The 69,200-nt window shown below is 53.8% G+C and overlaps 2 protein-coding genes across 3 annotated transcripts; both read left to right on the top strand.

Moving 5' to 3' along the window:
• The first annotated feature begins 15,664 nt into the window (after nt 1-15,664).
• LAPTM5 (lysosomal protein transmembrane 5) lies at nt 15,665-32,974 on the top strand. Of its 2 annotated transcripts, none has more exons than XM_068994423.1 (8): nt 15,665-15,943; nt 22,002-22,095; nt 25,863-25,939; nt 26,846-26,974; nt 28,104-28,229; nt 28,892-28,987; nt 31,627-31,719; nt 32,335-32,974. In XM_068994423.1, exons 1-8 carry the CDS (start codon nt 15,857-15,859, stop codon nt 32,407-32,409), a joined length of 777 nt encoding a protein of 258 aa, XP_068850524.1. In that variant the 5' UTR covers nt 15,665-15,856; the 3' UTR covers nt 32,410-32,974. The 2 variants fall into 2 exon arrangements, with proteins under 2 accessions (XP_068850524.1, XP_068850525.1); XM_068994424.1 differs by having other exon boundaries at nt 15,672-15,943; nt 28,107-28,229.
• Nucleotides 32,975-38,162: 5,188 nt separating this feature from the next.
• MATN1 (matrilin 1) lies at nt 38,163-55,195 on the top strand. Its single transcript, XM_069036031.1, has 8 exons — nt 38,163-38,250; nt 41,464-41,810; nt 46,442-46,664; nt 47,319-47,444; nt 47,698-48,111; nt 50,633-50,785; nt 52,297-52,377; nt 53,998-55,195. The coding sequence occupies exons 1-8, from the start codon at nt 38,163-38,165 to the stop codon at nt 54,045-54,047; spliced, it is 1,482 nt and encodes a 493-aa protein (XP_068892132.1). The 3' UTR covers nt 54,048-55,195.
• Nucleotides 55,196-69,200: the final 14,005 nt, after the last annotated feature.

The raw sequence follows: 69,200 nt of genomic DNA, 5'->3' as shown, positions 1-69,200 counted from the left end.
CATTTAGTTTAATTTAATTTAATTTTAACATCGATTTCTCCTGGATTTTCCAAACTCAGGCCCACCAAGTGGACACAAGTTTGAGAGCTCCAGCTCCGAAGGCAGACACTGGGGACGGGAATGGGAATGGGAATGGGAATGGGAACGGGAATGGGAACGGGAATGGGAATGGGAATGGGAACGGGAACGGGAACGGGAATGGGAGAGGGATTGACTGGCACCAAAATTTGCAGATCTTGAGGGTTTTTCATGGATTGAAGGGTGCCTAGAATAACAGAGAGAGTCCTGGCTGCAGGAAACATTTCCTGCAGAAAACAGGGATTTTGGAACTGTCGTTCCCGTCACTTTTTACGGAGGGTTCCCATTTTTGTCCACAACAGCAAACACACAAAGAGGAAAATGGGGCTTTTGATGAAATTTTCCTTCTTCTGGTGAGGCCCTGGTCGAAGCTGGGGCTCCTCCTGGATCCCTGGAAGTGTCCAAGGCCAGGCTGGAATGCCCTGGGATAGTGGGAGGTGTCCCTGGTGGAACTGGGTGCGTTTTAAGGTCCTTCCAACCCAAACCATTCCAGATTCTGGGATCCCAGTGTGCTCGCTCCAGTACAACTCAGCTTCCCAAAGGGATGTCCCGGGGCCTCCCGATGTTGCTCCAGAGAAGAGCTGTTCTCCTGACGCACTCTCCCACATTGCCCAGGCATGGCCCTCAGGGTGCTCCCAATGACATAAATTCCCAAGGGATTAAATTGATCCCTGGTGATTCTGTGGGAAGTTGGGCACTCGTGGGACCTTTCCGCAGGTCAGGAACCTTTCCCTGGAAAAGGAGGGGATTGAACCCTGGCTTTGACCTTTCCCAGCTCAGGAACCTTCCCCAGGGATTAAATCCAGCCGCAAATCCCCGTGAGGCGACAAATTCCACCCGTCCTTCATCATCCCAGCCCCCTGCACTGCCCCCAGCCCCAAACTGGGGAATTTGGGCTCTCCAGATCCCGAATCCAGAGGCAGCTGGATCCAAACCCTCGGTGTGGGTTCGGTGCTGAGCAAGAGGCTCCTTTTTCCATCCAGACCCGGATGAGTTTTGCCTCCATTCCCAGGGATTTGTTTTCCCTGCAGTGGGAAGAGCAGACGTGGCCCATATCCATCCACACCTCCCTCCATTCCCAAGGAAGGGCTGGAACGAGAGCCCAGGCTCCAGGAACGAGGTGGGACCCAGCCAGAGCTCGTCCTCCTGCAGATTCCCAAAAAAACATCCCGGGGACAGCTCGTCCTCCTGAGCGGGATCCGTGTTGACATTTTGTCTGGAATTAATTCAGTCCCGCCTTTCAAATGCAAATATCCAGGGAAGAAATAACCCTGGATTTTTGGGGAATGTGTATAAATAACAGATAGAAATTTTATTATTTCCATATATTTATATATATTTATATATTTATGTGTTTGTGTATTTTTATATTTATATATTTTTATATATTATAGATTTTTGTATTTATATATTTTATATTTTATATATTATATATTTTATATTTTATATCTTTTATATCTTTTATATATTTTATATCTTTTATATCTTTTATATCTTTATATATTTTATATATTTGAAGATTTTATATATTTATATAGATATTTATATCTTTTAATTAATGAATTAATTTTTTTTCCCCCCTTAAGGAACGGGTTGTGCTGGAGCTGGAGCCGTTTGCAATCCCTCAATCCCACGACATTCCCAGGTGAACAGGACATGGAAATGTTCCTTTTCCTCATCTTCAATAAATATAAATAATTAAAGCCTGGCTTTGGCTGAAGCTCGTTCTGCTTTAAAAGCTGCTCTTTGCTCCCATTTTGGTTTTTCCTGGTGAGCTTCCCAAAAACCAGCAAAGCTGAGACAGGAGGATTTGGGAATCAGCAGAGTGTTTGGAGAACATTCCAGAAGTAAGGCAGGATCTGCTAATTAGTGCTGTATGCACAGGGAGTTGGATGCTCTTGGCTCTTCCCACTGGAGCGCACCTGGAATTTTTGGAGGTTCAACAGCGTTTCCTTTCCATTGGATGTGACATTTCCCATCCCGATTCTGCCTGAGGACGTTCATATCCATGAGAAAACCTCTCCTTTGCTCCCCACAGTGGGTTTTATGTGGATTTCTCATGCCTGAACTCATCCACCTTTCCCTACAAACTCATGGCAGGAGTTTCACATCCCGGTTCTGTCCAGGGACGTTCATATCCATGGACAAATCTCTCCTTTGCTCCTTGAAGTGGTTTTAATGTGGATTTCTCCTCCCTGAACTCATCCACCCTTCCCTACGAACTCAAGGAGAAACCTCTCCTTTTCTCCCCTAACATGGGTTTTATAAGGATTTATCTTCTCTGAACTTGTCCATCCTTCCCTAAAACCTCCTGGCGTCCTCTGGAAGGAGTTTCCCATCCCAATTCTGCCTGAGGACGTTCATATCCATGAGAAAACCTCTCCTTTGCTCCCCACAGTGGGTTTTACGTGGATTTCTCATGCCTGAACTCATCCATCCTTCCCTGCAAACTCATGGCAGGAGTTTCACATCCCGGTTCTGTCCAGGGACGTTCATATCCATGAGAAAACCTCTCCTTTACTCCTTCCTCCCGTACTTTGATGACCTCTGGCTCTCCCTTTGGATCAGGCACTGAATTACCAATTCCTGGGTGGTTTTCCCATGTTTTTCCCAATCCTTGCTGGGCAGCAGGATGGATGTCCTTGGTGTGAAGGGGGCTCAGGGGTGGGAATGATGGGATCAAGGCCTGTCCCTGGGCAAAGCCCGATCGTTCAGTGAGGGTTCATCAGAAATTAAGCGAGAATCAGGGCTGGAATTGTCCCTGAGACATCCCGGAATGGCCAGAGCAGCAGGAATGCGCTCCTGCCCCGCAGGCAGCCGGAGGAGGTGTTAATTCCCTCCTCAAACTGGTTTATTATGGAACAAGATGTCCCAAAGCCCCTTCCAGGCATCCACAGGGACCGACACAAATCCCGACACAAATCCTGACACAAATCCCGACACAAATCCTGACACAAATCCCTCTTTGTGTGACCAGGAGCTGCTTTTCCAAAATATCCCCCCAGGAGCCCCTATCCCTGGGAATGTGTTCTTGGACCTCTCTTTGCATTTCTAGGAGCTTTTCCTGGTGCCACAAATCCCTCTGGGAGCACAGCTGGGATCTGCTGGGATCAGAGTCGGAGGCACCATGGAGGAAAAGCCACACTGAGGTTCCATTCATCCCGCTCCAGAGGCCTGGGAATGTGCAGGATTTTAGGGAAAGGACGTTGTTTTCCTTCCAGAGGCTGCTGATAAACACTGGCAGCTCATTGCCAGGGCTGAGCCAGCAAAGAGCTGGCACCTCTGGATGTGGGGCAGGAAAGCTTTGGGATCTGAGGGAAAAGGCTTGGGGGAAAGCTGGGAAAGGGGCTGGGAAAGGGCTGGAATTACATCCCAGACAGGGATGGGACACGGGGAGAAGCCACTCAGGGGTTTGTGGTGGCCAGCAAGGTTTGGCTGGTACAGTCAGAGCACAAATAAAACCAGAACATTCCTGGATCAGCCTTTTTATCCTGTTTGGATCCATGGAGCTGATGAAGGAATTGTGCTATGAGGAAAGGGGGTGAGAAAAGAAGGAAAAATTGAAATCCCAAACCTTGGAGTGAGTTCAGGACCCTCGGCCTCATTGCTGGCCGTGTTTATCCACAAACAAGCTCCTGTAAATCAGTTTTCACCCAGTTTGTCCCCACCCTCTGTGTCCTTGCCGGATTCTGGGAATGCCAGGTGAATTCCCAGCCTGAGATAAGAACCAAGAAAAGCTGTGAGAATTCCTGGAGAGGCCAAGAGCTCATTCCCAATCCAAACCTCGCTGCTCTGAGCCTGGTCCTGCAGACAAGGCTCTCACCTCGCCTGCGTGAAAAGCCGAATTTAGGGATGAGAATCAGGGGGTTTTGGTGAAATGTCTGAGTGGGCTGGGAATTCAATCCTTTGCTGTGTTCTTCCCATGTTTTTCCTGGCATGGGGGTGCTGCATTCCCATGGGATGCCACAGGGACAGAGGAAATGTGCGGAAAACCCCCAAAACCGTGAGAATTCCTGTGCAGGTTGCTCTGAGAGTGGCCGCAACCTCTTCTCCCATACCTGAGACCTCAAATGCAGCTGCTCGGGAACCCCAAAACCCCGTGGCTGCCAGGCCTGGATGTGGGACTCAGCCCGGAGCCGCAGCGGTGCAGCTGGGATGGAATTCCATGGAAACAGCGGGATGCTGGGCTGAAGCCCCGGGGCTGTCACACAAACACAGCCACGCTTTGGTCCCAGACAGCTGAACCCTGAATTCCCTCCTCCTCCACTTGCAATTCCAGACATCTGAACCCTGTATCCCGTCCTTCTCCACTTCCAATCCCAGATATTTGGCCCCCATATCCCATCTTTCTCCCCTTCTCCATGCCCTGGTGGAACTGGGAATGAACACAAAGCGTGTCTGGCCCAGCTGGAGCTGCTCCATCATCCTCTGGCGCCTCGCTCCCAAAATCCAGAGACTTGGAAGTGGCCAGGATTGTGCTCTGGAAACCAGAGCGGAGCCTGCCCCCGCTGCCGCCTCCACCTCCCTGAAATCCCCTAAATCCCAGTGCAGATCCTGCATTAATGGTGCTATTCCCAGAAAGGAATTTGCTTGGATGAAGCCTTTCCCAAACAAAACCAGCAGCGCCATCGGCATCAGCCGGGGAATCCTAACTGACCTCTCCAAAGCTGAAATTCCCGAACGGCGCCTATGGAACAAAAATCCGTATTTTATGTTTGCTTAAATGAACATCGTGGAGCAATGGAAGGAATTCATCTGGAATCGTAGGAGCCAGGGAATGGAGAGTGTGCAGAGAGGAGATAATTCCCAATTTTCCTTAGGAGCCGCCAGCGGAGCAAGACTGGGACGGATCCATGGATTTGGGACAAGTTTGGGATTTCTGAGATGATGCTTTGGGTGGTCCTGGTGTTCCTGCCACGGTCGAGGTGGTGCCAGCAGGATCTGGAGCAGGGAATGAGGGCTCCGAGAGCACCCGTGGGATGCAAGAGTGCCCAGGTGGGAAATGAGATGGAAACTGGGGGAGCTGGAGGAGACAAAAGGGGATTTGGGGGGATACTCGGAGCTGTGCTCCCAGGATAAGGCCACAGAACTGCCAAAGTGGCCTGGAACAGGAGTTATCCAAGATTTTCTTCTCCCAGAACATTCCCATGGCCCAGGATGCAGCGGGTTCTGAACTCGTGTCCTGCCTGCCCGTTCTTCCAGGTGTTTATTCCAACAGATCCAATAATTTTCCTGTGACTCTGGAGAAAAGGTGCAGTTTCCCTGGCCGGTGTTCCCCAGAGCAGTTGTAACACTCCGGAATGGAACCATGAGCTTGGATTTTGGGATTTTCCTCAATCCCATTCCTTCAGTCACATAAAGGTGACAAAATCCCCACCCTTCTTCCCAAAAAGAACCTTTTGTGATCCACAGGAACCTGGATCGTGGCACCTCCTTTGCCCAGCTCTCCACACAAGGAGTGGCCAGCAAATGGAAAATTCCCGATGATCTGAGAGTCCAAACCATTGGGAAAAAATTCCCATTTATTTGTGACACAGCTGCTTTAGAGGAACAAAACTTTTCCCCATAAAAACTTCTTTATTTATTACTTAAAAATAATTTTACCAAACTTCTCAACTCATTCAGGGCATCCAGCAGGGAAGGGAGCAGCCCCAAAGGCTGGATTGGGATGCCAAGGGTTGGTTGATCCCAGACCCCTCCTTGGGCTCAAAAGGCACCAGAAAAGGAGGAATTGCCAGAATTAAATTGTCCCGAGGCTCCTGGGCTGAGCTTCAACCTCTGAGGAGAAAACCTGGAAACTAAAGTAGGATTTTGGACAGGTGCCAGCACCAGAGGACACTCCCAGCTGGTGGAGCTCCTCCAGAGCTGCTCCCAAACCTGTGGAACCATGAAAATCCATGGGAACACCAATGGATACGTAAAGAAGGGATATTCATACTTGGAAAAACTTCCCATCAGCCCCGTCTTTGGGCCCTCCCAATGGTATCCATGGAAAACAGATGAGGTCATCAGCGCATTTCATGGAATCTCTGCTCTTTTCTCCTGCTGGGTTCATAAAAGCTCCGCTCAGGTTGTTTTTCTTGGAGTGCAGGAAGGAGAGGAAGCGGCAGCTCCGTGTTTTGTTCTGGTTCAGGCTGTGCTGCTGCAGAAGAATGGGGCAGTAATTGCCAAAAGTTTTCTGTTCTTCTCCTCCTTTTCCTTCATCGAAATCCTAAAGAAGATCCCATCAGCTCTGCAGTCCCACAAAGATCCCATCAGCTCCACAGTCCCACAAAGATCCCATCAGCTCCACAGTCCCACAAAGATCCCATCAGCTCCACAGTCCCACAAAGATCCCATCAACTCCGCAGTCCCACAAAGATCCCATCAGCTCCACAGTCCCACAAAGATCCTATCAGCTCTGTGATCCCATCAGCTCCACCGTCCCACAAAGATCCCATCAGCTCCAAAGTCCCACAAAGATCCCATCAGCTCCAAAGTCCCACAAAGATCCCATCAGCTCTGTGATCCCATCAACTCCTCAGTCCCACAAAGATCCCATCAGCTCCACAGTCCCACAAAGATCCCATCAACTCCTCAGTCCCACAAAGATCCCATCAACTCCGCAGTCCCACAAAGATCCCATCAACTCCTCAGTCCCGCAGCTGCACCGAGGAGCTCTCAGAGGAATTCCGTTCAATGGTTTTGAAGAGTTTTCGATGCCGATTTTCGGATGATTGCTGTAAATCCCGCTGCTGGGGATGAAACTGCCGCTGATCATTGAAGGGTTTCACCCGAGGTCCATTTCGATGGAACTCCCTGGGATCACTGAGGTTTTAACCCATTTGAATCTCATTTTAATGAGGAATTGTTTAAATCTGAGATGGATCCAGTCTAAGCTGACATCTCCATCTGAGCAAGCCCCATCCCGAAATTCCCCATCAAATTTGATTCTGTTCCATATTCAGGTTTCTGGTTTAGGTTAAAGCACTAAAATGACTCAAATAAAGATTCCCACGTGAGGGCTGAGTGCTCCAGCCCCAGAGAATCCTTGATTTTGCTGGAAAAACTCCTCTTGGAGTAAAATTGCTCCACAAAATTCCACCCAAATTGAGTTTTGTGGGCAGCAAAGAATCTTCAGAAATGAGCATCAGGGTGGCCTTGGGGCTCTGGGTGACCTGGGACAGTGAAGGTGCCATCCCACATCCCCCATTCCATGATCTCAAGAGGGATGTGGAACATGCCCAGGGTGGGGGCACCTGCAGCCGTTCCACTGAAACCCCTGCAGGATTCTGCAGCGGGACGTGGAGGTTTGGGATGAAGGATGAGGAGAACAAAGGGAGGTTCTTTGTGAAAACCCCAGAGCTGCCACCGCTTTATCCAAAGCCAAATCCAAATCCCATGCCAAGCCCTCATTAACTCAGGAGCAGGAATTGGAAGCTCAGCCCCTCCACAAGGGACAGCAGGAGAAATTCCCTTTGTTTCTACCCACGTGGAATTTATCCCTGGGCAGGAAATCAGCTTAAGGCCTCTCCCCTGCCTCAGTCCTGCAAGGCCTCTGTGGTTCACTCAAATAATCACTGGTGGCTTCTTGAGAGATGCAGAGAAGCTCTGGCTAATTCCAGCTGGGAATGACTGAAGTTTGAATGAAATTCAAAATTAATCAGTTTGAAGCTGAAATTTGGAATTAAAAAAAAAAGAAAGAAAATCAACTTGAAAGGATTCAAAATTGTGGTGCCTCGAAAAACCAGGCTGTCAAAACCTGCTCAAGTGCAACATTTTGGTTCCATCGCTGCAGGGTTTTTTTCCCTAGATATAACTCTGAGACATATTCCGAGGTCAAATGTTTTCTCAACCTGAGGAGGTGAAATGTTTCGCTTGGAAAACGGCAAAACAAAATGTTCCCGTCCTTGCGTTTGTGGGTGGAGGAATTTTTTCTTTTCAAAAACTCGGCAAAGTTTTAATGCTTCTGTGGAGAGCTCCAGCTTCTCCCCAGCTGAGTTTTGGGCTTCAAATCTTTTGCTTTAGACCTGAACTTCAACATTTTCTGTGACTTGTGCTAAAGGTGAGGCACCTGCACAGGGGCTCCATAGCCAATAATTGTGGGAAAATTTGGAGAACACGGATTGTTCTTATCCCTGCAGGACAGGAGGAATTTGTGTGATCTACGCCCACAAACACTGAATTTAAATAAGAATTTGGGCTCAGTGGCACTGGGGACAGCCACAAGGATTTGCAGCCCCTTAATGTTGATGTTTCCTCACAGGAGTGGGTGAAAACACTGGGAAGGTTTCTCCCAGTTGGATCCAGAGGGTTGGGATCAGCTGGGATCAGCTGGGATCAGCTGTGCTGTGGGCACATCCAGAGCCACTGCTGTGCTGGGGACTCGAGGGCTCTGCCAGCAGTGCCACACTCAGGGACATCCCTGTGGCCAGGACGCAGCGCAGAGGTGACCCTGAGGTGCCACCTCCCAACCCTGACCTGCCCATCACCCCCCGCACTGAGGCAGAACAGAGCAGGGATGGGGCTGTGCTGAGAAAATGCCCCCCAAAATGGGATTTCCTGCGGAGGGGCATCCATGGGGAGCAGGATCCATGAGCAGGAGGCCTGGAGAGGCAGAGCGGGGTCTCCAGCCTGGGAGGAAAGGATTGCACACGGAGTTTCTGAGGGAAAACAGAGGCGTTGGTTCTGCAGAGCCCTCAACGGCCAGCGGCCGGTTCCTCTCCCCATTTCCCGGGAGAAAACAGCGCAAGGATCAAAAGGCCAAGGCTCCTCCTTCCCCTGTGGGATTTTACCAAGCTGCTCACGTTGAGCACTGCAGAACTTCCTTTCCACTCAGGACAACGGGGGATTTCTGATCCCATTTTCCCTCCTTCCCTACAGCTCCTCCACCACCACGACAGCTCCAGGAACTCTTCGCTTTCCTGAGCTCGGCTTAAAGCTCCCGGTGCTTGAAGAGCCCTCACTCTGTTGCCCCAAATTCCCTGTTTTCCTACATTTCCTGGCTATTGCTGTTGGCCGTGGCAGGTTTGTTATAAAAACATACCAGGAGCTCCTCTCCCTGCTGTGAATCCGTTCGGGAATGGGAGCAGGAGCAGGAGCAGGCTCGAGGAACGTGGAAATATTGGAGAGGTCACTCAGGTACCCACACAGGGTGTCCTGCCAAGATTTGTGCAGGAACTCTCACCTTTTTTGGTGTCTCCTAATGAATCCTTTGGGGTTTGCAGATGGAGCAGCAGCCGTGCTCCCTCTCCCAGCTCAATAATCCAGTGGTTGCTTGTTTTCCCTTTTCCAGAGGAAATGAGGGATGAAAAGGTCAGGATGGGAGGTGACTGCAGATGTGACAGTGAGCGAGGAGGGCAGGCTGGGGCCAGAGCTGGGGTGGGAAGCTCAGTCGGGGATAAGGTTTTTCCCTGGTGAATAAATCCCAGAAATATGTTGTTTTCCCACTGTGGGAAGAGCTAACGGAGCAAATGTCCCGAGGTTTGCAGCAGGCAGGGCCCAGCTCCGGGCTCCTCTCTGCCCTCAAATGAGGTGAGTTTGGCTCTGGATGTGAAGGGCTCTTGTGGGGTTTTGTCTCCTGGCCTGAGCTGATCCCTGTGCTGGAACAGGACCAGCACTCCCCAGCACTCCCAGTCCGCTGGAGCCCGGTGGATGCTCCCAGGGACGTGCTGGTGCTGCAGGAGCCTGGGGCCGAGTGCCGGCAGCAGTTCGGGGGTTGTGGCTGCCCGTGGGATCATCCCCCGTGTGCCAGCCCGTCCCAGGCACAGCCTCCCAACCCTGGGGGCTCTGAGGGGGTGTGGGGCACACTCCAAGCCCCAAATCCTCCCCATTTTGGGGGTGATCCCGTCATGGTTCCTGGGTCACTGCAGAAGGGATCCCTCTCTGTCAGTGAGCTCTTTGTGAGCAAGGTGCTGCTCCAAGCTCCTCATCCCGGCTCCTCCAGGCAGGAATCATCCCAAATACCTCGGGCTGGACACTGAGAGTGGGAATCTGCTCCAGGTGAAGGAGAAGCATTTGGGGACAGCCCCGGGGTAGTGGAAGGTGTGATTGATTCCATTGCTGCAGGGTTTTTTTCCCTGAGACACATTCCGAGGTCAAATGTATTCTCAACCCGAGCAGGTGAAATGTTTCATTTTGGGGGTACCACTGGAGCATTTTCAAGCTCCTGTCCCACCCAAACCATCCCATGATCCCATGAAGTCTCCTGATGGGAAGCTGAACCCAGCACTCAATTTTGTAAGGCTGTATCAGGGCGGGAGGGATCTCTCCATGAATCCCCCATGAATAACAATTCAACAGCAGCAGGGGTTCATTGATTTATCCTCTTTGGGTGAACACTGAGGGCAAGCTGCTGCCTCCTTTAAACCAAAGGATCCTCCTGTTCCCGCAGAGCTGCGTGAGGAAAAGCGAAAGCAGCGGCTGCCTCCGTCCAGCTGAATGAAAACAATGGGCTTTCACCTCTGCGAGCGCCTCAATCTCCTCCAGATTATTATTTTTTATCTCGGAGCGAGGCAGGAGCCGTGCTCCTGCGAGGTGATGGATGAAATCCAGGAAGGATCCACGGGGAGGCTGCGTGGACATCAAGCACAGCGAAGCTGCCATAAAACACAATGAAGGAATAAAGCAGGGAAGGGGGCAGCCGTAAATCCTGATGGAGGAATAAAGATGGGCCCAGCACGAGGAGAAAAGGGATAATAAATGGCCAAACACGCATCAGCACAGACATAAAGCACACCGAGCTGCCTGCTGAAAGTCCCATTAGAGGAGAGGTTCTGGTGTCACTCCCAGTGAGCAAAATGATAATTTTGTCTTTGGAGCCCTCAGAGAGCTCCTGGCTGCTGTGGGAGGGGGTGGGGGCCCCTCAAAATTACTCAATCTACTCAAAAATTAATCATTCCTGACACTTGCAGATCCTTCTGTGGGGTGTTAGGAGCAGCTCGAAACCCTGCCAGGCACAGCAGGACAGGCTGGGGACATGGACAGCAGCTCCAGCTCTGGGGGGGTGACACTGGCAATACTGGGAATACTGGGAATACTGGGAATACTGGGAATCCAGCCCATCCACAGCCCCCTCTCCATGGGAATCACTCGGCTTTAACGAGGCCAAGTCTGGCGCTGCCCCTGAGATGGGGAAACTCCTGGGATGGATCCAGGCGGGGGAGGAGCAGGTGGAGCAGCCCTGGGAGGAAGATTTGGGGGTGGTGGGGGGTAAAACTGGACATGACCCATTCCAGAACCCCCAAGCCCTGAGCTGAGCCCAGTGGGCAGCAGGAAAAGGGGGATTGTGCCCCTGTGGCCCCTCAGGTGAGGCTCCATCTGCAGAGCCGTCCCAGCCCTGGAGCCTCCAAAATCAAGGACCTGGAGCTGCTGGAGAGAGTCCAGAGGAATCCACGGAGCTGCTCCAGGGCTGGAGCCCCTCTGGAGCCGGGCTGGGAGAGCTGGGGGTGCTCAGCTGGAGAGGAGAAGGCTCCAGGGAGAGCTCCGAGCCCCTTGCAGGGCCTAAAGGGGCTCCAGGAGAGCTGCAGAGGGACTGGGGCCAAGGGATTCAGGGCCAGGAGCCAGGGAATGGCTTCCCAGTGCCAGAGGGCAGGGCTGGGTGGGATCTTGGGCAGGAATTGTTCCCTGGCAGGGTGGGCAGGGGCTGGCATGGAATTGCCAGAGCAGCTGGGGCTGCCCCTGGATCCCTGGCAGTGCCCAAGGCCAGGCTGGACATTGGGGCTGGAGCAGCCTGGGACAGTGGGAGGTGTCCCTGCCCATGGAATGGGATGGGATTTAAGGTCCCTTCCCACCCAAGCCATTCCATTCCTATAATTCTCTGACTTCTGGAGAAAGCCCCACCCGCTCCCCTGTCCCCCCAACACTTCCAGCTGGGATCTGGCCGATCCTGGGATTCCATGACTGCGCAGCTCCATCCCACCCTTTTTATCCGCATTTTTACCCAACTCCTCATTGGAAAGGAGTTTTTAAAGCCCATTTCCCTTAATTAGGGCACTCCAGAAGCAGAAGCCGCTCCTCAGCCGCTGACCCCGACTCTCCCAGTCCCTGGCAGCAGCAGCTGCCCGAGCCCAGCGGGTTTGCAGCAGGAATTTGTGGTGGCAGCCTCAGCGCCGAGCTCTGCAGAGATTTATTGCACCGCTGGCAATAAATGCAGCGCTTCCCTCCTTGGGGCTCTCCCGCTGTTGTTTGGCTTCTCCTGGAGGCCAAATCCAGCTCAGCACTGGCGGAGCTCTGGGAAAAACGTAGGAATTTCCTCGTGCTCTGTGAAGGCAGGAAGGACCCAAACTTTGCATCCCAACCCCACCTCTTGTCCCTTCCATGGGGCAACAAACGCCCCAAACCGTGTGTGAGATGGGCAGAAAGGTTTAGGCAGGGGACCTGTGGCTGCCTTGATGCCTCTGTGAGCAACCCAGGGGCTTTGGCAGCTCCGATTGGTATTTTTATATTTATTTGGAATAGTTATATATATTTATATTTTTATATTCTTTTTTATTTCTGAAATATATTATATACGATATCGATCATACTGAGTATTATATTTATATTTATATTTATATTTATATTTATATTTATATTTATATCTATATCTATATCTATATCTATATCTATATCTATATCTATATCTATGTCTATATTGTTTTATTTTTATTTTTATTTTTATTTCTATTTTTATTTCTATTTCTATTTTTATTTCTATTTCTATTTTTATTTTTATTTCTATTTCTATTTTTATTTTTATTTTTATTTTTATTTTTTTTATTTGGTATATGCTTCATATTTTATAAATATTTTATATCTATTTAGATTTAGAAAATATAATAAATATATCGATCATAATGCATTATCATATTTATATTTATTTATTCTTATTTTATTTGGCATTTTAATTTTTATTTATATTTAGATAATATTATATCATGTACATTCTTTATAACATTATATTATATTATATTATATTATATTATATTATATTAATTGTTATTTTTATTTTTATTTCTATTTTTATTTTTATTTTATTGTTATTTCTATTTTTATTTTTACTGTTCTTTCTATTTTTATTTTTTCATTTCTTTTATTTTAATTTATTTTAATTTCTTTTATTTGGCACGTTTATATTTATTTGCCATGTTGGATTTATTCCCAGTGCCTGCCCTACCCTCCAGCCCAGCTTTCCTTGAGGAGCAGCTCACAGGGAGCTGGGAATTCTTCCCTGCTGTGCGGAAAAGGGGCAGGGACTGGTCCCAGCCCCTCCTGGTGCTCTCCTGGTGGGAGATGCTGCAGATTCCAAGGAGAAATTCCAGCTGGAATTGCTGCCAGGAAGGAGTCAGGGACAAGGCACCGCAAACCACCTAAAATCCATGCCCAGCATTCCATGAAAAGCCGAGGCTGCATCCCTGGGAACAGAGTGACTTCCTAACACTTGGCATTGCCAAGGGGACACAGGGCTGGCACTGCCAGGCCCACAGCGGCCTCCAGCACCAAATCCATGCCCAGCATTCCATGAAAAGCCAAGGCTGCATCCCTGGGAACAGAGTGACTTCCTAACACTTGGCATTGCCAAGGGGACACAGGGCTGGCACTGCCAGGCCCACAGCAGCCTCCAGCACCAAATCCATGCCCAGCATTCCATGAAAAGCCAAGGCTGCATCCCTGGGAACAGAGTGACTTCCTAACACTTGGCATTGCCAAGGGGACACGGGGCTGGCACTGCCAGGCCCACAGCGGCCTCCGGCACCAAATCCATGCCCAGCATTCCATGAAAAGCCGAGGCTGTATCCTTGGGAACACAATGACTTCCTAACACTCAGAATTGCCAAGGGGACACGGGGCTGGCACTGCCAGGCCCGCAGCGGCCTCCAGCACCAAATCCATGCCCAGCATTCCATGAAAAGCCAAGGCTGCATCCCTGGGAACAGAGTGACTTCCTAACACTCAGAATTCCCAAGGAGGACACTGGGGTGGCACTGCCAGGCCCGCAGCGGCCTCCAGGCCTCCAGCAGGGCCGCAGGCCCGGCCTGGGCCTCGCTTTCCGTGTGTTTTTCCAGGCGCGGGGCTCGGTTTGGGCCTGGAGCGCTCGGGCACACAAGGAGAGCTCTGTGCGCCTCTCGGAGCGCCGGGGCAGCGCCAAGGGAGGAACATTTGCCGCGCACAGGCAGGGTCAGACCATAAACCCGCTTTTCAGGGCTGCAGGAAATTCCTGATCCTCCTGCACCTCCTCCCAGCCGGGCCCACAACCCGCCTTGGAGGGGAGGCAGCCCCTAAAGAAAACACATTTCATGTGGGGAAGGCAGAGCCAAGCCTGTTGTAAAGGAAAGATGCTCAAAATGATCTATTTAAAAAAAACCCAACCACATTATTTTTAACCCTATTTATCGTGGGGGGAGGCAGCCCCTAAAAAAAACACATTTCATGTGGGGAAGGCAGAGCCAAACTTGTGTTTTCAACTGGTTTGTAACAGAAAGATGCTCCAAATGATCTATTTTTACAAATAAACCTGATTTTTAACCCTATTTATTGTGGGGGGAGGCAACCCCTAAAGAAAACACATTTCATGTGGGGAAGGCAAAGCCAAGCCCGTGTTTGCAACCAGGTTGTAAAGGAAAGATGCTCCAAATGATCTATTTTTACAAATAAACCTGATTTTAAACCCTATTTCTCGTGGGTGCAGCTCCAGGGGTGCTGGTGGATGTGGTGCCCTCAGTCCTCACGTGCAGCTTTGTGCTTTCCCCGCTGGTGAAGAGATTCCACTTTGCTGCTCTACCCAGGGCCCAGCAGGGAATATTTGCAGCTGGATTGTATTTCTGAAGCATCCAGCTGGAATCTCTGCATTTAATTCCCTAAAAACAACCGAGAAACCCCTCTGCTGGAGCACTGCTGGGTGCTGTGCTGGGAACACTCCCGGAGGCATCAACCAGAAAACTCAGGGAGCATTTTTGGGATGCAAGAGCTCGTTTGAGTGTTTGCCCAATTCTCATTTTATTCACCTGCATCTCCCTCCTGGAGTGGTGTCCCCCTGCTGGGACACACCAAACCTTTGTCAGGAAGCCCAACACTCGGAACAGTCTGCTCCACAGGGGTCTAAAGAGGGAATTTCTGCCCCATGGGGTGGGGAAAGAGAATTTAAAAAGGGATTTTTAACGAGAATGTTAATAAATCTCTGCCAAAGAGCACATTTGGGTGAGTTCAATGTCCTGCAGTGACAAATGCCCCAATGTCCTGCAGTGACAAAGCCACCACGCTCAGATCCTGCTGGTTTCCTTCGCCAGGAGCTGATGACACAAATCCCAGCCCCAGGAGCTGGGACCAGAGCTGCAGATCCCTCAGCCAACACGAGATCTCTGCCATCCTCCCAGAGCCCAGGGCTGCTCCAGCATCAGCTCCCAGTAGCAGTTCCAGGGAATGGTGCCTTTGCTGGCGAGGTTCAAAGGGAGGAACTTGGATGCTTCACTGCAAAAACAGCAGGGTGAGTTCGAGGTGAAATTCCCGACCTCCCACTTTTGTTCCTGAGGATTTTTGCAGGACAGAGCCACGTTCTGCTCCCGACCCTCCTCTCCTGACACCCCCTGTGCCGGACACCTGAGCAGCACTTGGGGCTCCAATTTCCCAGCTGGATGTGCTCAAAAAGCCCCCCAGCTTTGCTTTCCTTATGATTGAGAAACCCAAAGGCCTCATGTGACTTTGTAGATGACTTCACACATTCAGAGAGCAGGAAGGAAGCAGAGCTGCTCTCGCTTCGCTTTCTGTGGGGCGGCTGCGAATTCGACCTCATTAACTCAGCAGTGCTTGGAGGGACCCGAAAATGACCCCCCAAAGCCCCCCTGAGACCCCCAAATGCTGCTGCCTCAACATCAAGACAGCAACAGTGGCCCTGGGGATCTTCCACATGGTGAGTTCTGGGTCTGGAAGGGGGGACCGGGACAGGGAGACAGGAAAACAGAGGTGGAACCTTCTCCAGAAAGCACAGTCGTGGTTCACAGGGTTCCCTGACACTGGAATGTTCTCTGCTCCCAAAAGGAAAACCCAATGATTTAAGAGGGATGAACAAAAGAAGGTGGTGGGGGAAAGGGAGACGTGGAATTCGCCGTGCTGGGAGGGGTTTTGAAGGATTTTTTCCCTGGCTCTGCCAATTGGAGCTCAGGGAAAGTCGCTGTGCTTCCTGTTTTTCTGCAGGAGCTCTGACCTGAGCGTATCCCGAACCCGCAGGGTGGGAATGGGCAGCACTGGCAGTGGGAATGTGGGAATGGGTCCCTGGAGGGATTTGGGAGCTGGATGAGCAGAGGGTGATGGGCAGAGCTGCCTCCTCTGTGTCTCTTTTGGGTTCCATGGGGACCACGGCCGTGTCCAGCTCCCAGGCAGCCGGAGAAGCTGCTCAGGGCAGGGATGGCAGAGCAGGAGAGCCTGGAGGCTCCTCTCTCCCATGCTCCCGGCTGCACCGAGGAGCTTTAGGTGCTTTCAGCCCTCCTGAGGATGTAGTTTCTTGCATGGCTGGATTATTAAAATAATCCCGTGCTGCACAGGGTGTGCACAGTCAGGGGTTGGGGTCTGCAGGGTGAGAACAGGGCTCTCACTTGTTCCTTGGACAGGAGAGGGGGAGCTGGGGACCTGCAGGCTGCAGAAATCCCATGAGAATGGCAACTGTGGCATGGGAAGGACATTCCAAAGCCTCCCCTCTTCCCTGGAGCAGCAGGAGCTGTACCATCCCTTTTACCCTTGGAAAACAGGGTCATTTTTGGATAAGTCTTGTCTTACTTCTATAAGAGAATAATATCAAACATCTTTTTCCCCCTGCCCCTTCTCTCCCTTTCTGATGGCGCAGCTGCAGCTGGGCAGGGGGAAGGAAAGGGAGAAGGGGATTTACACCTCAGCTGATTTGCTCCATCAGTGCTGGGGGCCTGGAGCAGGATAAATTCCTGCTGCAGGTCCCAGGGATGAATCGCAGCCGGGCTGGATGAGAGCAGAGCCATCAAAGAGCTCTCAGGCTCTGTGGCGATGTCCTGTCCTCCCGTAAATCAGCTCTGCCTCGCTGCTGATCTCTTCAGAGACAGCTGGAATAAATCCTGGGCGTTCTGGAACAAACAGGGAAGGAGAAGGAGGGGAGCGAGGAGAGGATGGGGTTGTGTGATCAGCAAAGCTCCGCTGGGTGCTGGGAGGTGACCTGAGGGTGACTTTCAAAGGCAGCACTGAGGAGTTTGTCCTGCCCATCAGCTCCTCCAGCCAGGAACAGGCCTCGAGGTGCTTGACAGAGAGATTCAAGATCAGGGCTGGAAATTTGCTGCTGTGCAGGCTCAGGTCCTTGATTGGAGCCTTGGGAAGCAGTGTCTGCACTTTGTCTGGCCTCAGCCGCACTCCAGCTCCTCTCTTTGGCAGCTCTGTGACTCACAGAGCAGAAATTCACCTCTGGAGCCCTCCCGGGTCCTGTCCTCACCTCTGGACACAGCTCAGGCGAGCCCAGAGTGGGATTGACTGAGCCCTCACCAGGCTGGGGTTGAGCCAGGGGTCCCACAGAGCCCGAGCTGCTCCTCCCAGAACAGCAAAAACAAAGGAGGCAGCAGGAGAAGATGAAATGTTGTGAAAGGAAACCAGACAGGAACTAACAGCACTCCTCACTTCATCCTCGCCTGCCACAAGAGCCACCTGGAAATTCGAGAGAGAAAAGCTGAAGCTCTGACAGCGCAGCGTTCACGTGTGGTGCTCTTCGTGCTGGGTGTCCCCTGCTCGTGTCAGAGCCCCGCAGCACCCAGGGCACCCTGTCCCTGTGTCTCCTGTGACCCCTGCCAGAGCACCCTGTGTCCCCTGTGTCCCCTGTGCCCCCTGTGACCCCTGTGTCCCCTGTGACCCCTGCCAGAGCACCTTGTGTCCCCTGTGACCCCTGTGTCCCCTGTGACCCCTGTGTCCCCTGCCAGAGCACCCTGTGTCCCCTGTGTCCCCTGTGTCCCCTGTGTCCCCTGTGACCCCTGCCAGAGCACCCTGTCCCTGTGTCCCCTGTCAGAGCACCTTGTGACCCCTGTGTCCCCTGTGTCCCCGTGACCCCTGCCAGAGCACCCTGTGCCCCCTGTGTCCCCTGTGCCCCCTGTGTCCCCTGTGACCCCTGCCAGAGCACCCTGTCCCTGTGCCCCCTGTGTCCCCTGTGCCCCCTGTGTCCCCTGTGACCCCTGCCAGAGCACCCTGTCCCTGTGTCCCCTGTGCCCCCTGTGACCCCTGTGTCCCCTGTGTCCCCTGTGTCCCCTGTGACCCCTGCCAGAGCACCCTGTCCCTGTGTCCCCTGTTCCCCAAGGCTTCAAGCTCCCCGTGCAGAAGCCCCCGTTGTGAAGCAGAGGAGGAGCAGCTTCACCCCAGGGCCGCGTGCACGAGGATAAATCACTCGGAGATCAGTCAAGCTGCAAATATTTCAGGAGAATAAAGGCACAAGAGGACCACTGAGAGCAGTTTAACCCCAGTGCAGCTGCAGCAGGGTTACCCCCAGGGAATGGGGGCTGTGTGTGGGTCAGGTTCTGCCTTCGAGACACCCCAATTTATCTGCCTTGAGTTAATGGCTGGATTTCGCTCAGTCCTGCATTATTTCAGCATATCATGGAATCACAGAATGTCCTGAGCTGGAAGGGACCCACAAGGATCGTGGATTCCAGCCCCAGGCCCTGCTCAGAAGCCAAATCCCAGCCTGGGCATCCCTGGCAGCGCTGCCCAAACGCTCCTGGAGCTCTGGCAGCCTCGGGGCCGTGCCCATTCCCTGGGGAGCCTGGGCAGTGCCCAGCAGCCTCTGGGGGAAGAACCTTTCCCTGCTCTCCAGCCTGAGCCTGCCCTGGCCCAGCTCCAGCCGTTCAGTTCTTGGGGATTCAAATTTTTTCCACCAAGATATATGAAGCTCCTCTTACACAGAGGCAGCAACAGGATGAGGGAGTGCTCCAGTAGTTCCAGGTGGAGGAGATAAGGGAGGAAGGGCTGGCAAGGGGCTGGGAATTGACAGTGAATTGAGTACCTGGAAGTGAAATCTCCTATTTTAAACCTGCCTGTCTCCTGCTGTGACACCGCAGAGGGAAAGGGAACTGGGTACTTGTGTGTCTGAAACAAGAAGTTTTCAGTTTCTGCTGGAGCTGAGGAGTGGATCTGCAGTGGGAGCAGCTGAGCAAGGAGTGCAGGGCAGGCACCACGTCCATCCTCCTCTGCCTTCTTCCCAAAAGGCCCCTCCGCAGAGGGTTCATCCCCTTGGATGTGCATTCCCTGCAGGAATGCAGAGGGTGCCACATTCCAGTGCCAAAGGCAGCTGCTGCAGAGGCGTCCTGGTGCTGGCCCGGCTCTCCGTGCCCAGGGGAAGGCCTGGAGGTCTCTGCCTGCTCACAGCTCAGTGCTTCTTTCTTTCTACACAAAATGGAAAAGTTTCAACCAACTTTTGCCTTAAAAGTCTCCTGAACCTCTCAGGCTGGGCTGGGGTTTCCCGCCCTGCTCTTATCTTGTGTGCTTGCACTCGGTCTGGCTTCTGTGGCTCATTTCCACACCAGCAAGGAAACCAGCGCCCCTTTTCTCTCTGGCAGACATCACAGAGGGTTCTTCACGCTGAACTTCAGCCTCTGGATCTGCTGTGAATGGGATGGGAGCATTTGGGATTCGCTGTCCTGCTCTCACCCACTTGTCTTTCAGGAGCAAAACTGATATTCAGGGCCCAGCTCAGCCATTTTGCTCAGGCCTCCTTTTAAGTGAAGCCTGAAAATCAATTTCTGCCCCTATTTCCCACACTGGCAGTTGAAGGGTTGGACCAACAGCAGAAATAAGGGAAGCAAAACCTCTCTGGGAGCTGGAAGATGAAACCTCTCAGCCACCTCGCAGCCAGGTGTGATCTCCATGTGTCTTCATTAAGAGATCCCTCCCATCCCCAGGGACACTGGCAGCTGCAGAGACACTTTGGATGGATGCAGTTTCATCCTTGACAGGGCTCAGGGCTGCCGAGGGAGCTGAAATGCTGTTCCATTACGCTGAACTCGTGTTAACTTTGTCATGTCCTCGTGGTAATGAGAGCTGGGTATTCCTCCTTCTCCTGCCAGCTCACGAGCAAATTGCAAAGTTCATTTACTTGATGGGAAAAAAGGGAAGGCAGCAGAGCGACTCTTGGACAAGCTGATATCAGACAGGCCCAGGGAAAGCCTGACACAGCCTTCCTTCTAACTGAGACTCAGGACTTTAAATTCAGAGGGACAGGGAGGGACAGGGAGGGACAGGGAGGGACAGGGAGGTTCAGGGGTCCCCTCTGCAGCAGCAGTGTGGCTTGGGGCTGCTCGCTCTGGGAGTGCCACAACTCTGCTGGAAGCTGCAGCTGCGGGCTCAGAAAGCTGCTGAATTCGGTTTTGAAGAGTTTCAAGGTCTTCTGCAGAGGACACAGGCAGAGGGAGGGGCCGTGCTCAGCTCCTGCCACCTCCCAGCCTCGCTTTGCCCTTTCTGGGGCAAGGCAGAGCCTTCCCTCACACGGCTCCTTTGCAGGGCAGCTCAGCACCCCTGGCTGGGCATTCCCACTGCCCAAACCCTGTCTGGATCCCTCTGAAAATCCAGAACCATCCTCTGCTCCCTGCCCAGCCCCGGCAGCAGCTGGTTTTGTGCTGTTCCCAACACCCCCAGTTTGCAAACACGAGCCCAGACCGCAACGGTGCCACTTCCTCCTCGCCCACGGCGCTGCTCGGGGCCGTGGTTGAAGTGAAAGGTTGGTGCAACCCTGGTGGCAAAGTTGTTTCTGCTCTGCCCGAGCCGGTGCTGATGTGGGTGACAGATAGGGTCTGGATTCCTGCAGCACTGCAGGGCCAGAGGGCTCAGGGTCACGGGATGGGGCAGCTCAGAGGACCCCAGAGGGTCACTGGTGCCACTCCCTGCTCCAGCAGGGCCATCCCAGAGCACAGGGCACAGGAGTGTGTCCATGTGGCTCTGGAATATCCCAGGGAGGAGATTCCAGCCCCTCTCTGGGCTCTGTTGAGGCCTGGGCCCTGCCCAGGGCAGCAGTTCTGCCTCCTGTGCAGGGCAATTGCTGGGCTCGGGCCCTGCCCGGTGCTCTGGTGCCACTGCTGGGCCCTGGAGCAGAGCCCGGGCCCTGCCCTGAGCCCTCCCTGCACACAGGGACACCCAGGGACACCCAGGGATGGACAGGGACACACAAGGGACAGACAGGGTGCCCAGAGCAGCTGGGGCTGCCCCTGGATCCCTGGCAGTGCCCAAGGCCAGGCTGGACATTGGGGCTGGGAGCAGCCTGGGACAGTGGGAGGTGTCCCTGCCATGGCAGGGGTGGGATGGGATGAGCTTTCCAATCCCTTCCAACCCAGACCTTTCTGTGATTCCATGGAGATCTCCTAAGCTGGGCTCAGACATGGATTTTTCCCTATTCATCATCCCTGTGGGGGTGCAGCAGTTCAGGGCTGGGACTGAGCCCACAGCTCTGGACCTCCCTCCATCTCCCAGCTCGTTAAAGTCAGGACAGGACGAACCCTGGTGTCCAGGGTTTGATGCTCCAATTGGAAAACTTGGAGAAAATCATTCCGATTCAATGTGAAAAAAGAACATTTGGAGATTTTCCTCAAATAATAAAAGAAGGAAAGCGATGGTTTTGTCACTGGAGTGGCACAGCCGCACTTACAGGGAGATCTTTAATCTTTTTGTGCTTCCTTTTACACTTTGGAGCACTGGAATTGCATTTCCCTCAACTCTGGAGCAAAATTTCAAAACGTGGAACCAGGATAGAAACCATTGAAACAAACCCCACCGACTTTGTTATTTCTCCATCCTCCTTCTGCTGGCAGTGAAATCCAAAATATGAAGAAAGAGGTAGCTTTTGTCTCGGAATTTCCTGGGATTTAAACCCTTTGTGTTCGGCTCCCTTGGAGACTCATCCCTCCAGTGTTCTCTAGAGATAAATTCACTGCTGGGAATTTGGTCCAAGAGCCCTGAACTGTGTTTTTTGCTTTGTTCTCCAGGTCATGAGCTTCCTGCTGCTGATCGAGTATTCCCTGGAGGTGGCCAGCGGGAAGGGCTTCTGCAAAGACCTGGCCAAGGATTACTATAGAATTGGTGGGTCCTGGGAGTGCTGGGAAGCAGCTGTGGGGCAGGGAGGGATCCCTCAGTCCTGCAGTGCTCCCTCTGCCTTTCCCACCAGAGAGAATTGGAATTCAGAGTAGATGGGCCCAGCTTTGGGGTTTGCTTTAGGCCAAGGCTGTGTTGGGTTGTTGGAGATTAATGGGGAGCCCAGAGAAGTTTTGATCTCAGAGGATCAGCCCAAACTCTGCAGCACCCTCCAAGTCCTCCAGCTCCCCCTGGAATCTCCTTTGGATTCCCCCGGCAATCCTGGTTTTCCTTCCTCTGCCTTGTCCCCAGCTGGGAATCATTCCAGCCTCACACACACTCCTGGCTTCCCTCACATTCTGGGCATTTCCAGGGAACACTGAAGTGTCTGGGAACTCCTCAATGGACAGTGGGGACAAATCCCACCCCACACTAATCCCATGGATGTGTGGGCTGTGGGACATTGCCACCAACACTCCTCCATGCCATGGAGCCATTCCCATGGAGCCACTTCCATGGAGCCACTTCCATGGAGCCAATTCCATGGAGCCATTTCATGGAGCCATTTCATGGAACCGCTTCCATGGAGCCATTCCCATGGAAGCATTTCCATGAAACCATTCCTGTGGAGCCAGTTCCATGGAGCCAATTCCATAGAACCATTCCTGTGGAGCCATTCGTGTGGAGCCATTCCCATGGAGCCACTTCCATGGAACCATTCCCATGGAGCCAATTCCATGGAGCCACTTCCATGGAGCCATTCCCGTGGAGCCAATTCCATGGAGCCATTCCCATGGAGCCAATTCCATGGAGCCACTTCCATGGAGCCATTCCCATGGAGCCATTCCCGTGGAGCCATTCCCATGGAGCCATTCCCATGGAGCCAATTCCATGGAGCCACTTCCACAGAGCCATTCCCATGGAGCCACTTCCATGGAACCATTCCCATGGAGCCATTCCCATGGAGCCACTTCCATGGAGCCACTTCCATGGAACCATTCCCATGGAACCATTCCCATGGAGCCACTTCCATGGAGCCATTCCCATGGAGCTCCTGCCTCCCAGCTGGACAGAGCTCTCTTCCCCCATCCCCAGCTTTTCCCAGCTCCTGGTGTATTTTTCCGGAACATTGGTGGCTGGAAGCGGCAGCCAAGCTGTCCCATCGCTCGCAATTCCTGAAGGATCGAATTCCTGTGGAAGGATCCAGCTCAGATCCTTGCAAAGGCCTGGAGCAGTCCCACGAGGTGCCATCTAAACCCAGCTCCTGAAGCCTCCGATGTTGCCCAACCAGGACGTTCTGCGGGAGCTGCTTGGAAACAGCGAGTGCAGGGGGGGGGTTTTCCTTTCTTGCGTCATTTTCCGTGTAAAACCACAAGCCGAGGTAACCCCAGGAGCAAAAAAAGGAACCCAGGCTCCCTCCCTGCCCTGTCAGTGGCCACGGAGAGGAAAACACAGCCCCTGGCAGCCAGGAATTGCTGTTCCCTGCTTTTCCAAAGTGGCTTTCCTAGGCTGAAAATTCCCTGTCCATGGAGGAGGAGGAGGCTGAGAACAAATTCCTGCACATTCCAAACCCTCCTGTCCCCAGGGCAGCAGTCAGACATAGGCAAAAGCACCAGACCAGCAACAGGCACTGCCTGGTGAGCTTAGAGAAGCTGGGCTCCCGTTTTTCCAAGGAAAGAGGCACCACTGGGGTCCCCCAGGGCTGTTTGACAGCAGCACTAGAGGCTTTGGTTCATCCAAGAGAATCATGGAATGGGGTGGGTGGGAAGGGACTTCAATCACCCCGATCCAAGGTGAAGGGCATCAGCAGCAAGCAAAAAATGGGAATTTGGTGAGTCCTGCTGCTAGGAGCCTGAGCAAGGGGCAGTGCCATGGCTCCCACCCTTCCCACGGGGCGTTATTCCCAAACATTCCCGTGGGGGGATGGAGGCTCTGCTCAGCTCAGCCTCCAGTGCAGGGTGCAAAGCCCTTCCTGCAGAGCTTTCCCGGGGTGGGAACGGGGAACGACCCGGCAAGATGGGGCTGGGATCAGCACGAGGAGCCCGGGAGCTTCTGTCCGTCCGTCCGTCCGTGCATCCACCCCTTCCTGTAAAACGTGTGCCCACCTTCCACTTTTGATGGGAATTGAAGAACTTGGTGCAAGTGCGACCTCCAGGGCTTCCTTCCTCTTTCGGGGTTTGGTTGCTTTGCTGTTGTGTGGGGGATATTTGGGGTTGTTTTTTGGTTTAGTTTGGTTTTTTGGTTGGTTGGTTGTTTGGGGTTTTTGGTTGGTTGGTTGGTTTTTTGTTTGTTGGGGGTCTTTTTGGTTTCATTTGTTTGGGTTTTTTGGCTTTATTTGTTTGGTTGGGGTTTTTTTTGGTTGTAATTTTTTTGGGTTTTTGTCTGTGGCACCAACCCATCCCTGCTGCCAGCAGGGAGGATGGCTCTGCTTTTTGGGAAAAAACATCTCGTGAGAAGTTGTTGTCCCTTGGTTTTCCTTTTCTTTCCATCCTTTGTGTCTGTGGGGTTTTTGTTTCTTTGCTGTTTTGTTTGGGGGGTTTTGATCTGGGTTCTGCTTGGAAAATCCAGCTGGGCAATTAGCTGGCAATGGCCACATCCCAATTAATTAGGGATTCTGCCAGAGAGCTGGAGCAGGAGCCCATGGAGAGAGAGGAGCAGGGAAACACAGCTGGTCTGGACCCCAGAAAATCCTGGGATGAGGAGAGAAATCCTCTCTGGGCAAACTCCTGAGTGTTGGTGCTGGGAGAAGCCCAGGGGAAAAGGCTTTGGGAGTTTGGGCTTTAATGGGATTGGGATTGGCTCCTTTGGGAGTTTGGTCTTTAATGGGATTGTATTGGCCCCTTTGGGAGTTTGGGCTTTAATGGGATTGGATTGGCTCCTTTAGGGAAAAGGCTTTGGGAGTTCGGGCTTTAATGGGATTGGGATTGGCTCCTTTATGGCTGGTCCCACAGAAGCTGAGTCTGGCTCCTTTGTTAAACTCTGCTTTGGGTTTAGGCTGTTCCCTGTTAATCTCTGGCTCTTTGTGTGCCACATCCCTGCCTTGGTTCTGCTCCCCTACACCTCAAAGGTGGGGTTGTTGTTCTGCCTTGGAATTCCGGCTTTTCCACACGCCTGGGAGCAGAGGGAAAGCAGCAGTGGCTGCCTTTGGAATGAGCTGCCCTTTGTGTTCCTGATTCTCTCCAGGAGGGAAAATTCCTTCCAGGCAAAGGTTGAGCAGGGAGCTCCATGGATGTAAAACATCACCCCCTGCACCCAAAGCAGCTGCCAAAAATCACCCTCAACTCCCTGATGCTGATTTTTGAAGTGTCCCTTGCCCCCTGCAGCTGCAGGGTTGGGGAGAGATCCCCCCCGACCCTCCTTGGCCTCACCACTGGTTGGGGGTTAAAATTCCTGCTCTTCTCTGAGAGATCCTGAAGACCCTTCAGCACTTCCCTGCTGGTTCCTTTGTCTGCCTTTGAGTCTCTAAAGAATTTCCAGCTCCGAGCTGTGAGCCAAAAGCCCTCTGCTTCTTTTGGTTTATGCTTCATTTTGGAGCCTGGGATATTTAACGTTTCCATCCCTCGAGCTCACAACCTGGCCTGGTGGACACAGGGACTTCAAGAGAGGTGAGAAATGGGTGTAAAAAGGGAAAAGAGGGTTAATTCCAGCTGCACGGCATTAATTCCTCCACAGACACAATTCTTTGTGCCAGGTTCAACTCTCCCTTAGGGGTGTGATGGAGTTGGGACATCTTTTGGTGATGTGGTGATTCCTTTTACTGCTTTTGTCCTTTTCAGCTGATGTCACCACCAGTTTCCTGCTGATCCTCGTGTTGTTTGTCATCAGCTTCCACCTCCTGCTCGGGGTGCTCAAGGTACGTTCCCCACAAATGACATTGAGGGGTTCAGGGTTTGGATGGTGCTCACTGGAATGATGGTCAAAAAAAGCAGAAAAAAACTGCCAGAATCAGAGAATCACATAGGAAAAAAGCAGCTAAAATTCCCAGAGTCACACAGGAAAAAAACAGATAAAAACCCCAGAATCCCACGGGAAAAAAGGCAGAAAAAAATCCCAGAATCACACAGGAAAAAAGAAGAAAAAAATCCCAGAATCACACAGGAAAAAAGGCAGACAAAAATCCCAGAATCCCACGGGGAAAAAGGCAGATAAAAATCTCTCCTGGTTCCAGAGCAGGAGAGGGACTGGTTTGAAGCCTCAGGTTCTTGTGAAAAGCTTCAAACACCCAGATTTACCAAATCTGGGCAACATTTCCATCCTGGCTGTTTTGGGTGTTAAATAAAGGAGGTTTTATGATTTAGAAAGGTTTTCTTGCCTCATTTCCTCGCTCTGTTGCAAGTCAGGCCCTGTGAGAGAACTGTCCCGTGTTGCACCAGGGACTCATTTCCCAGTTCAGGAGGAGGAGCAATGAGGGCCTGGGGTGGAAACCCCAGGGATCTGATGGTGGTGGAGTTCTAAGTATTAAATTCCACCCAGATAACCCAGCTCTCCCTTTATGGAGGGAAATTTTAGGGACAGTGGGATGAAAACTCTGATGGGAACAGGTGTCAACGTCACAGAGTGGGAATTCACAGGAATTTTCCAAAGGGGTGAAAAAAATCAGCGTGGATGCCCTTTCTTTCTCTGGATCAGTTGTCACTGGAATCAGAAATTCCAGGGAAGCGTTAATTCTTGGAGCGCCATGTGAGCCCTTCCAAGTGTTGAGAGCTGCTCTCATTTCCCACTCGGAACGGAAATAACCGGCACTGCTTCTCCTCCTCAGAAGAGGGAGCGGTTCCTGATCCCCTTCCTGGCCCTGCAAGTCATTGATTTCCTGCTCAGCCTCCTGACCATGTTCAGCTCCTACGTCCAGGTCCCGGCGATCCTCTCCGTGTCCTCCCTGGGCCACACGGTGGGTGCCAGCTCCTCCTGGGGGGCTCCTGGCTTTCCAGGAGCTGCGGGATCTTGGAACAAAGGATCCTTACCTGGGGCTGTGGTTTGTCATGGAATCCTTTAGGGTGGGATGAAGGATCCTTACCTGGGGCTGTGGTTTGTCATGGAATCCTTTAGGGTGGGATGAAGGATCCTTACCTGGGACTGTGGTTTGTCATGGAATCCTTTAGGGTGGGATGAAGGATTGTTATCTTGGGCTGGGGCCTTCATGGAATCCTCCAGGATGGAAAAGACCTCTAGGATCCTGGAAGGTTGGAATAAAGGATCGTTCCCTTGGGCTGTGGTTTGTCATGGAATCCTTTAGGATGGAAAAGACCTTTAGGATCCTGGAAGACTGGAATGAAGGATCGTTCCCTTGGGCTGTGGTTCTCCATGGGATCCTTTAGGGTGGGATGAAGGATCGTTACCTGGGGCTGTGGTTTGTCATGGGATCCTTTAGGTTGGGATGAAGGATCCTTACCTGGGGCTGTGGTTTGTCATGGGATCCTTTAGGTTGGGATGAAGGATCCTTACCTGGGGCTGTGGTTCTCCATGGGATCCTTTAGGTTGGAATGAAGGATCGTTCCCTTGGGCTGTGGTTCTCCATGGGATCCTTTAGGCTGGGATGAGAGTTGGTTACCTTGGGCTGTGGTTCTTCATGGAATCCTTTAATTTGGAAAAGACCTTTAGGATCCTGGATCCAGAGGTGAGGGGGTTTCTCGTGGCTGGAGACAGGCTGCAATCCTTGGAGGCTGAAGGAAACCAGTGGCAGCTGGAACAGTTATTTCCCGTTTATTCCCCCCTGGCTGGGAACGCGGATTTCCTCCTGGCTTTGGGGGAGGTGGCTCTGGGTGTGCCCCTGACAGGAGGGGGTTGCTGGAGACCGACTGGCATTGTCACTGCTCCAGCCAGAGGGTTCTGTGGAGCTCAGATGAAGCCCCACAAACGGTTTGCTCACTCTTTGGGCCAGAAGTGAAAGTTTGGGTTGAATTTAAGGGGATTCAGTGGCTTGGACTCGGTGTGACCAATCACAGGCCCTGTGTAGAGTGTGAAGAATCAGCAGAAGTGACCCAATGCTGTCATTGTAACCCAATTCCTGTCCCCCTCAGCAGGGCCACTCCAGGATCCCTCTGCTGGCGCTGCAGCTCCTGGATTTCTGCCTGAGCATCCTCACCCTGTGCAGCTCCTACATGGAGGTGCCCACCTACCTGAGCCTCCAGCCTGCCGACACTGGGGTATGTCTGGACCCAGCTCTGCTCATTTTCCACACTGGGAATTCCGATAAATCCCCTTTCCAAGGCTGTGCAGCTTCTCTGACCCCCCTGGCACATCCAGAACTGCTCAGTTTGATGACAACAGAGGGTTTCCCGTGTTCTCCCCGGCGCTGTTCCTGACTGACAGCTCCCGTGTTCCAAAGAAACTCACCGTGGTTTTCCTTGTAGGAATCTGGTGGATGCCAGTTGCAGAGCAGAGTGATTCAGTGAGAAATGCCTCAAATTTCATCTTTATTAAACAGTCATGTTTGATAAGTCCCACCCCAGTGCTGCTCTGAACTGGTGGAATCATCACATCCCTAGGGAAGGATGGAGACACCGATTTCAGGCCCCGGGATCATGGTCCCAAGTTTCTCCCTCCAGAGAGAAGAGCAGGAAAACCCCTGGTGGGCTGGTGGCAAGAGTGGAAATTGAAATTTTAAAAGTTCTCATTTAAATAGAAATTTAAATAGAAATTGCCCGAGGAGTGGAAGCAGCAGGAGGGAAACAATATCCCAGTGATCGCACTGCTGGTGGAAATCCTTCGTCCCTTGTTCTGCCTGAACCCTGAGCCCCTCTCCGTGGGTGCCCCTGGCACAGGGAACGAGGGTTTGGGGCTGAGACCTTCTCCCTTCTCCCCCCAGGGCTCTCTGCCAACCCTGCAGAGGCTGCCAGCGGAGGAATACACCAAAGTGATGATCACCTTCACCATCGCCTTCCTGGCCATGCTCTTCCTCAAGGTAAAGGGCTCTGGAATGAGGCTCTCCCAGGAAAATTCGGCTTTAATTCCCAAATCTGCCTTGTTGGGCTCTCCTCGGGGGCAGTGGGAGCTGTGCCTCAGCGTGCTTTATCCAAAGATTATCCAAATCCCTGCCTTTACACTTCTGTGGGAGCTACAAAGCAAAACCCCTCTTAAATCCCCAAATTATCACTGCCCATCCCCCCCAGAAGGAAAAAAGGTGGAGAACAACCCCAGCCAAGTTCTCTGCTGTGATGTGCCAGAGTAAATGCGATTATAGAGCAGCAGGTGAGGTCTTCCACTGGCTGAGTGGCTGTTCCTCTGGTGGCAGCAGACATTCACTGGTGCTCTCCACACCGATGCTCCCAAAGTTCCTTAGAACCAGGAGCTAAACGCTGCTGGTGCCTCAGGAAGCTCCACTGGGAGAGGGTTTCTGTTCCTCTGTTGTTCAGTGGCTCAGAGAACTGATTTCTCACCGAGGAAAACCAGATTTTTCAGGTACTTGGGCAGAAAGTGCTGCTTGTGAGTCAGAAAACGTTTAAATCCTGAGGCTCCCAGGTGGGCCCGGTGTTCCATGGGGAGGGGGAGCTTGGTGTGGATGCGCCCTAAAACCCCGTTTAACGTTTGCACGGAATGCGCGGCGGGAGCAGAGGTAACCCTGGGCCCCAGCTGGCAGGAACCTCCCTGACCTGGCAAACGGATTCGTCGGGATTTTCCACAGCTTCACCCACAAAATGCCGGACTTGCAGCCGGTTTTTGTGCTGGGGCTGTAAGAGGAGGGATGGGGGGGATAATCAAACGCCCAGGTCCTACTGAACTCCCCCAAAAAAGCCATCAGGACCCCAATCCTTTCATCCCACTGCCAATCCCTCACCTCTTCCACGGGTCAAAAACCCATGGAGTTCTCTCCCTGCAGCCTCCCAGCCCTGGCAGGGTGGGGCTGGGGCTGCACTACCTGTGGTGGCGGGACTGGTTCAAAATTCCTTGGAAAAAGCATTCCAAGGGCGGGGGATGCTGGCGTTGCACCTCGAGGCAATTCCCTGTGCTGCTCCGTGCCCCCATGAGTGACCCCAAATCCATGGAATGACGGGGGTTGGAGGGAGTTTAGGTCCATCTCATCCCTGCCATGGCAGGGACATCTTCCGCCATCCATGGCTGCTCCAGCCTGGCCTTGGACACTTCCAGGGGTGGGAGGTGGGCAAATATTCCATTAATCCTTATCTGACTTCGGAATCACAAAGCCCTCCAGCACCCCAGGGATAAGAAAGCAGGAATTAAGGGGAATAAAGCATTCCTTGTGGTTTGAATTTATTTCCAACCAAAAGCAGGGAATGCATTCTTTTGCAGAGTGCTTTTAATTTTTTCTTTTTAAATCAAAATCAAGGGATGCATTCCTTTGTTGTAGGATTTTAATTGTTTTTAAAACCAAAATGCGTTCCTTTGTCATGTGATTTTAATTTATTTCAAAGCCAAAATCGGGGAATGCCTTCCTTTCCTGTAGGATTTTATTTTCAAACCAAAATCAGGGAGGGCGTTGCTTTCTCGTACGATTTTCATTTATTTTCGAAACCAAAATCAGGGAATTCCTTCCTTTGTTGCGTGATTTTAATTTACTTTTATTTTATATTTACTGGGTTTTTCCATGGCTGAGTGGAGTTTTCACCTGGTTTCTATGCCAGCTCCAGGTTTGCTCTCTGGATGAAGAGGCTTTGGAAGCAGGAAGGGTTTTGCACTATTCCCAAAAGATGCTCAGAGTCTGGATTTTCCTCCGACCTCTGGCATTCCGAGATGGATTTTTTCAGCTCGGATATTCCATTCCTTTTTTCTCCTTCTCTTGGCTCCGTGTCAGCACACGCAGCCCTCATTGTCCTGGGAATGCTGAGCCGCCCTCCTCGCCTTTGGGATCTGTGACTCCCTGTGTTCCCGGAAAATCCCGGCTGTTCCCGCGCGCGTTCCCAGGCCAACCCAAACACCGGGCACACGACTCGGCCGCGCTGCTCGGGGCAGGGAAAATATTGATTTAACGGGGCCACTTCCACAGGCCCCGCTTCTTTCCCTGGGCCACAGCCCCTCAATCGATCCTTTTTCCTCAGAAAAGCTCCACTTGTTGCCTCCGATAAATCCGTGGGGTGCCCGGAGGTCCTGTCAGGGAGGTGGAGCTGGGGCAAAAATGGGATTTTTGGAATGAAGGGATTTTTGGGGCAGTCCTTGGATCTCTGTGGTGCCTTTGGTGCTTTCGTGAGGCATCCAGACTTTGTAACCTGCTCCGAAAAATGTGGATTTCCTCTCCTACCTCGGGATATTGTGGTCTCAGAGGTCCCAGTGCTGAGTTTTAATGGGTTTATGTTTAATCACTCCATATTTACTGGATTACTGATCCCAGACCCATCCCAGGGTGGTTCTGAATTCATGAAATCATCACATTCCTAGGGAAGGATGGACACAGATTTAAGGCTCTGGGATCATGGTCCCAAGTTTATCCCTCCAGAGGAAAGAGCAGGAAAATCCCTGGTGGGCTGGTGGCAAAAGTGGAAATGCTCTTTTTGCCCTGCAGTGCAATGGGAAAATGCCCTTTTCCTTCCCCTTTCCCTCTTTTCCTTCCCCTTTCCCTCTTTTCCTTCCCCTTTCCCTCTTTTCCAGGCCTACATGTTCAAGTGTGTCCTGAGCTGCTTCAAGTACATCAAAGCCAGCAGGAGGGAGGAGGTGAAAGTGGATCCACAAGCGGTGGAAAAGGTGAGGAAAAATGGATTTATTCCGTGAGCAGGAATCCTTCAGACTGGTGATCCTTATCCCTGCTTTTTTGGGGTCTGGGAGAATTCCCAGCCCTTCAAATCCGCAGCAGCAAGTGCTAATAATCAGGTTTTAATTAAATTATATCTGTTTAATTTTAATTCCATATTAAATCTTTGAAGTCAATGAGCAAGGAAGGTGAAACTCAGGCACGGCAGATAAATGGGAATGGATTCCGTGATCCCTGATGCAGGGATTTGGGGTTAATTCCAGCTGGACTTCGGCTTCTGCCCCTAAAAGTGTTTAAAAACAGCTTTTTCTTCACCTTTCTGTCTGAGAGTTTGGGGTTTTTGATGTTGTAAGGACGGATGGGAAGGAAAGAGGGAGGACGTGGAATGCTGGGATTCCGCACATTCAGGAGCCCTGGGCCCTTTATCATCCAGGGAACGGGGTGGGACTGGCACAAGGTGGGTCTGGACCCCACTGCCCCCAGCTCTGCTGGGTTCCTGCCCTTCGTGCCCTAAACCCCTCGAGGTTCTTTGTCCCTGGGTTGGTCCAGGCTGGGAACCCTCCAGGATGAAACCCCTGGGATCCGTAACCGCGGCTCTTCTCTTCCAGGCCGTGCTGCCGTCCTATGAGGAAGCCCTGGAACTGCCTTCCAAGGACTGCCCCCCTCCCTACGTGACCATCTGAGCCCAGCCCGGGGGAGAGGTGACCCTGAGGGCTGCTGGTGCCTCTCCCCCCCGGCAGAGTCCCACTCCTCACTCCAGAGCCATTCCCAGCTTATCCCAGCTTGTCCCAGCCGGATCCTGCTGGGAACCGCTGGAGCCTTGTCCCGCTCTGGCACCTCAATTTCCTGACCCTGGCACCGGTTCCCAGCCCTGGAATTGGGGATTTGGCTGCTGTGGGCTGCAGGGCTGCCCGGGCCCTGCCAGCTCCGCTCGGTGCCACCGCGATGCCGTTTCTCCTCTGTCCCAGCAGTGAGGCCTTTAGGAAGTGGAACTGGGGGGGTGGACAGGGAAGGAATTTTCTCTGGGGTAGCCCAGCCCTGCAGCCAGAATTCCTACAGCAAAGGGATCAGCCAAAAATCCTGCAGGGATCGCAGCTCTCCCCCTGCTTGTGATGATTGACAGCGACCCGGAATATCCAGCCCAGCGCTGCTCTGCCACTTCCCACCTGAGCAGGTGCATCTTCTGTGCTTTCAGTGTGACCCCAAAGACGAGTTTCAATTAAAAACCAAATGTTAATGGCTTTCAAACCGTGGGCCTGCTTTCTGGGGGGTGTTGTCTGACAGCTGAGTGAAGGAAGAAATAATTTGATTTCTAAACAAATGAGTGAGCAAAAAACGATCCCAGAGTTCTCTGCTCCAGCTGGACATTCCAAGTGCCCTCAGCTGCTCCTCCAGACCCTTCCCCATCTCCCTCCTTGGTTGCTCTCTAACCCCTTTAGACCTTTTCCCTATCATGACACCCAAAACTGTACGAAGTTTTCGGGCCACCCCAGCCATTTCCAGCACAGAAACAACCTCAGGCACTCCTGGGCCAGGCCAGAAGGGAGGAGCTGCGGGAATCCAGGCGTGGATGGAGGAGCAGAGCCTGGCAGGTGGGCAGTGGAGAGGCAGGAACGGTGCCCAGGAGGCAGCTCCGGCCCAGGGGGAGCTGTGGGCACGGGGAACAAACAAGAAGTGATCCCCGTGAAATGAGCGTGACCCATAAAACACACAAACGAGGCAGCCTCTCCTAATTCCAGCAGCAGCCCTGGGGGTGCCTGGCAGCTGGAAGGACAAACAGCAACTCCTTTGATCCTGGGTTATTTTTAAAGCCACTCCTGCCTCCCCAGCCCGTCCTTTGCTTTGCTCTGATCCCGCTGCTGTAATTCCACTTTGCCAGGGTGGGAAATGGGGATGCAGGAGGGCGGGAGGGGCCCCTCCATCCCTCAAACCAGAATAGGAACATGGTGGGGGGGAAACACAAAAATTGGAGCTTTTGTCACCATTTCTCTGAGGGGGTGAAAAGTGGAGCTGGGAATGCAGCTTGGAACACTCACCCGGAGCATCAAAGGAAGCCAGGAGCAGGCAGGAATTACGGAGCATTTGGAGTTTGCTGGAGGCTGGAGGGCAGCAGAGCTGTGTTTACTACAGCTCCCGGTTTGTTTAGAGAGAAATGAAAACCAGCAGCAAACAACCCGAGTTTGGCTGCTGCTCCCTTCCCAGCCTTTTTATTCCGCCTCATCAGAGGGACTCCGGCACCCTCCAGATCCCTTTTGGGAAGAATTTCTGGTCCAGTTCTCCAAAAAACAAAAGACAAATCCAGTATTTAACTCATGGCATCGTTAGGGTTGGAAAAACCTTTAAGGTCCTCAAGTCCAACCATGGTCACCACTAAACCACGTCCTGAAGTGCCCAATCCATGCATTTTTTGAGCAATTCCAGGGATTTGGCTCCATCCAGGCAGCCTGTGCCAATTCCTGACCACCCTTTCCATGATGAAATTTTTCCTAATATCCATTCAAAACCTCTCCTGGCAGAGGTGATTTCCTCATCCTGCCTTCTGCTGGAGCTCCACTGGAAGTTTGGGAAGACCTTGAGCTCCCTGATTTCCTTTTTTCCCCCAGAAAACCGTCCCGTTTTTCTGGGTCATTTCCACGGCAGGGCCTCAGGGGCTGCTGCTGCATTTTGATTTTAGCACTCGGGTTTGCTGCAGGGTGAAATTCCCACCAAGATATTAAATGCACTCGGGGGGTGTTTGTTGGGAATGGGGAAACCCAAAGCTCAAGTGCAGTTGGGAACTAAAACTCCAGCAGAATGAACAGCACGAGGGAGATGCACCACGGGAAATCAAACATTGTTTTTCCTGGCTTTTCCCAGCTGGTCAGCATTCCCAGGAAGGGCTGGGATGGAGGAAGATCTGCAGTTATGTCGTTTATTCCATCAGGAGTGTTTGGCTGCTGGCAAATGAGGAGCTGCCACCTCTCCCAGCTTTAATTTTGCTCTCATGTTTTAACGTTAGGCCTTTCAGGACTCATCCTTAAGCTGGACTTTGCTGCTCCTGCCCCAAGTCTGGCAGATTTGGCACTTTGAAGGTGGAGGAATCCAGCAGAGTGGAATTCTGTCACGGGGATTCGGCAAAACAGGGATTTGCAAACCAGGAAATTTGTCCGGAAAAAAACGAAGGATCCGAAGGAGAACAACGAGGAAACTGTGAGGAATTTGGGGAATCTCGCAGAGCTTTGAAAGTGAAGGAAAACCAAAGCTCTCTCCTGCCTGGTTGCAGAGGATCATTCCCAGTTGTCCGTGCTGGGAAGGACAAACTGCAGCTCCCGAGCTCATATTGGAGTCTGGATCACACAATCCTTGAGGCGGGACCTTCTGGGATCACCAAGTCCTTCTGTCCCCCAGCAGCACCACGGCCACCACTGCCCGTGTCCCCAAGGGCCACCTCCACGCCCTCTCAGCACCTCCAGGGATGGGGCTCCACCACTTCTTTGATTCCACCTGAGCCAACGCTTCACAGCCCTTTCCCCGAGGAAATGTTCCCAAATATCCAATCTCAACCTCCCCTGGCCCAGCCTGAGGCCGTTCCCTCTCCTCCTGTCCCTGTTCCCTGCCAGCAGAGCCCGACCCCCCCGGCTGCCCCCTCCTGTCAGGGACTTGTGCAGAGCCACAAGGGCCCCCCTGAGCCTCCTTTGCTCCAGGCTGAGCCCCTTTCCCAGTTCCCTCAGCCTCTCCTGGGGCTCCAGACCCTTCTCTGGACATGCTCCAGCCCCTCCGTGTCCTTCTTTTCCAAAACTGCCCCCAAAATTCGAGGTGTGACCTCACCAGTGCCTAGTACTGAGGACTCTGAACCTTTTGCCTTCAGCAGGAGCAAGCTGAGACCAAAATGTTCTGGTTTTCCATCAGTGGAAGGAAAGTGGGGATTTGGTGTCTTAAAGCAGCACTTCTGGAGTCGGGATCCATGGATTTGAGGGTGTTGGAGGAGGCAAAGCCTCCCCGTGCCAGGACACGTGAAGGCCACAACAGCGGCAGGGCCATGCTGGGGCCGGCACTGGCCGTCCATGGGTTGTGTGTTTACCTTGCAGCCAGGCTGGGGAAGAGCTCCAAATGCACATTTTCCTCCTGAAATATTGACTCCAGTGTTTCCCTGCTCGGGGCCCGGGCAGAAATGATGTTTCATATTTTAAAAATAAACACGGCTTTTCCAGAGGCGTCAATGCAGCCCCAGAGCTCCCAGCACACCTCTGCCTCGCGCCCTCTCTGCGAGCCTTTAATGCTGCTTGTGTGCCACAAGCTCTGCTGGTGAAAATATCCACCTGAAATGTATTTATCTTTGCTAATTAACAGCAGAATGACACAGAGCAACTTTATATTTCCCCCGCAAGAACAGCCATAGAGGCTGCATTTATGGAGGGCTCTGAATGATCCCCATTCATGGCGAGGAAGAGCTGTCTGCACCAAGGGATCCTTGTGTGCAGGGCAGGGGAACAGGAAGAATCCCAGCCCAGACGGGTCCAGGGCAAAACCTCCCAGATTTCGGGGGTTTATTTCACTCTGGGCCCTGATGGTGGACGGGGGCAGTTCTGTGTGTTTGGGGAGCAAAGGCTGTGTGTGAACACGGGAGGGGATCAGGGAACAGGGACTGAGGGGTTTGGGCCGCACAAAACCCATGATTTTATAAATGTACCCATGAAAGCATCCGGAGAGGAAGGGAAGGGGTGGAAGGGACCTTAAATCCCATCCCAACCCACCCCTGCCATGGCAGGGACACCTCCCACTGTCCCAGGCTGCTCCCAGCCCCAATGTCCAACCTGGCCTTGGGCACTGCCAGGGATCCAGGGGCAGCCCCAGCTGCTCTGGCAATTCCATGCCAGCCCCTGCCCACCCTGCCAGGGAACAATTCCTTCCCAAGATCCCATCTAACCCCATTCTTTTTCAGTTCAAAGCCATTCCCTGTGTCCCGTCTCTCCATCCCTTGTCCAAAGTCTTTCTCCATCTTTCCTGTTGCTCCTCCAGGCTTCTCCTCTCCAGGCTGACCAATCCCAATCCCAATCCCAATCCCGCCACCCTCTCCTCAGGCAGAGCTGCTCCATCCCTCACCTGGAGCATTTCCTCCTCCTGGCTGAAAATTCCCGGAGCTGTCAGCTCCAGGGCTGGCTGAAAGCCTGGGATTGCTGCTGTGGGAAGACAGTGGGACAAATCCACGCTGGTTTTGCATGAGAACATCGCCAGATTTGGGTATTTTAATTAACACTTTTCCTGTTAAAGAGTTAAGAGGAGCCTGGCAGCTTCAGCAAGGACAGGTCCTTTTTTCCCCTCATCAAAGAGCCTCTCTCCCCAGGAGCTCCCGGGCTGCTGAAGAGCTTTTGGAGGAAAGAGAGACTCTGGATAAGGGAAGAGAGACTGGGCTTTGAGTTAAAGGAGCTTTGCATGGCCCTGCACTCGCACGGTGCAGATTAAATGGATGAGGGATCCGAGGATGTGCTGCTGGAAAAGGTGAGCAGAACCCAATCCATCGGAGAAGAGCTTTAATCGAGCGACAGCAGCGTAAAGCAGTGGTTAAAGACCAGAAATCAGATGCAGCGCTTTGTGACAGAGCCGTCGTTAAATCCCTCTTCCCCCGTACCACATCCCCCCGCTGCTCCTCCACAAAGGAAACATCGGATTTCGCCTCATTTGCGGCACCCTCGGCCTCGGCGGCTGCGGGGATTGCTGGGGTTTGCGGCAGGAGCTGCATCCCCCTCGTGAGTGCGGAGCTGAGCGCTGCGCTGCCAGCTCAGCCTAAGCCCTGAGCTCGGGCCGGCCCCCGCCCCTCCGTTTATCTGCTTCGGCTCCCAGCCTTGAGGTTTTATCCCTTTCTCCCCTCCCTGCTCTGCTCATAAGGGCTCGGCCTCACAGAGGAGCGACTGTTCCCTGCAGGAAAACTCCTCCGCATCCCGGCTTTTCAGCCGTGCTCCCAAACCTTCTCTGCCTTCCCGCTCCCGCAGGATGCTGTCCTGGGCTCGGCACAGCGGGGACTGGCAGGGGACCTGTGTGACGCTGGTGCTGTCCCCTCCCTGGCACCCCCAGCCCCTCTGCTCTGCCCAGCCCTGCGGGCAGCAGCCGCTGACTGACAGCCCCACCGCAGCTCCCCGGGGCTGCTCTCACTGGCCCCACTGTTCCATCCCCACATTCCCCACCTTCCCCCGCCCCGGGGCCCTTTATAGCTCCCCGTGCCCTTCCAGCAGCAATGGGGCCATTGTGGGGGCCTGGGGGCCGGCGGGGCCGGGCAGGGCTGGGCATCGCCCCCTCCCCACCCTGGAGCAGCATCTCCCCCTGCTCCTTCCCCCTGCCCCTCTCCCCTCGCTGCCCCCCCGGCCCCCGGCGCGTCAGGGGCTGGCTCGGAGCCTCCGGAGCGGGGCAGGTTAATACCCGGGGCCAGGGCTCTGCCCCGCACTCGCAGCCCGGCGCGGCCATGGCCAGGATCTGCGGTGTCCTGCTGCTCTCGCTGCTGCTGCTCCTGCACAGCCCCGGCGCCTGCGGGGCCCCTCCGCAGCCCCGCGGTGAGTGGGGGGCCGGGGGAGCCGGGGGAGCCGGGGGATCTGGGGGTTTTGGGGGTGCCGGGGGGGAGCCGGGGGTCCCCTGTGCCTCCTGCCTGGCGCTGGGAGGGGGAAAGAGGCGAGAAAGCCCAGCGAGAGCCAGGGAGGCACAGGAGCTGTGTCCAGTGTGCCCCTGGAGCTGGGTTGGCTCCTGCCGGGACAGCGCAGGTGGCCCCGGGCCACCTCTTGGGGCTGGAAGAGGCCCAGGTGGGACAAGGGCTCTGCTGTCCCTTCCCTCCCCTCTCCAGCTCCACGAGGGCTGCTCTGGCTGGGAGCTGGAGCAGGAGCTGCTTTGTCCCTCCGAAGGGAAGGTCCGGGTCGGGTGCTGGGAACGGGACTTGCCCTGGGTTTTCTTCGTCTGCTCTTGAGCAAAACCCTGCTCTGTTTGACATTCCTGGTGGGGAGTAGGGCAGCCAGGAGCAGGTGAGCTGCACGGGCTCTAAGTGCCAGCCTGGAATGAGTGCCAGCAAGGGCTGGACACCTGGGAAAGGGCTGGACACCCAGGGAAGGGAGGGTCTGGTCCTCAGGAGCATCTCTGCCCTTCCCCAGGCTCCAGGCAGCCTGGAGAAGCCTCTGAAGGAGAGGCAAACTCGGCTCCAAGGCCAAACTTGTGGGAATTACAGACATTTGATGGTCTGATGGTGATGATGATGATGATGCCGCCCCTCACACAGCCACGGGCAGCCTCAGCTGTGCAGGTGTGACAGCGACTGCAGAGGCACCTGGGGCTGAGGGAGGGGGGATTTGGGATCAGCTGAGCCCTTTCTCCTCCGGAATTTGGGGAAGGAGGCTTCTCTTTGCTGTGCAGAGTTGGGAAATGGAACGGAGCCGTGGCTGAGCTCAGCCCTGCTGCGAGCAGTCACCTCTCCAGAACAAACCCCTCTAGTCCTGGCTTACTGCGCTGCTTTCCCGGTGGTTTAAAGGATACAGCAAAGATGCCCCGAGGGGGATTTTCGGCTAAGTCCAGGCGTGAATTCAGCTGTTCCTGAAAAATTCCTAGTGCAGATATTTGTAAATGTAGGGGAAGATTTTATTTCTGGTTTAATTCAAGTTTAAACTAAACTGTGCTGAGTCAAGGTGTCAATCAGAGCAAGTGACTGTCACCTCCTGGAGCAAACAGGGCCTGGCTGTGGCTGAAATCCCACAAATCTCCCACCTGATACCCCTTCTTTCCTCTTCACTTCTCTGGAATAGACTCCACTCCCATAAAAAGAGGTTAAAAATGTTATTCAGGGCAAAACTACCGAGCAGAAATAAATAAAATAGATAGACCTCAAAATTTCTATTGGCTCCAGCTGTTCTTAGGGAAATAAAATCATTTTTCCTGCTGGGTTTGTCACTAAATCCAGAGGCGATTCATCAGCACAAAAGGGGATTTGTGTTTTCTATCTGGAGGAATTAATTGAGGGGCTTTGAGCCTTTCCCTGGACCTCCATTTCTCACCTGTGGGCACAAGGAACCCCTGGAAAAGGGATTTCCAGTGCTGCAGAGGGATCTCCAAGGGAATTTTCCTTCCTCTGCAATTAAAATGCAGAGGAAATTCATCCACGTGGGGAAAGGTTAGATTGGATTTTAGTGGAAATTCCAGCTCCTGACAAAGTGACCCCTGCCTGACCTGCTTCCACCTTCAGATTCAGCCTCGGTGCCCCTCAGGACACAAACCCGATTATTTCCTTTAGGGATCCATCGCAGGGTATTTATTTTTATCTGTCCCAACGACTGAAAGCCCCCTTAGATCTCACGCTGAGGACCAGCTGTAATATTTATGTCAACTTTTGGAGCAGATCTGTTGGCCCAAAAGCTCCCATTTGAAAACCTGTCCACAGGAACCTCCTTTGTGACAGGAACTCCCTGAGCCTCACAGAAATCAAATGTTCCCAGAGCACTTGGTGGCCTGACAGAGACAGGGAATGGGAGGGAAAAAGCATCGGAAAGAACAGGATGCCACAGATCTGCTGGGGGAAATGGGGCAATTCATTCAGGAAATCGTACAAACCACCAGGCCTTCTTTTATGTCTTGCCACAGCTGAAAATGAAGGTGGAAAACGGCTTGAAAGAGAGAAATTAAAATAATAATAATAATAATAATAATAATAATAATAATAATAATTCAGCTTGTTACATTGCTGATGCCTCCTGTTTATAACATCTCCTTTTCACTGTGGGTATTCATGGGGCTGTAGAGGATAATTATCAATTATTAATTCTCAATTATTAGTTATCAGTTATTAATTATCAGTTATGGGTTCCAGATTTCTCTGTTGTTTTCCCCTCACAGACATGAACCAGCTCCGTGCTGTGTTCGGGATTTTATTATTGCTGCACAGGGGCTGGCTCCTGCTGTGCTGGGGGCTTCACCCGGGAATGTTGTTCCCAACCCCAGCTGAGTGGCACACCTGGCTCTGGCCCCATTCCCGTTAATCGATATCCGTGGGATCGGTTATCCAGGCCTGAGGTGCAGTAACGCCTTTCCAGCCTTTTTTGGATGCAGAAATGCAGCTCAGGTTTCAGTCCACAGCTTTATCCCTCCTTCCCTCCCTCCCTCCCTCCCTTCCTTCCTTCCTTCCTTCCTTCCTTCCTTCCTTCCTTCCGAATTCCGAATTCCGAATTCCGAATTCCGAATTCCTTCCTTCCGAATTCCTTCCTTCCTTCCAAATTCCTTCCTTCCTTCCGAATTCCTTGCGAATTCCTTGCGAATTCCTTCCGAATTCCTTCCTTCCGAATTCCTTCCTTCCTTCCAAATTCCTTCCTAATTCCTTCCGAATTCCTTCCTTCCGAATTCCTTCCTAATTCCTTCCGAATTCCTTCCTTCCTTCTGAATTCCTTCCTTCCGAATTCCTTCTTCCCTCCCTCCCATCATTTCACACCTTTATCCCTCCCTGCCTCCCTCTCTCTGCTCTGCCATAGGTGGATGAGGTTCCCGCAGCCCTCAGTGACATCCTGAGGTGACAAGGGACACCCTGCTCATCACAAAGCCCGTGTCACCCCCCAGGAACTCTGCCCTCCTACAGGGGCTTCCCTAGAAAAGCAAAAAGCATTTAAAATACTCAGTTAAATTGTGAAACAGAGAAAGGTCTGAAACTCGCAGCTCCTCCGTGCAACAGCGCCATTCTCTCCCTCCCGGCACACTCCTCCCTCCTTCCCCTTTGATGTCTCCTCCGTCCCTGCCGTCCCCAGGCACCCTGTGCAGGACCAAGCCCACGGACCTGGTGTTCATCATCGACAGCTCGCGCAGCGTGCGGCCGCACGAGTTCGAGAAGATCAAGGTGTTCGTGTCGCGCGTGATCGAGGCGCTGGACGTGGGCCCCAACGCCACCCGCGTGGGCGTCGTCAACTTCGCCAGCGCCGTGCGCAGCGAGGTCTCCCTGCAGAGCCACCAGAGCAAGGCGGCGCTGCTGCAGGCCGTGCGCAGGATCCAGCCCCTCTCCACGGGCACCATGACCGGCCTGGCCATCCAGTTCGCCATCAGCCGCGCCTTCAGCGCCGCCGAGGGCAGCAGGGGCAGCGCGCCCAACTTCAAAAAGGTAAGGAGGCAAGGAAAAGGTCCGGATCCTCCAGCTCGGTGCTTGGCATCCATCGTGGAGCGGGTGGAAAAGGCAGAAAGGTGATTTTCTCCGGGCTTTGTTTGGGTGTGGACACGTGGGGGTTGATTGTTGCAGGTGGAAAACCTGTGGGAGGCTTGAAAACCTCTGGGAAGTTCACACCTCCCAAGTCTTGAAAACTTCTGGGAGCTTCCAACCTCTCTGTCCTTGAAATTCTCCTTCAGGTTCAAACTGCTCAATTTCTGCTTGAAAACCTCTGGGAAGTTCACACCTCTCAATTCTTCTTGGAATCCTCTGGGAGGTTCCAACCCTTCAACTCTTGAAGACCTCTGGGAGGTTCAAACCTCCAAATTCTTGAAACCTTTTGGGAGGTTCAAACCTCTCCATTCTTCTTGGAATCCTCTGAGAGGTTCAAACCTCTCCATTCTTCTTGGAATCCTCTGAGAGGTTCAAACCTCTCCATTCTTCTTGGAATCCTCTGAGAGGTTCAAACCTCTCCATTCTTCTCACAAACAGAGCTCATCTTTGGGACTCAGTGAAAGGAAATGCGACGCTCCTTGTAACACTCAGTCCCTGGTTTTGTTCTTAACTCAGCCTGGCATTTACACACACCACTGCCCACTCCTGTAGATCGGAGAGACGTTTCCACTGAGCTGTCCATGGAAATGCTGGATCCTCATCTCCGGAATCTCTTCCACACCGTTCCGTATCCCCTTTCCTCGTGCATGCTCTTCCTGCTGCCAGACACCCCCCCAGCCCTTGCTGCTCCCTGTCACCTCTGGCTGCGTGCTACAAACAATCCTGGAATTCCCTGAAGCCTCCTTTCCTGGACAGCTGGAAAAGTGGAGAGCAGTGGGCTTTGGAACGATTTACCTGAGGCAGTAAAAAAAGGGGGGAAAAGGAAATCCCTCCTTGCTTTTCCCTCTTCCCTTCCACTTCGGAGCTGATCCAGAATCACAGAAAGGCGCTGGAAGGGGGTCTGGAGCTCACCCTGTGCTCCAGTGGGGCTGCCCAGGACCATGCCTGGGTGGCTTTTCGGTGCCTCCAAGGGGTGGAAAACTCCACAACCATTTGTATTCTTGGCTCCCTGGTTATTTTTTCCCTTTTTCCTACTCCCTGAAGTCCAGCCAGCCTTTCCCTTCTGCTCAGGGTGACCCCATCCCCGGCCTGGGAGGAGGAACAGGTCATGCAGGGATTGAGGGAGAAGCTTCCAGAAACACCGGACACGGTCCTTGCTCCTTCCCACAGCAGAAATCCAACAAATCCTCGCGCAAATCCGGTTGTCAGCATCCCGAAGCATCACACGGAGCTTGGCTCTCGCTGTGCTTTGTGCAGCAAACACCACCCCAGGCCAGGGAAAAGCACAATTTGTTTCCACAGGAGCTCCAAGAAAAACCTGCTCCCACCTTCCTCAAACCCCGCAGGGAGCCCAATTACTTCCACCTTGTTTTTTGGGGAAGAACAGCAAATAAATTGGCAAATTGCTGAGCAGATCCAGGGCTTTATCCAGCTCCCTGCCCGATTCTCCTTGGAGCGCCGCTGGAACATCGCGTTCCAGGGGCAGGATGAGCCATTGCTCCCTCATTAGCCAGGAAAGGCTTGCCTGGAGCTGGGAATAGCTGGGGATGCTCGGGAATGCTCGGGTGTCTGAGTAAACCAGGAATAAATCGTGTCAGGAGAACACGGGGGATTTCTGTCTGACCGAAGAAAATGGGATCCAGAATGTCAGCAATTCACAGGGAAAGCTGCTGGTTAAAATGAGGACAAGGTTTGGCCTTGAAAAGCAAAATTTCTGAGTTTCCCTCAGAAGATCAGGGCAGGATTCAGCTGTTGGAGGCAGCAGAACTCCACCTGCTCACAGCTCCCCTCACATGGCAGAGCAGCGCCAGCCCTGCCAGGATCCGGAGGCTCCGACCCTTTCCCAAACCCGGCACACACCAGCACTCAGCTTTTCCACTGCCAGAGACCCTCAGACTGCAAATAATTTGGAGGAAGGTTCAAAACTAGTAACAAACAAAGGACATTTTATCACATTGACTCAGGCTGGCAGGAAAATCATCCATGGTGGGAATCCTGGGAAAAAGTCAGGATTTCCTGATGATTGGGCGAACCAAATGTGATATTGAGGTGTATTTTTCACGCTCCTTCTGTCACAGGTCCCATGGCTGGTGGGTGCTGGGTCCTGCTGTTAAACTCATCTTCCCCACCGGGTCACTGGTTAATTCCCAACCCCGACTCTTTACTCCCAAGTTTCGTTTCCTCCAACAGCAGGGCAGAAAGCAGCGGGAATTTTGAATCCTTTATGGCAGATTTCCCCACAGAGGCACCGTGAGGATCTTTCCCATCAAATCCAGGGGTGGATGCTGCAGCTCCATCCTGTCTGGGGCTTATCTGGGCTTGGGCTCATCTGGGCTCGGGTTTATCTGGGCTCGGGCTTAGCTGAAGATGCTCCCCTGACCTGGAGATGGAGAGGAGCTGATAAATCCTGGAGAACCTCTTGATTTAGGAAGAGAATTCCAGGAGGACACGCGGCTGCTGACAGGACCTGCTGGCAGGGTTTGATCCCTGATTTGATAATGCCTCTGATCCCCGATTTGATAACGCCTCTGATCCCCGGTTTGGTAACGCCTCTGATCCCCGATTTGATAGTGCCTCTGATCCCTGATTTGATAACACCTCTGATCCCCAATTTGATAACGCCTCTGATCCCTGATTTGATAATGCCTCTGATCCCCGGTTTGATAATGCCTCTGATCCCTGATTTGATAACGCCTCTGATCCCCGATTTGATAACGCCTCTGATCCCCAATTTGATAAGGCCTCTGATCCCCGATTTGATAACGCCTCTGATCCCTGATTTGATAACACCTCTGATCCCCGATTTGATAACGCCTCTGATCCCCAATTTGATAACGCCTCTGATCCCCGATTTGATAACGCCTCTGATCCCTGATTTGATAACACCTCTGATCCCCGATTTGATAACGCCTCTGATCCCTGTTTTGATAACGCCTCTGATCCCCGATTTGATAACGCCTCTGATCCCCGATTTGATAACGCCTCTGATCCCTGATTTGATAATGCCTCTGATCCCCGGTTTGATAACGCCTCTGATCCCTGATTTGATAAGGCCTCTGATCCCCGATTTGATAACGCCTCTGATCCCCGTTTTGATAAGGCCTCTGATCCCCGTTTTGATAAGGCCTCTGATCCCCGATTTGATAACGCCTCTGATCCCCGGTTTGATAACACCTCTGGTCTGATCCCTGATTTGATAAGGCCTCTGATCCCCGGTTTGATAACACCTCTGGTCTGATCCCTGATTTGATAAGGCCTCTGATCCCCGGTTTGATAACACCTCTGGTCTGATCCCTGATTTGATAAGGCCTCTGATCCCCGGTTTGATAAGGCCTCTGTTCGCTGCCGGCCGGGCTGTGGGGGGCTCGATCGGCTGCAGCCGAGGCTGAGCCGAGGGCTCTCTCTCCTGGCAAAAGGCTCCACTGCAGGGACGGATCCGCTCCCGCTCCAGGAGAACCCCGGCTCTCCTTGGGCACATCCTCTCTCCATCCCACACACCCACACCTGCCGCGGGTGCGGCTTTGCTTTATTTTTGCCGCACTGGAAGAGAAAGGCTTGGAATTGTTTGGTTTTTCCCCCTTGGAAGCATCAGCTGCGGAATTGTGACGCTCCTGGGAATTTTTAACTGTGCAGCCCTTCAAGTGCAGACAAACAGCTGAACTTAGATTGCAGAGCCCTGGGTTTTTCCTGCTTTTTACAGAGGGGAAGCTCTTTCCCCGTTCCACGTTCCAGCCCAAGCAGCTCCTTTGGCGCTGGCAGTGGTGTCACAATTGATCAGTTGTGAGGAAAAGTGGCAGGGGCAGAAGAACTGGCACAGAGCAAGAATTCGGGTCTTGTGACAAAGTCTCTTTCAGAGGAAAAATAAAGAGGAAAAGGGACAAAGCAGGAGCAGGACTCTGGGAGGCTTTTAACTGGTTCAGGGCTCTGTTTAATCCAAGGTGAAATCCAGTTCCCTCCTAAACCAGCTGCAACTTTAATGCTGGGGTTAGCAGGGCTGGGATTTGGCCTCTGCTGTTTATTTTGGAGCAGAGGATCACAAATCCTGGCACTGACAATGTGACCTCAGGCAGATCCTGTCCCCTCTCTGTCCCCATCCTTCAGCTCTTCCACCTATAAATGGGATGAAGCCTTCATCCCCAGTTTCCATGGCATTTCCTGAGATTCTGTGAAGTCCCACACTCAGCTGGGCTTGTCCCCAGTGTCCCTGAAGATCTTTAGTTTGGCTTCAGCTCGAGTTTGGCTGCGAACGACATAAATTTTAATTTGGTTTCCTTAGAGGGGGATGCACCCGTTGTCCCTTGAAGGAACCATTCAATCCCTGGCACTTTAACCTTTCCAGCTCGGAAGGAAACTAATTCCACCTAAAAAAGAACTGTTTGTGTGATCTCCAAAGTGCGGGAAGAGCTGGTGGGATTCCCTTTTCCCTTCGTTTTAGAAATGCGTACCCTCCCCTCCTCCCCCAGCCCGTTCCACAAATGTTATGGGAATATTGGTGAGGACATCGATGCCCACCCAGCCCTCCCTCCCCGCTGCAGGTGGCCATCGTGGTGACCGACGGCCGGCCCCAGGACGGGGTGCAGGACGTGTCCGCCCGGGCCAGGGCCGCAGGCATCGAGATCTTCGCCATCGGTGTGGGCAGGGTGGACATGGGCACGCTGAGGCAGATGGCCAGTGAGCCCCTGGACGAGCACGTGGACTACGTGGAGAGCTACAGCGTCATCGAGAAGCTGACCCACAAGTTCCAGGAGGCTTTCTGTGGTGAGTGCTGGCATTCCCAGCCCGGAGCTCTGGGGCTGCCAGCCAGCAGGGAATTAGGAGTGGTTTGGGTTGGGATGGGCCTTAGAGCTTTGCAGAGAGTCCTGGAATGCTTTGGGTGGGAAGGAGCTTAAATCCCATCCCACCCCTGCCATGGCAGGGACACCTCCCACTGTGCCAGGCTGCTCCCAGCCCCAATGTCCAGCCTGGCCTTGGGCACTGCCAGGGATCCAGGGGCAGCCCCAGCTGCTCTGGCAATTCCATGCCAGCCCCTGCCCACCCTGCCAGGGAACAATTCCTTCCCAAGATCCCACCCAACCCTGCCCTCTGGCACTGGGAAACCATTCCCTGTGTCCTGGCCCTCCAGACCCTTTTCAGAGTGAGCTGTGCTGGGATTTGCTCCACACCCAGCTGGGTTTGCCCTCAGGATGGGGAGGGTTTCCAGTCCTGGTTGTGCCTTGGAGCTGGGAGACTCGTGGAAATTTCTTCCTTGTCTTTATACCTCAGCCACTGTCCCAGGTCACTGCGCTGTGTCCTGCTGCAGGATTTAATGATGCAGATTTAATTATGGGGCTGCTGTGGGCTGTGCAGTGCTGGGTGTGGGTGGGGAGGCCCCGGGCTGGCCCCCGGCTGAAGCCACCCCTCTCCTCTCCTCAGTGGTGTCAGACCTGTGTGCCACGGGGGACCACGACTGCGAGCAGGTGTGTGTCAGCACCCCGGGGGCCTACAGGTGCGCCTGCAGGGACGGCTTCAGCCTCAACAGTGACGGCAGGACCTGCACCGGTACGTGAGGGGTCCCGGAGCCGAGAGGGGATGGTGGGGACAGCACTGGGATGTTCTGCTCAGAGCAGGCAGGAAGGGAAACACTGCTCTTACAGCCCGGAATCACTTTCAAACCATTGCTGGGATCTCTTGTTGGGTTTTCATGGATTAACTCCATTTCCTCAGCAATAAATGGCATTAGGGTTCTATTTTCCTGCATCATTTATTGAGGTCTTTGCTGTCTTCTTCTGCCTCCTTCTCTGTTTTCCCTCAGCTTGCAACGGTGGCTTGGGCTCTGCTCTGGATCTCGTGTTCCTCATCGACGGCTCCAAGAGTGTGAGGCCTGAGAACTTCGAGCTGGTGAAGAAATTCATCAACCAAATCGTGGATTCGCTGGAGGTGTCGGACAAGCAGGCCCAGGTGGGGCTGGTGCAGTACTCCAGCTCTGTCCGGCAGGAGTTCCCCCTGGGGCAGTTCAAGAACAAGAAGGACATCAAAGCAGCAGTGAAGAAAATGTCCTACATGGAGAAGGGGACCATGACAGGCCAGGCTCTGAAGTACCTCGTTGACAGCTCCTTCTCCGCCATCAACGGAGCCCGGCCCGGCGTCCCCAAGGTGGGGATTGTGTTCACGGATGGGCGCTCCCAGGATTATATCTCAGATGCTGCCAAGAAAGCCAAGGACTCAGGTAGGGCTCCTGAATTCCCAGCGGCTTCTTCTCCCTTGGGACTCTTGGGAAAGGTGGCTCTTAGGATACTACAGAGTAATTTTGGGGAGATATTCCCTGACTGTCCCTCCTCACAGAGAGCTGGCAGCACCTCAGTCTGGGTGCACCTCGGCTTGCCAAGAGCTGGTTCTAGAGCCCCCCTGTGTCTTTGGAGGAGTTTCTGGTGGGCAGGGTGGAGCTCCACGCCCTGGAATGGGATGGATGGGATGGAGTTCCACCCATTGGAATGGGATGGATGGGATGGAGTTCCACCCCCTGGAATGGGACGGATGGGATGGATGGGATGGATGGGATGGATGGGAGGGATGGGAGGGATGGGAGGGATGGGATGGAGTTCCACCTGTTGGAGTGGGATGGATGGGATGGATGGAATGGAGTTCCACCCATTGGAATGGGATGGATGGGATGCATGGGAGGGATGGGATGGAGTTCCACCCCCTGGAATGGGACGGATGGGATGGATGGGATGGATGGGATGGATGGGATGGATGGGATGGAGTTCCACCTGTTGGAGTGGGATGGATGGGATGGATGGAATGGAGTTCCACCCATTGGAATGGGATGGATGGGATGGATGGGAGGGATGGGATGGAGTTCCACCCGTTGAAGTGGGATGGATGGGATGGATGGGATGGATGGGATGGATGGGATGGATGGGATGGAGTTCCACCCATTGGAATGGGATGGATGGGATGGATGGGATGGAGTTCCACCCGTTGGAGTGGGATGGATGGGATGGATGGGATGGATGGGATGGATGGGATGGATGGGATGGATGGGATGGAGTTCCACCCGTTGGAGTGGGCCGCACCCAGGTCTAATTGCTCCACACAAACGTGGAGGGAACTGCAGGGGGAGCTCAGAGTTAGGAGGTTCCAGCATCCTCAGGGTTAGATGGGGCTTGGAGCAACCTGGGCTGGTGGGAAGTGATGGAACAAGAGGAGCTTTCAGGTCCCTCCCAACCCAAGCCAGTCTGGGATTTGTCTGGGGTTGGTCAGGAAACCCAGCCCAGCATCAGAGGCACACGGGAGGCAAAAACAACAGATCCCAGGAGCTGTAGGGCCGAGCGTGGCTTGGCTGCATCAGCCTCAAGGCCTGGAAAAGGCAAAAAGCCCCCAATAAAACAATAAACAAAGCACAGACACGGATTAAGGAGGAACCCCAGGCACATCAATAAGAAACTTTCCTCAGCTGCTGTTGCAGGGAAACGCTCAGTGGCCACACACGGATGGATTTCTGTGTCTGAGCCCCATGAAATATGAATGCCTCGAGAGCTGCCCCTGTGCTGACCCGCTGAGCGCGTTCCCAGTCTGACACCCCCGTGCTAAAAGGATCCGGCCCTCGGGAATTCAGTCAGGAATTGCTGAATCCTTCCCTTCCTTTTAACTTGGCTCTCCACCACTAGATGGGACTCGGGGCCAGCACATAACCGGAAAGGTCAGGGAGCTCGTGGAAAACCAATGTTTACAAAGCACTGACATCTTACGGGGCTGTGCAGCTCTCATAAAACAAAAGGTTCTTGTAAAGAGCATTTATAGAATTTATTCCTCCCTGGTGATAAAACTTTGTGCCTTGTCTCTCCCTCCTCTCTTGTCCCCGCGAGGAAATCTCTTATCTGTCCATAAGTTATGGCTGGGGGATAAACAAGTGCTTAAAATGAGACTGCAGAATTGTTCAGTGAGCTGAGCCCTGGAAAAACAAAGCAATATTGGATATATCCAGAGAAAGGCAAAGAGGGGAGCAGGGAAACATTCCCAGTGCCTGGGCATGGACAAGGAGAGACCAATATTTCGAATCAGGGGTTAATTAATACCACCCAAGATGGGAAAATTGCATTTCAGTTCAATAGAAACGGCTTGAACGCAGATCAACCTCTTGGCAGAGCAGGACAAAACCTGGACAAGTTCTCAACTCCCAGTGGGGGCTGCAGTTTTAGGAGAAGACTCAGCTCAGTTCTGCTGACCCCAGGGCTCTGCTGCAGGGGGCTTGGTCACTCAGGGGCTCATTAACAGGCCCTGATTAACAGGGGCCGAGCCTATTTTGGAAACTTCCAGCTTCCCTTTGCTGTGTTATCACTTCCATATCAGTGGCATGGTGTTACCACTGCCTGTCCTTTCTTGCATCTCCAAAACCTGTTCCTGGGCTCATTGGCTGGGAAATTCCAGTAAAACCCTGCCTGCAAAATTATTTTGGCCCCTGTTTGACCTGGCTGAAAGAAGCATCTCCAAAACCTTGTTCTTGTGCCCACAGTGCTCGTGGTCTGGTAAATTTTAATAAAAACTCTGCCTGTAAAATTACTTTGGCCCTGTTTGACCTGGCTGGAAGGAGTCTGGAAGAGCGGAGGTGAGGGGGTTAATTCCCAGTTAGGATCTGGAGCTGTGTGGGGCCTGAGGGTCCAGGGGGTGGACGAGGATGTCCAGCCTGGCAGGGGTGGCACCGTGCCAGCTCTGTGCCGCTGACAGCATCCCGTTCCCGGATTTAGGATTTCGGATGTTTGCCGTGGGAGTTGGCAACGCCGTGGAGGATGAGCTGAGGGAGATCGCCTCGGAACCGGTGGCTGAGCATTATTTCTACTCTGCTGACTTCAGGACCATCAGCAAGATCGGGAAGAAGCTGCAGATGAAGATCTGTGTTGGTGAGAGGGGATTGGGGATGGAGGGGTTCAGTCAGTGTCTGAAGGCTGCAGTGAAGGGATGAAAACGCCCTTGGAGGAGCTGCAGATCTTCAGTCTGTGTTGATGAGAGGGGGTTGGGGAGGGGGTTTATTCCCAGCATTTGGAGGTTGGAGTAGAGGGATGAAAATGCCCTTGAAGAAGCCAAAGATCTGTGTTGGTGAGAGGGGGTTGGGATGGAGGGGTTCAGTCAAGGCTGGAGTGCAGGGCTGGAAACGCCCTTCAGATGGGTGTTATAAAAGTCTCTCTGTTCCTGGCGTGTGGAGCTGGCAGAACACACAGAAGGACCAGGACACGTCAATATTTTGGGTGGTTGCCTGAAGAAAAGCAGCCCCCACACCTCAGCCAGTGCCCCTCTCCCAAATCCTTCTCCTTCCCTTTTCCTGCACCCTCTGCCCTTCTTCTTCTTCTTCAGAAGTTATGAATTTGTCCCCAGATTCCTAAAGATGGGATCTCCTTTTCTCCTGGTGAAGCTGGAGAGGGATAATCCCTGTGTCTGCAGAGGCAGGATTGCAAGGCAGAGACTCTTTGCCAAGTCTCCTTAAAAAAGTGGGATCAATCCGAGAACAAGAGGATGGGACCTACATGAAACCCCCAACAAATTGCACTTAAAGATCATTCAAACACATTCAGGCTTCAGCCTTCAAAAAAAGAAAAGGAGATTTCAGAAAAACTCTTTGTTTGTAAGACACCAATTTGGGTAAATATGTTTGCATTTGAGTACTAAAAATAAAAGGAAGGCAAGGAGATATTTGCATTCCTTTGATACCCAGTGCCAGTTTGTATTTCTCAACGGCTGCCTGGGAATCTTCTGTTAATCTCCAGCTTTAGGTTACTCCTGGCTGCTTTAAACCCGCTGTGTTTAGGTGCAAGCGGTTCCTTTCCTTCAAAAATTCTCGCTTTTATTTCCTCCTTCAGTTTGCTCAACTCACCGAGGCCTCGTAACCCCTCCCTTTCCTTCCCCGCCTCCTTTTCCCTCCTGCTCCAGTCTCAGTTAATTCTCCTTGAAGAACAGATGTAAATTAGTGACACAAATTAGCAAACTGATTAATGCTCATGGTTCCACCCGCTCAAGGACTGGAGTTACCCAAGCAAAGCTCAAACCAGACTTGGTGGCAGCAGTGCCACCAAGACGTTCACTGGACGTTGTTGGGGACACAGAGGTTGGTTTGTGGTTGGTTGGATCCCAATTTTAGGGCAAACTTGAGGCATCAGGAGCAGAGCTCAGTGGGTTTTTAGAGAACTGGAAATCAGGGAAGACTTTTCACGGCCGAAATAACAAGAAAATGTGACATTCTCCACTCATCTGCAGCTAAAGCCAGAAGAGATCAGTCAGATAATTAGAAATAATTATATTTTGATTTCCTTCCTGTCTCTGACCAGGACAAGAAGAATTGTTCTGTTTCACTGGGCTCAGGGATTTTGGTTAAATCAATTTTTTTGTGCCACTCATCCCTTGCTGTTGTGACCCACAGAGGAAGATCCGTGTGAGTGCAAATCCATCGTGAAGTTCCAGACCAAAGTAGAAGACCTCATCAGCTCCTTGCAGCAGAAACATATCCTTTGGGAGCTCGTCCGGGACTGGGTGAGCTGGGCTGGACTGGGATTTCCGGAGGGACCACAGGGAAGGTCTGTTCCTGAGGGAAGGAGCTGCGTTGGGCTTCAGGAAGGTGGGAATGAGGCACTGAGGGGGGCTGGAGGTGGCGCTCAGAGCTCGGGGCGGGTGACAAGGTGGAGGTTGGTCAGAAATTGGACTTGATGACCCTGGAGAGCTTTTCCAAGCTCTGGGAGTCTGGGATTGTGGGAAGATGGGGCTGCAGGTCCTGAGGCGGCTGGAACGGGAGGGCTGAGAGCAGCCGTGGCTGGGGCTGGGCTGAGGGCACAAAAACCCTTCCAGCTGATCCATCCCAGCTCCGTGGATGGGATCCTTTCCATGGCAGCGAATTTCCTCAGAGCAAACATCCAGCACTGCCGGAATTCCTACAGGGACTGCAGGGACAGAGGGTCCTCTGCAGCCAAACACCTCCGACTGCAGAGTGGGTGGTCTGGGTAAGCCAGGGCAGTGCATCCACCCATCCCAAGTTGTCCCAGCTGGCCAAAGCTCAGTAAATCCCGATGGAGCCGTTCCCTGGAAGCATCTCCGGCCAGGTGAGTTGGATCCCACCAGAACCGACCTGGTGGGGCTGAGCTCTGCCCTGCTGGGCCCTTCCTAAAGTGGCTGAAAGAGAAAAAAGAGCCACGAAAAATTGTGAGTAGAATAAAAACTTCCCATGGGGAGGGGAATCCGTGGAGCCTCGGGTGGCTCACAGGGGCAGGGGAGATTTCTTACCACTGAGCATCAGGAGAGGATCTAATTTTAAAAGCAACGTTCTGATCTCCTCCCACGTTTCTGGGCCCTGCTGTGGCACCCGTGTGGGTCCGTTCCTCCTCTGGAGCCGAGCGGAGCGAGATCCGTGGCCTGTGCGGTGCAGAGGCCGCGAGAACTCACAGCTCTGCCCCGGCGGGTGCCTCTCCCAGGCACCCAGGAGCAGGAGTCAGCCACAGGAGCAGAAAGCTGCTCTGGCACTCCAGGAAAAGCGCTCTGCTCCTCTCCTCGGGGCCGGGAGCTCCGGCAGCTCCTCCCAACACTCCCCAGGGTTCAACTCCCGGGTTTGCTCCTCCTTTCCGAGTGAATCCGTGGCTGTGGGAGGACGTGTGAGCACAGACAGCTCCTGCCTCCGCTGAAACCCAAACCCATCAGCCTGAGCAGGGCTGGGAGTGCCAGAGGGGATGGGGCCAGATTCCCTCTACTCCTGCTCCCGGCAGGGCAGCACTTCCATCCTCACCTGTGCTGCCAGCCCGGGATCATGGAATCCTGGAGTGGTTTGGGTGGGAAGGGGCCTAAATCCCACCCAGTGCCACCCCTGCCATGGCAGGGACACCTCCCACTGTGCCAGGCTGCTCCAGCCCCAATGTCCAGCCTGGCCTTGGGCACTGCCAAGGATCCAGGGGCAGCCACAGCTGCTCTGGGAATTTCATTCCGTGGCCTCACCACTCTGCCAGGGAATAATTCCTTCCCAATATCCCGGCTAAACCTCTCCTCTTTTAGTTCAAACCTTGCCCCATCACTCTGTGCCCACATAAAAACTCCCCCTCCCAACATTCCCTGTCGTTTTTCCTCCTTAACTCCTCCTCACTGGAAGCTGTGGCCAAAAGGATCGAAGCCCTGGAGAACAAGATCATCTAAAACCCCAGCACAGCAGTTTTTCACCTCCTTCCCAATGTCACAGAACCAGAACTACTCCACTTGTCAGGGAGGGCAGCTCAGCCCCGGGGCTCTGGGCAGCTTTTATTAAAGTCTAGGCTACCTGCATTTGTTTAAAAGGAAGAATTAGAACAGTAGAGCAGACTTTGTATAAAGGGCAGAGCACGGCGTGTGACTGAGAGTTAGACCAGGCTCAAGTTTGTTGCATCTATAGAGTGCATATATTAAAAAAAACCCCAAACCTGGAAAGATTTTTTATTTAAAGCTTAATATATATTAATGTGTTAAGGAGTCCTTGATGATGAGTTCTGTGAATCCTCTGCTGCAGCTTTAGTTTCTATGCATGAGATAATTTAATTTAAAAGTCAGAGTGGCTCGGCTCGCCCTCAGCTGCTGGGTAAACGCCGAAGCTGAGCTCCTGGCTGTGGTCAGGAATCAGGCGAGGTTTAGTCCTGATCCTGAGCGTGCTCTGCAGACAGGGACGGGCTGCTCCTGCTTGGGTCTGTCCAGAGCTGTGGAACAGCAACGGGAGAAGCTTTTCCAGCAGGGAATGGTGGCAGTGTCCCAGTGCCCCGAGCTGGGCCCGCCCCAGGGGACGTGTAGGGGACATCCCTCTGTGCCTCCGAGTGACACCAGCCCGGTGTCCCCTGCTCTGGGCGACCCTGACAAGGCCCAGGGGCTCCCTGTGGCTCTGACCCCAGCCAGATGTGCCCTGCGGTGTCCCCACACCCTCAGCTGGAGCTCCAACCCATCGTCCCACCCCGGGAACGCTGCTGGAGCTGCCCTGGAAGCAGAGCCTCGATCCCTGTGCCCACCAGAGGCTCCCTGGCTCACCCCACACCTCGAAGCACCTTCCGAGCTCAGCCCAGACCGTTCAGACTCTTCTGCTCCTGGATTCCCTGGGAATGGGGGCTGGGAGCACCTGGGGCTGCCTGTCCCTGCAGCTGTAGCTGGCCACGGGTCCCCACGGCACCGCCGGATGCGTTGGGGGAGGTTTGTGGGGTTTTGGGGTTTGTTTATGGGGTTTTATTTTTTTGTATCAAAATATTTATACTTGAGACTACACGAGAAAAGCTTTTCGGGGCGACTTGGCCTGTTCAGAAGTGTCAGCAGAGCAGATGTGGTTTGGTTTTGGGGAAATATTAAAAGTTTGCTGGAAATCTGGAAGCCAGCGTTGTCCTTTGTGTGAGTGCTGAGGAGGTTGCCTGACAGCAGCACCCCTCCCAGGGCTCGTTCCGGGAGGAAATCAGCTCATGTCAAATCCTCTTAGCGAAGGGGAGAAACGAGCTCAGAGAGAAATCCAGAGCCTGCCCTCCGGACAGAGCTCCCTTTGCACCCCAAATCATCCATTTCCCTCCTGGGGACGCAGGGACGGGTCCAGCACTGGGTCAAGGACTGCGGGCAGCTCTCGGTGGCAAAGCCTCACCCTCCCAGGGAAATCCTGGGTATCCCGGACCCGGGGTAACGCAGGAGCTCCCAAACCTCTTGGGGTGACCTCTTGTCTAATCCTACTCACGAACTGTGGATGTTTCTTATCTGTGGCTCGGCAGGAGCAGATCCTGTTGCCATCGTTTGTGGGATGGTTCCAAGTGCCCCTGTGGGAGCACCTGAGCCTCTCTGTGGGAATGAGAGCAGATTCAGACATGCAGGTACCTCTTAACCCCCTCTCCCAGGGCTGCGAGTCCCCGCTGCCACCCAAGGAATGGTTTTCCTCACGTGGAATCACTTTCCATCTTAAATAGACCTAAAACGGGAGCACAAAACCCTTGCAGGGAAGTAGAAGTTGTTTCTGCACCTTCTGGTTCTCAGCTTTTTTCCTTGCTCTCCACTCTTTTTTTCTCCTCTTCCATTTTCCCCTCTCTTCTATCGGCTGATCAGAATCCACCCTCATCTGATAAGGTTAATCATTAATTAATTTTCTTTTATTTCCAGCTGTAATCCCTTTGCCCACAATGGAATTGAGCTCCCGTGGGTAATTTCCTTATGTGCTTATTTATTTATTCTTTAAATGCCTGAGAAGGAGAAATTTCATGGCCTCAGGATGTGGAAGATGGATTTGATTTTAATTCCAGCATGGAAATGCCCACGTGGGAAGGCAGCACTGCTGTCATCCTGCAGATGAAGCTGTTTCCCTGATTTTCCAGGAAATGGGAGAAATTCCTGGCTGGATCTTTGCCTCCACCCCTCAGCCCACTTTGCCCAGTTCCAGCAAACCCAAAAACTTCCATAAAACTCATTTTTTGGGGGGGAAGAAAACAATTTCCTGCCTTTTCTAGGGAGGCTGAGCCAGGCAGGGCCATTCCCGGGGGCAGGGATTCCAATCCCAGCTCTTGGGATGAAAGGAGCTGATCCTGAGCATCGCTCCTGCAAGGCACCTCCAGGCAGGACCCGGGGGACTGGATCCTTCCTGGATCCTGGAGTTCCTTGTTTTGGGAGCGCAGACACAGCAGCTCTCCTTCCCGGTGGGTTTTTATGGAGAAAAGCCAGGATATCCATTTCTCCCTCTGCGTTTCTCACGGAGTTTCTCTGCCCATCCCTCCCGTCCATCACTCTCCAGATTTCTCTGTTTTTTACTCATCAAAACCCCAATCCCGGCTAAACTCTGGATCACTCCTCACCCGGGAAAATCCCAGCCTCGGACTGGGCCATGAATAACAAAACCAAAAGGAGCTTCAATTGCTGCTGTGGGGAATGTTCGGGGCTGTGGTGCAGATAACGGGGAACTAAACTAATTGACAATCCTTCTTCCCCCTTCTCCTTAAAACAACAAAACCCGTCCCGAAGTCAATTAGTCACCGGGCTTTTGACATTCTAATTAGGCCGCGCTAATGGATGGCCCAGGGGCGCGATGGGAGCCGGGAGAGGAGAATCCCCTCGCTTTTCCCGCAGCTCATCGCGCTTGTCTGGGAAGCAAAGGATACTGCGCAGTCAAACACAGCATTCCGCGTCCCACATCCCGCAGGGATGGGCTGGAGAAGGGCCGGAGGAGGGAAACGATCCCGCTGCACACCGGGAGCTCCTTTCCCTTCCCTTTGGAGGAGATTTTCCGGAGAGGTGGGGACGCCACGTTCCTGGGAATATTCAAGGCTGGTTTGGATGGCGTTGGAGCAAACTGATCTCGTTGAAGGTGTCCCTGCTCGCTGACCAGGTGACCTTTACAGGTCCCTTCCAGTCCAAACCGTTCCATCATTTTATGGGCTTACATACGCCCTCTCCTTCTTTCCACTTTGCCACCGAGTCCCAAGTTCCTTTAGATTTTCTGGCAAAACAAGTCATAAAAAGTTGTCCCACCAAGTCCCAAATCCCTTTAGATTACCAGGCAAAATAATTTATAGCATTTGTCCCCAAAATCCCAAATTCCTTTAGATTTTCAGATAAGACGATTTATAAACATCCCACCCAGCCCCAAGTTCCTTTAGGTCTTCAGGTAAAACAATCCATAGATTATTGTCCTTTGGGCATGGGAAAACATCCTTGTTTCACTTTTTCCTGAAGCCTGAGCCTCCCCAGGGCAGAGGGAAGCAATTTCCTCTGGGAAAAGGCATTTTCCCTCTGGGGCAGCAATTTCCTCCCGCAGGTCGCTGCTATCATAACCCAGGGCCGGCAGAAACCGAATTAAAGGCGGCTTGCAGTGAACCCCCGGGCCTGGAGCTCGCTCACATCTCTCAGCAGCAGCTGGCAACGCTCCCACCCTGGACCTGCTGCTGAGGAACGGGCACGGAGCACACCAGGCACTGCTGGGATTTCTCTCCAGGCACCCTTGGGCCCTGGAAGCCCTCTGGGGCTGCAGGAATTCCCTTGGGAACAGCTCTGGAGTTCCTCTGCTCGCTCCTCTGGGGTAACTCGGGGATCAGGCACTTCACGGTGCTGCTGGATTTATGTTGTGCAAATTATTTCTCATTTTCTGTTTGACTCGGGGGGAAGCTCCACGGGGGCCAGGAGCATTCCCCCTGTAATTCCTGCAGGGAGGAGCTGCCCGAGGATCAGAGCTCTGGCCATAGACTGGAATGGCTTTAACTGCAAGCATAAAGCATAAATCTGGATTTCTTTATTCCTTGTTTAATCACCGCTCAGGGCAGGAGCTGTCCTGTGGGGCTTGCAGAGGTTGCGGTGTTCGGCTGCTCCCACCGCTCTGAACCGCACGGATCAGATGGGATCCCAATAAATGGGAGCAGCTCTCTGCCCTCAGGGGTTCCTGGGGGGGATCAAGGTGGTTTCCCCCTCTCCTGGCTGGAGGAAGTGAATCCCAAGAGTTCAGAGCATCCTGACAGGGCTGTGGGGATGGGCAGGAAGGAGGAATTCTTGCTCTGGAGACCAGGGGCTGTCCTGAGGCCGGTTGATGAGGGACATAGGGATTTTCCAGCTGAACAATGAGGTGTCACTTCCCTGAGGACCCTCAGCCCCTCTGGTTCTCCATCCTGGGTGGTGGGACCTGTCCACGACCCCAACAGCAGCTCTTGGCAGGGCCTGGGGTGGCAGGGATGTCCCTGGGGTCACAGCAGGGATGTCCTCGTGGTGGCAGGGATGTCCCTGGGGTGGCAGGGAAGTCCCCAGGGTGGCAGGGATGTCCCTGGGGTGGCAGGGATGTCCCTGGGGTCACAGCAGGGATGTCCCGGGGGTTACAGCAGGGATGTCCTCGTGGTGGCAGGGATGTCCCTGGGGTGGCAGGGAAGTCCCCAGGGTGGCAGGGATGTCCCTGGGGTCACAGCAGGGCTCAGGTAACACAGGGAGCTCCTGGCCCAGAGCTCTGGGGTATCCCAGTGGTCCCACCTGGATCCTGGGCCAGGGCTCCCTGGAATCTCCGGGATTCTGTGGTTGGACCTTCCAGAACAGCGTAAAATTCATAATTCCCCAGGGGAAATCACTCCCTGCCCTTTCCTGCACCTCCAGCGCAATCCCCTGGATTTGGGATTTTATCACTGTGCCTATAAATCAGCTGCGGTGTCTCAGCAGCTAATTGGAAGAAAGTTAATTACTGATAGCGAGGTCTGCTTGGGGAAATACAGGATTAATTTCAGATCCGTGTGGGGGAGATCTTGATAGCAGCAGGTGGAAGGGGATGATTTAAGGTGGATGGAAATTGGGGGAGGGAGGTGCAACGGTAAAAGTGGAAGTGGTTTTGGGGCTGGATCTGATGCCTTAGGTTGTAACTTTCCTATTTTCCAAATCCTGCAGTGCCCAGTGAGTAACTCTGGAGTTTCTTGTGGCCTGTTCACTTCTGCTCTCTGTGCTGGGCACACATAACAAAGCCTCTCGGGGCCTGCTCTCCAGGGACACCCAGACCGTCCTAGGCCCAGAAAGTGTAAACCAAAGAGCCTCTAAAGGGGGGCAAGCTGAGGGGAATTACCTCATTAACTAAGCTTTAATTGGAGAATTCACCCTGCTATGCAAATGAACCAAACCTATAAAAGTGTGAAGAACTCGTGCCCTGCCGTCCACCTTGGGGCCCATCTCGGCAGTGGCCTCTGGCCCCCAGGGGTACCTTTGAAGGCCTTTCAAACAAATCCCTGCCTTTATTCCCTTCTCCTGTCGAGTCTCTGTTTTCAGGTGGCCTCTCAAGGCACAACAGCCTTTAGGGCAGAGGTGGGAAACCTTCAGCCCTACAGACCCTTTCCTCTTGGAAACATGGGAATGAAGTGAGGGAGCTCCCAGAGGGAAGGGACAGGGACATGGACATGGACAGGGACAGGGACAGGGACAGGGACAGGGACAGGGACATGGACAGGGACAGGAACAGGAACAGGGGTTTGTCACGTCCCCAGGTGCTGCTCCAGATGGGCCCTGGGGCTTGGAGGGCAGCTCTGCTCCCACCCTCACTGTGGGATCGTGTGGGGCACGTTTTGTTACCAAACTCTTCAGTTTGTCTGTACCCCAGCCTGTTCTGCAAAGGTCCATAAACTCATTTCTTATCCGGGATAAAAATTCTTTTGCCCTGGAATATTTTGCCCAATTCCTCTGGGCCCTGGCACAGGGCAGCTGGGGCTGCCCCTGGATCCCTGGAAATGCCCAAGGCCAGGCTGGACATTGGGGCTGGGAGCAGCCTGGCACAGTGGGAGGTGTCCCTGCCATGGCAGGGGTGGCACTGGGTGGGATTTAAGTCCCTTCCCACCCAAACCAGGCTGGGGCAGCAGCAGATCCCCGAGCACAGCGAGCTGGGGCTGTGACAGGGACAGTGGCAGATCCAGGAGGGAAAAGCTGCAGGCCTGGGTGAGCCTGGCAGCTCTGGAGCAGCAATAAATGAAAGCACAGCAGCGCTCGTCCTCTGCAGGGGAGGCTGTGAGGGCATTCGGGACAGCAGCACAGCAGGTCAGAGGTGCCCGCAGGACACCCGGCTCCAGGTGCCACCCATGGAACGAGAGCAGCCCTGAGGGACGGACACGGGAACAGGAGCCAGGCTGGCTCTGCTGATGGCGCTGGGATTGAGCCAGAGGTGAGGGGGAATGGGAGCTGCAGGAGCTGAACTGGGAGCACTGGGAGCCTTCTGTTTCCCGGTGCTACCCCTGGGGTGGTCAGTGGGGGCTCACACCACAGAGCCCCTGGCACAGGGGTGTCCCTGGCACTGTGACCCTTCCCGGGCACCAGAGGAGCCCGGCGCTGTGCCAGGCTCTGCTCTTCGGGCTCTCACCACACCCCGCTGGATGGAGCCTGGCACGGACCCCGTGGGGTGACACAGCTTTGGGGGTGCCCTGGCCCGTGGCGGGACACACAAGGCCCCGAGACGAAACCTCTTTGGGGTGTCCCTGGGGTGGAGGGGAGGCGGAGCGGCAGCGGCGCTGGAATTCCGGCGCTGGGCTGCGGGAAGCCGGAGCGGCTGGAACCCGGCTGCCCATGCCCGGGCTGCTCTGCGCTTGTCGCCGCGGTCACTAGATGTCCCCACGCGAATACAAATGACAGCGGGCACCCCCCAAAGCCAGCCCGGCGCCCCCGCGCCCGGCTCCTGTCCTTGCCACTGACGGTAATTAACGAGAACACCAATTAGCCGCCTGCCATCGGCACCGCAGCGGCGAGCTTCGATGTGTTCAACCTCGGCAGCGAATAAAGATGAATAAAAAAAAAAAAAAAAATTAAAAAAAAAACAAAACAAAAAATAAATTAGCAGCTCCGCGGGGCGTGCGGGACCAGGAGGAGGCTGCGGGAGGCTGGAATCGCTCCTTGGATCCGGTCAGGGGCTCCCTGTTCATCCTCTGGGCACACCGGGCCCCTGGGAATCCTTCCCTGTGCTGCCTTCTCATCCCCACCCCTGGATCTGGGGAATGGTGCTGGTTCCTCCCCGGAATGAGCCAAAATGGGCTGGATTGGAATGGGAATTGGAATGGGGGCATTGGAATGGGGGCATTGGAATGGGGGCATTGGAATGGGGGCATTGGGCACTGGAATGGGAGGTTTGGAGTCCCCATCCCTGGAGGTGTTTAAGGACAGCCCGGATGCGGCACTCGGTGCCAGGGGCTGGGGCCGAGGGGCTGTCGGGTCTCAGGTGGGACTCGATGATCCCAAAGGCCTTTTCCAGCCTGGCTGATCCCATGAGCCTGGGATAACCACGGCTCCCGTGCCCCTGCCCGTGCCCGGTGCACTCATTAACCCCGAGGTGATCCGGGCAGACCAGGCAGCTCCAGGTGAGGGGAAGGACTGTCCGGGAATGATGTGAATTCCCGAGGTTCAGGGGGCTGCACCGGAGGCAGGGAACGAGGAAGGGCAGAGGGAGAGGCTGGGAGGGAGGGAGAGGAGCTGAACTGCATGGAGTGGGCACAGGTGAGGGCTGGTGGGGGACTCGCAGGGCTCAGGGGTCCAGCTTTGCCTGGAAGGAGATTCCCAGGGCTCAGGTCCAGCAGTGGGATATCAACGTGAATTCCCAGGGCACTGAAGCCGCTGTATTTCCTTGAGGAGAGGCCAGGGGAGGTTGTGACCGGAGCTGATCCATCCTCAGGCTCTGCCCTCTCCATTCCTCTGCCAGGGCTGCTGCTCTCATTTCTCCAGACTGGGAGCTCAGTTTTCCTGGGAAACAGCCTCGTGTTCGGGGCAGAGGTGATCCCATGGCAGCCCTGCTCCCGCTCCCATTTCTGCTCCTGCTCCCTCTCCCTCTCCCTCTCCCACTCCCACTCCCTCTCCCTCTCCCACTCCCACTCCCTCTCCCTCTCCCTCTCCCTCTCCCTCTCCCTCTCCCTCTCCCTCTCCCTCTCCCTCTCCCTCTCCATCTCCCTCTCCATCTCCCTCTCCCTCTCCCTCTCCCTCTCCCTCTCCCTCTCCCGCTCCCGCTCCTGCTCCCTCTCCCTCCGTGGGGTTGCTGATCTTTGGGCCCAGGGTTAATCCCCTCTCCAGTGCCTGATTTTGTCTCACCAGCCCCCGATGTCCCCGGGGCACGTTTTGCTTCTCGCTCCCCCCAACGAGAGCTCAGGGACCCAGGCTGATCCCATAAAGTGCCCGGGAACTGCACGGCACCGTTTCCCTCGTCACAGGAGAACGGCCCGGAGCCATCAGAGGGGAAAGAACAAATCCAAGCTGCTGCGAGAGCGGCCCGGGGTCTGATCTGCTGCTGCCGACGGTTCTGGAACACCCGAACCCTCCCGATCCTCCAGAAACCCCAGACACGAGCCCAGAGGTGCAGAGGAGAGCTTGAGCTCGGCATTCCTGTCCAGGCGGGGAATTGGGAAGTGGGACGGGATCCCCCCGGTCCTTCAGGCTCAGAGGAACGGATTGAGAAACCCGTTTGAAGAGTGGGAAGGGCCCCAGCCGTGCTGAGTGGGCTCGCTGGGGATTCCAGGCAGGCCGGGCAGGATCCCACTTGCCAATCAACATCTGATTTCTTTCCTGGGAATGTGAGACCTTCATTCCGTGGCCGCCTCTGCTCCGACATCTCTGAAGACTGGAAAATGAAGCTGAGAGGCTCGGTTTGGGTTTGGGGTTTGTTCTTGGGTTTGGTTTTGGTTTTGGGGTTTTTTTGTGGTTGTTTGGTTTTGCCCAGAGCAGCAGGGGAAGGAGGAAACCATGGATCCAAGGAGAGCTCCTGGGCAGGGTGGGATGAGAGCAGAGTCACCTCGGGGTCACCCCTGTGCTGGGATTACGGGGATGAGGCTGGAGCTCAGCTCCAGCTCAGATCCTAGGGATCCTCTCCTCCATCCTGGCTGGAAACCTCCACCCAAAAGGAGGACAAAGGCTGGGAAAGAAAATCCACCTCTCCTGCCTTCCATTCTCTGCCCACCTCAGGGGATCCCAGCTGGCTCATCCTGAGAGCTGCTCTCACCAGGAAAAATCCCTTGGGAAAGGCTGGGGCTGTGGAGCCGGAGCCTGGGGCTGTTTAAAGCCCAGCCTCTGCCCAGCGAGGAGTGTGGTATCCAAGGAAACACAATATCCAAGGGAATGTGGTACCCAAGGGATCGTGGCACCCACAGGATGCCCCCATCCAGCCCCTGGAGCTGGAATGACCCTGTCCCTTCACTCCTGGATGCCTTCATGGAGCATTCCAAGGCTTTCCTGGATCCCTGGAGCTCCCGAAGTCAGAGCCAGCCCTGGTGTGCTGCAGGGCAGGACAAGGGGAACGGGCTCGGGCTGTGCCAGGGGAGCTCCAGGCTGGACATCAGCAGGAATTTCCTCGTGGAAGGGTTACCCACGGCTGCCCAGGGCAGAGCTGGGGTCACATCCCTGCAAGTGCCCAAAGACGAGCGGATGTGGCACTCGGAGATTCGGCTCAGTGGGATCCAGTCAAAGGTTGCTGCTCTTGGAGGTCTTTTCCAACCGTAACCATCCTCTAATTCCGTGATTTCCCCAGCGGTCTGGGCATGCAGAGGCTCGGGATTGTTCCAGGGAAGAACAAACCAAACCGCTCCTAACAGAAACAACTGTTTGGTTTATTTTGGATTTGTGGGTTTTTTAAAGCTTCTCCACAGGTCCCATGGTGGGAGAGAACATTCACACCCTCATTTTCATTCTGCCCGAGATGGAAACCTTTTCCTGCAGTTGTTCCATCAAAGAAGAATCCGATTTTTTCCTTTTTTTTCCCCCACTCACCCTCCCTGAATCAAATAAAGAAAAAAGGTCATTGAAATGAAAGCCGGTTTAATGCATTCAATGAGACGCAGGGAAACAAAACCACACCGGAGCTGTTTCCTCAATGAAGGATTTGGATAAAAGAGCTCCCGATTAAAAATGTTTTGCCACTGTTTTGCTCTGAAAATATTTGAACTCGAGTACAAAAGAGACAAAAAAAAAAAAAAAAAAACAAAAACCAAAAAAAACCCCAAACCACTTTCCAGAAAGAACCATCAGAAAATAACTCGGCATTCAAATTCATGGAGCATGTTTTGGTTGGGATTTGGGGACTGGGGAAATGTTGTCTGCAGAAAAAATAAAGCTGGGTTTGCAGGCAGTGGGGGAGAAGGGCACAGACAGGGACATTAAAAATGCTTTTTGCTTAAAACAAAAACCGAAATTCAGAGATTTGGGTGCAAAGAAACAACCAGCACTGTTCAAGGTGTTGGAACAGCCAAGGGATTCCCTTGCCTTTGGTTTTCCAACATTTCCTGTTCCTCACCCTTGAAAAGGTGCTGTAGGTTAACAAAATCTTCCCCTCACCCGGAACTCTCCCAGCCAGAGGTTTTCCTGCCTGGCTTTCCTTGGGAAGCTCTGGGATGGGCTCTGGGGCTCTGCCTCCCACCGCTCCAGACCATCCACAGCTCCCCCAGGCCTCCTACAAAGATCAGCACCAGGAACGGGAATTTCCACTCAGGTAAGGTCTCCCGTGGCAGGACCTGGGTATTGCTGGTGGAATTGCTGATTTCCTTCCGTTCTCCTCATTCCATCCCCGTTCCAGCACAGCCCCAGGCAGCTCCATCCCCACCAGCTCCAGCTCTGCCTCCAACCCTGCTCTGCTCCAGGTCCCGAAATACTGGAGATGCCACCCCACAGCACCATCCCTTTCATGGGATCAGAGAATCCCAGGATCACTGAGGTTGGAAAAGCCCTCCAAGGTCATCGTGTCCAAGCTGTGCCCCATCCCCACCTTGTCCCCAGCCCAGAGCACTCAGTGCCACCTCCAGGAATTCCTTGGGCACCTCCAGGGATGGGCACTCCAAACCTCCCTGGGCAGCCCCTGCCAATCCCTGAGCACCCTTTCCATGGGGAAATTCCTGCTGCTGCCCACCCTGAGCCTCCCCTGGCCCAGCCTGAGGCCGTTCCCTCTCCTCCTGTCCCTGTTCCCTGGCAGCAGAGCCCGACCCCCCCGGCTGCCCCCTCCTGTCAGGGACTTGTGCAGAGCCACAAGGGCCCCCCTGAGCCTCCTTTGCTCCAGGATAAAGGAGGATTGGAGGATGTTCCCTTTTAGCCAGGCCTTGGCAGGGGCTGCCCAGGGATGTTTGGAGTGCCCATCCCTGGAGGTGTCCCAGGAATTCCTGGAGGTGGCACTGAGTGCTCTGGGCTGGGGACAAGGTGGGGAAGGGGCGCGGCTCGGACTCGGTGCCCCCGGAGGTTTTTTCCAAACTCAGCGATCCTGGGATTCTCAAGGCTGCTGTCACCTTGGGGGAGCGATGAAAACCAACCCACAGGAAGCTCTGAAGGAACGAAAATGCTCCATCCTTTTATTGGGAGCGCGAAATCCAGCCCAGCCCCGTCCCAGCTCCCACCCCAGCTCCATCTGAGCCCCAGAAGTTTCCTGGCAAAGCTTCAGTGGAACCGGTGTGACCCAGAATTCCCATTCATCCTCCCCGCGCGGGGGCCGGGCCCACCCCGAGCGGCTGCTTCCCTTTCTTCCCTTTCACTCCTCTGGTTCATCCTTCTGGGAAGAAACCCAAGATGAAATCTCAGCCCCTTTGAGCGCGGGGCCGAGGGAAGGAGCCGCATTGAGGATCGCGAGTGCTGATGAGGAGGAAGCGCATCTGCAGAGGATCCTTCCCAAAGGGGCTTTGTCTGCGGGGTGTCGCCGGCCCATTTCCTCCCGTCGGAATTCTGCTGCTGGAAGCACTCCCGGGAGCGGCCCCGCTCCACATCTGCAGCAGCCCCCGAGCTCTCAATCCCGCCTTTCAAACGCCGGCAGTGAGGGAGGAGAGCGGGGGAGGGAAAATCGCGGCTCTTATGGATGAAATCCCCCCTCCCTTCCGCAGCCAGCGCCATCCCGCACCCCGGAGAGGCCGGGAAGCGCCGGGAAGCGCCGGGCAGCGCTCCCCTCGCTCCGCAATCTGCTGGAGGAGCAGCCCCAGGGACTCAGGGTGGCAGTGCCGGGGCTCTGGCAGCTCCCGGAGGGCTCCGCCTGCAGGGATGGTCCATCCCCCATTCCAGAGGGTTCCCGCGGAGCTGCCGGGCTGTCCGGGCAGGACAAGGAGAGAGCAGCACGGGGCTGCCGGAGCATCAGCGATTCCGCAGCCGTGCCCGCTCCCGGCAAAGCGGAGCTGCCCGAGGGCACCGCGCAGCCCCGGGCGGAGCGGGCTGGAAAAGAGGAGCTGTCAGGAAGGACAAGGGAAGAGCAAATGAGCCAGGCAGGGCGAGGTCAGCGATCAAAGAGCTCCTAAGGCTGCCCGGCAGCGCTGGGAACGCGGATGGAATCGGGATGTCCGTGCGGGAGTCACACGAACCCGCAGGTTTCCCATCCCCGGCGGGATCCTGGGAGCCGATCAGGGCCGCTCCCACCCTCCCGCTGTCACCTCAGCGCGGTACCGATGACAATGGGCTGATTGCATTCAGCGCCCCGTCAGCGCCTCATTAAGCGCCTGATTGAAGCCTGTCACTGATGACGTTTCCCTTAATTAAGACAGGATGACGGGAGCTGGATGTGGAGCGGGAGGCTCCGGATCCCTGCAGGGCTTGGGGGGGCCGCAGGACCCTGCCCTGTCCCCTCTGTCCCGTCTGTCCCCTCTGATTCCGACTTTGCAGAGAGTGTTAATTAAGAGCTGTGTCCAAGATCCATCTGCCGAGGCTCCTTTCTTGATTAGCACAGCCTTGAGCAGTAAAACTGTCCCACACACGGGGATCCACATCTTCCCCGCCCTCTCCCACCCCGGCTGCGGCCATAACGGGGGATGGAGGAGCCCGGGCTGGCAGCCAAATTTTGGGGTTCTCCAGCCCTTCCTGCCTGAGCGTCCCCCATGTCCGGATGAGGGAGATTCCAGCGGTGCCCGTGACCCCGGAATGGTTGGGATGGCAGTGGGCACATACTGGGCACGTAAACACGGGGGAAACCCTCTCCAAAGGGGTCCCCAAACCCCAAAGCAGCAGGAGAGAAGGAGAAATGCAGTCAGGCACAGAGGTGGGCTCGCCGGGGCTGAAATCCGTGACCTCTGCACACTGCGTTGCCAGGGGACAGCACGGACCCCGCGGGGAATCGGGGCATGAAGTTTGGGTGTTCCAGCAGGGATGGGGGAAAACCACGGAATTATGGTTGGAAAAGGCTCTCAGGGACAGGGTGGGATTTGGGGGTGTCTGTGCAGGGCCAGGGGTTGGATTGATGATCCCTGTGAGCCCCTTCCAGCCTGGAATATTCCGATATCCTGTGATCTCTACCCCACTGTGCAGGGCCAGGAGCTGGATTCCATGATCCCTTTTCCATCTCAGGATATTCCGATATCCCGTGATCTCTGCCCCACTGCAGATGGACTCTGTGTCCTTCCCTGGCTGCGTCCCCAGGACGTCCCCAGGCCGCCCCTCCAGCCTCCCTGTGCCAGGGACTCCGACTCATCCCAGGGCTGCCGATTCATTCCCAGGCAGTGGCCCTGGCTGGGGATGCTGGAGGGAGGCAATTCCCGAGTTCTCCAGAGGAACACCAAGCCCTGCTTGGTGATATCCCAGCGCAGAGCCACCCAACCCCGATTAACGAGCTCCTCTTCGTTACCCTTCCATTTGCACGGCGCAGCCTCGGTGTAATTATTCCTCGGCGCTGCTCTGCCTGTGTCAGAGGGAGCCAAAGCCACGGGGCCTTGTTCAAAAACCGCCTGGATAAATATTGTTAAAAAGAAATGCACAACATTAATTCTGCGGCGTCCGTGTCGCTGTTTATTTAATGCTCTAAAAACCTAATTACCACTAATTTTATTCTACATCTTCTTCAGGTCTCCCAGTCTCGGGCACTGGAAGATAAAAGAATTAATTGTTAATTAGCATCCCTTTCTGGGAGAACACTTTCTTCTTTATCAAAGATTACAAGAGGAGGGAGGGAGGGAGGGGAAGCAACGAAGCTCTCGATATTTCTGCCAAAACGGGATTTTTTTTCCTTAAACAGCAACACCGAGCTCTTATCTGGCCCTGGGGAGGAGAGAGACGAGCTGTGGGGTGTGAAGGCAATAAAATCATCCCTGTCAGGATGAGTTCTGCTGGCTCCGGGTGTCTGAACACGCTGTACCTGCAGTGTCTGCAGCAGGGGATGGGAAAGGATGAATCTGGGATTTCAGACAGCCAGGGGGCCTCGAAAATGAGCCAGGGCTGGAGAGCAGGGAAAGGTTCTTCCCCCAGAGGCTGCCGGGCACTGCCCAGGCTCCCCAGGGAATGGGCACGGCCCCGAGGCTGCCAGAGCTCCAGGAGCGTTTGGGCAGCGCTGCCAGGGATGCCCAGGGTGGGATTTGGGGCACCTGGGCAGGGCCTGGGGCTGGAATCCATGATTCCTGTGGGACCCTTCCCACTCAGGACATTCCAGGATTCTACGAGGGACAACGCTGAGCTGGGTTTAACCCTCATGGAAATTTCCTTGCCCTGGTTCTCCAGGTTTCAGCCACTCCTTGGCACAAATCTTCCGTTCCCATTCCCTTCCCATTCCCCCTTGCCCGGAGTTTCATCCGTTGGCTGCCGCGTTGGGAACGCTCCGTTTGCTCCAGCCCCGCTGGCTTTGGGATGTTCCCGAGCTGCTTTTCCCTCCAGCTAATTGGAAATGTTGGGGAACTTTTTATTTGTAACAAAGAAGTGCAAACGCCGCCGCCTCCGTATTTACATAAGCGAGGGAGACTTTGCACACAAACGTTTCCTAGAAGAGAAGACAAAAAGGAAACAATTTCAGGATGCGTTTCCTACTTGGAATATTCATGAGGTGAGGCACAAAAATATGGAGAGTGACTGGAGAGTGGTGTCAAAACAGAGAATTAGGGACAGAGGGGTGGGGACGGTTCATAAACACGTCCTGGTAAGGCTGGGAGAGCTGGGGGTGCTCAGCTGGAGAGGAGAAGCTCC

Source organism: Aphelocoma coerulescens, chromosome 23, assembly GCF_041296385.1.
Source record: "Aphelocoma coerulescens isolate FSJ_1873_10779 chromosome 23, UR_Acoe_1.0, whole genome shotgun sequence".
Lineage (NCBI taxonomy): Eukaryota > Metazoa > Chordata > Aves > Passeriformes > Corvidae > Aphelocoma > Aphelocoma coerulescens.
This window is presented reverse-complemented; position numbering and strand designations above follow the sequence as displayed.

Bases quoted from the DNA above. Each gene is read 5' to 3' on its own strand.
- MATN1 (XM_069036031.1), top strand. From the start codon at position 38,163: ATGGCCAGGATCTGCGGTGTCCTGCTGCTCTCGCTGCTGCTGCTCCTG. The intron at 38,251-41,463 runs GTGAGTGGGGGG...TGCCGTCCCCAG, and splicing joins GGCCCCTCCGCAGCCCCGCG to GCACCCTGTGCAGGACCAAG. The intron at 50,786-52,296 runs GTGAGAGGGGAT...TGTGACCCACAG, and splicing joins GCAGATGAAGATCTGTGTTG to AGGAAGATCCGTGTGAGTGC.
- LAPTM5 (XM_068994423.1), top strand. From the start codon at position 15,857: ATGACCCCCCAAAGCCCCCCTGAGACCCCCAAATGCTGCTGCCTCAAC. The intron at 25,940-26,845 runs GTACGTTCCCCA...TCTCCTCCTCAG, and splicing joins TCCTGCTCGGGGTGCTCAAG to AAGAGGGAGCGGTTCCTGAT. The intron at 31,720-32,334 runs GTGAGGAAAAAT...CTTCTCTTCCAG, and splicing joins ATCCACAAGCGGTGGAAAAG to GCCGTGCTGCCGTCCTATGA.